Source organism: Schistocerca serialis, chromosome 7 (genome assembly GCF_023864345.2).
Source record: "Schistocerca serialis cubense isolate TAMUIC-IGC-003099 chromosome 7, iqSchSeri2.2, whole genome shotgun sequence".
NCBI lineage: Eukaryota > Metazoa > Arthropoda > Insecta > Orthoptera > Acrididae > Schistocerca > Schistocerca serialis.
Genome location: NC_064644.1, coordinates 284,828,753 through 284,900,841, shown reverse-complemented (window position 1 = coordinate 284,900,841; position 72,089 = coordinate 284,828,753). Strand labels below are relative to the sequence as shown.

Genomic DNA, 72,089 nt, shown 5'->3' with positions numbered 1-72,089 from the left:
CATCCATGCCCGTGGCAGGATTCGAACCTGCATCCGTAGCGGTCACGCGGTTCCAGACCGTAGTGCCTAGAACCGCTCGGCCACTCAGGCCGACTTCAATGAGAGAGTTTGGGCCATGTAATACTGATATGGTTTCGGTGAGAATCATTTTTGTTGTCTAGAAAGTCTATGGTAAAGATCATCGTAATCGTTAGGATGAATTCTGTAGCCTATTCTTTTTACATGTGCGTGCAGTAGTAAAAAGGATTTATTTTTAAGTAAAATGTCACTAAAGCTGTTTTCACGGACGTTACTCTATCACTGACCTGTGGTTGCTAGTAGTAGTAGTGAAAGGTATTAACAACACAATTGCTGGAAACTGGGGAAATATGTATTGTACTCCTGGGGAATGCTATTGGAACCATTATCGTGCATGTTATACATCGATGGCATAGGAACAGTAACAATCTCATGCATATCGCAAGTGATGAAAATGTAGCATCAAATTGAAATTCAAATGGTTCAAATGGCTCTGAGCGCTATGGGACTTAACATCTGAGGTCGTCAGTCCCGTAGAGCTTAGAACTGCTTAAACCTAACTAACCTAAGGGCATCACACACATCCATTCCCGAGGCAGGATTCGAACCTCCGACAGTAGCGGTCGCGCAGTTCCATACTGAAGCGCCTAGAACCGCTCGGTCACAACGGCCGGGAATTTGAAGTTTTAGGTTATTTTTATAATTATTACTGCAATTAATTAATTATTCGTAATTTTAAAACATGTAATTATATCGCATTTAAGTGAGAAGTATAGCGTTGACTTTCTCTGCCTGAGACGCCACTCGACGCGATCCATATACTGCTGCTAATGCAACATGGTGTATAGTTATCAACGAGGAAGCTCTGTCTGACAAAAACTGAAGAAATATTCAGGTGTAGACACTATATCATCGAGCTGTAATGACTAGCAACCAGTTCTTAATGTAGAGAGAGTCCAAGTTATTTACTTCAAAAAATGAAAAATAATGGTACATTTTAACCACAGACTTCAGTAGTGAGATATCTGGCCAAACAAATATGTAGAAATGTTCTTGCGGTCTTTAGTTCTGAGACTGTTTTGACATAGATATCCACACTACTGTATCCTGTGCTAGCTTCTTCATCTCCGAGCAACTCCTGCAACCTACACAATTCTGAATATGTGTAGTGGATTCATCTCTTGGTCCCCTTTAGGATTTTTACCCTCCACGCTTCCCTCCAATACTAAATTGGTGATCCCTTGTTACCTCAGGACGTGTCCTACAAACCGATTCCTTTTTCTGCTCAAGTTGTACCACAAATTCCTCTTTCCCTCGATTCCGTTCAGTACCTCCTCATTAGTTACGTGGTCTAAACATATAATCTTCAGCATTCTTCTGTAGCACCACATTTCGAAAGCTTGTATTTTCTACTTGTCTAGACGGTTTATCGTCCACGTTTCACTTCCATACAGGGCTACACTCCATACAATACTTTTAGAAAAGACATCCTGACAAACCTATACTCGATGTTACAAATTTCTCTTCTTCAGAAATGCTTTCGTTGTCATAGCCAACCTACATTTTATATTCTCTCTACTTCGACCATAGTCAGTAATTTTGCTCCCCAAATAGCAAAACTCATCTACTACTTTAAGTGTCTCGTTTCCTAATCTAATTCCCTCAGCATCACTTGATTTAATTCGACTACATTCCAATATCCTCATTTCGCTTTTGTTGATGTTCATCATATATCTTCCTTTCAACACACTGCCCAATACGTTCAGCTGCTCTTCCAGGTCCATTTCTGTCTCCGACAATGTCGTTAGCAAACCTTAATGTTTTATTTCTTCTCCATGGGTTTAAATTCCTTCTCCAAACTTTTATTTTCTTTCGTTTATTGCTTGCTCAATATACAGATTGAATAACATCTGCCGTAGGCTGCAACCCTGTCCCACTCAGTTCTCAATCACTGCTTCTCTTTTTGCCCCTCGTCTTTTACAACTGCCATCTGGTTTCTGTAAAAATTGTAAATAGCCTTTCTCTCCCTGTATTTGACCCCTACCGCCTTCAGAATTTGAGCGAGTATTCCACTCAACAGTGTTAAGAGTTTTATCTAAGTCTATAAATGCTAAATGCTAGAAACGTAGGTTTGCCTTTCCTTAATCTATCTCCTAAGATAGCTCGTAGGGTCAGTATAGCTTCGCGTGTTCCATCATTTTTCCGGAATCCAAACTGATCTTCGCCGTGGTCGTCTTATACTACTTTTTCCAATCGTCGGTAAAGATTTGGTGTTAGTATTTTGCAGCCATGACCTATTAAAGTGACAGTTGTGTAATTTTCAGACCTGTCAACACTTGCTTTCTTCGGAATGGGAATTACTATATTATTCTTGAAGTCTGAGGGTATTTAGCCTGTTTCGTATATGTTGATCACCAGGGGGTACAGTTTTGTCATGGCTGGCACTCCCAAGGCTATCAGTAGTTGGAATGGAATGTTGTCTACTCCAGGGGCTTTCTTTCGACTTACGTCTTTCATAGCTCTTTCAAATTATTCACGCAATATCATACCTCCTATTTCATCGTCTTCTATGTCCTCTTCCATTTCCACAATATTGTCCTGAAGTACATCGCCCATGTATTAGATCCTCTATATACTCCTTCCAACTTTCTGCTTTACCTTCTTTGGTTAAAACTAGTTTTCCACCGGAGCTCTTGATATTCATACAGTTGGTTCTCTTTCATCCGAAGGTCACTTTAATTTTCCTGTAGGCAGTATCTATCTTACCCTAGTGATATATGCCTCTACCTCCTTACATTTAGCCTCTAGCCATCCCTGCTTAGCCATTTTGCGCTTCCCGTCGATATCATTTTTGGGGCATCTATACATTATTGAGACGTATAGCTAAATTCAATATCTCCTCTGTTACCCAAGGATTTATATTAGCCCTCGTCTTTTTACCTACTTGATCCTCTCCTGCTTTCACTATTTCACTTCTCAAAGATACCCATTCTTCGTGTACTGTATTTCTATTCCCTGCTCTTGTCAATCGTTCCCTACTGCTCTCTCTGAAGCTCTTTACAACCTCTGGTTCTTTCAGTTCATCCAGGTCCATCTCCTTAAATTCCTACCTTTTTGCAGTTTCTTCAGTTTTAACTGCAGTTTAGAACCAACAAATTGGGGCCAGAGTCCACATCTGACCCTTGAAACGTCTTAAAGTTTAATACCTGGTTCTTAAATCTCTGTCTTACCATCATATAATAAGTCTGAAAGCTTAGTGTGTCTCCAGTATACAACCGTCTTTCATGATTCTTAAACCAGGTTTTAGCCGTGATTAGGTTATTCTCTGCGCAAAATTCTACCAGGCTGCTTCCTCTTTCATTGCTTACCACCAGTCCATATTCAACTACCACTTTTCTTTCTCTTGCTTTCCCCAATAAATATTGAATTATCATCTGTTTTAAGTAGCCGAATAATTTCTTTTATCGCATCATACATTTCTTCAATCTCTTCCTCATCTGCGGAGCTAGTAGGCATATAAACTTGTACTGTTATGGTAGGCGGTGGTTGCACATCCATCTTGGCTACAACGATGCGTTCATTATGCTGGTCTTAGTAGTTTATCGGCGCTTCTATTTTTTTATTCATTACGAAATTTATTCCTGCATTTCGCCTATTTGATATTTTATTTATAACCCCGTATTCACCTGACCAAAAGTCTTGATATTCCGGCCACCGAACTTCAAAAATTCCCACTAAATCTTACTTTAACCTATCCACTTTCCTTTTTAAATTTTCTACCCTACCTGCCGGATTAAGTGATTTGACATTCCACGTTCCGCTCTGTTATAATGCCTGTTTTCTTCCTCCTGATAACAACGTCCTCCTGAGTAGTTCCCTTCCAGAGATCCGAAAGGGGGACTATTTTACCTCCGGAATAATTTACCCAAGAGGACGTCATCATCATTTAACCCTACGGTGAAGGTGCATGCCCTTGAGAAAATTACGGCTGTAGTTTCCATTTACTTTCAGCCATTCGCAGTACCAGCACAGCAAGGCCGTTGGGGTTAGTGTTACAAAGCAAGATCCGTCCATCACCGTGAATGTTGCCCTGAAACTACTGAAAAGGCTACTGCCCCTCTTCAGGAACCAGACGTTTGTCTGGCCTCTCAACAGACACCCCTACATTGTGGCTACACCTACAGTACGGCTATCTGTATCCCTGAGGTACGCTAGTCTCCTCACCTACCTAAGGTCCGTGATTCATGGGGCGGGGGAGGTAGAAATATGAAATGCAATTGAATTACCCTATGTCAGTCGGCAAACCACGCGTGGCTCTACGATTCATTAGTAGAAAGCGAGGAAAGTGAAGACTATTTTCAAACGGACTCCCGAACAGAATCCTTACAGGTTCCACACTTAGATACTGCTCAGTTGTGCAGAATCTATACCATACTGTAGGTTAGTAGGCAGATTATGCGTCACTCAACAATTCATTAAAAAAATGGGGAAAGTGCAGACTGTTTACAAACAGAAACCCGAACAGAATTGTTAAAGGGTCCACACATCAGCCCAGCTCAAGTGCACAGCACCCATGTCAGCTTCCACTCAAAGATGCATCGAGCGTGTGTGCAAAGATGGTGTGAGTTAACGAGCATTTCGTTCTCATTTAAATATATGGCCGCAAGATTCAGCCTTCAGGAATTGTGAAACGAACACTGCCGCCCAGGACCGTGTGCCACAAAGAGCGCAGATTCGCCATGAGATGGGGAAATTCACAGGCGTCTATTTTGCTGAATGGGACATAAACGCTGTACTTTTGCGAGTGAGAGATACGAGAACCTACGTCATAGGGAACTCCCCGTAGAAACCGTTTGTAGCGAGGGACACGTAACACTGTTAAATATGGTGGATCTATGATTGGTCATACAGGGAAACATTTATAAAAAACTATTTAATTCTGTAATAATTCGGGGAATGAAGCCACAGTAATTTTAATCTACCATCCTTCATAAATTGTCATGGTGATCCCAATAAAATTTGAATATTGGTCATATCTATTAAAGTGTACGATTTACTGTTAAAGTGAAATTAACGAGTTTTGTAACAGAGACCTGAATGCTAAAATCTGAACGTTTTGGTCGATATTAACTATCGTCATTTCATATAAAACCGCATCATTAAGATGAGAAATGTTGTAAATATCAGCTCTGTATTTTTAATTGCTTAAAAGATATAGTAAATTTAAGTTATCAGTATTTTCAGTTATCAGTATTGTGACGAGCCAGTTGCTCCAAACAAAACACATTGAACGATGACAGCATGACGCCTTATTGAATCATTAGGTAATAGAATATTGGTTGTACAGTTCAGTGCATAATAGTTACTTTTGTTCTTTACTTATTTATCAGAAAGCACGTGGGTGCAAGGCTACTGGTGGTGGCATTCAAAGCTAAAAAGGAAATTATATTGGTTTTATGTAAAAGAATTTAGCTTTTATTATGTAATGGTTATTATTGTTACTTTATTTAGAACGCGAAGGTGGTCAAGCTTTGATTATTTAAATATGTTAAAATGTAAAATAGTGTAGAATAAGCTGTAGTCAGTTAGATGGACGGCTTCAGGAAAGGGAACTGCCGTAGTAAGTTGAGCGAAGATGTTCGGTGCGGGGGAAACGAGGCCGGGGACGCGCAGAGGGACAGTGCTGGTGGAGACCCGAGAGCGGACGTTCGGTCTTTAGGTAGCTGCGAAGTGAAACGACTTATAAAATTTCGCGTTGTGTGGTATCGTGAGACTTAGTCTCTGAGCGGTGAGCAGAGGCGCGTCTGGTGTCGCGTATCTAACAGGGTGGAGTATTGGACTTGTAATTCGCGATGAGACTGTGAATGATTGAACTGTTTCAAATGGATATGAACTCCAGTGTAATAGTAATTCTAAATACGACCACTTTCGCTATTATTTGCCTTTTTAAATACACATTGTTGCAATCAGATTGCAACTGTGTGGTCTGCATCATTTATGGGCCGTTAATTTAGCTCCCGATATTATGCTGTTGTTATGTTATATTAACGTTGGATGTTTGAACAATTTCGCAAATTTTCCTTCAGCCAAACAATTTAAGCAAGAAGTTGCAAGTGTCTAGTTGAGGGCGTGTAATGCGACACGTGCGGTTCAACCCCAAGGCGAATTTGAGCCAAGATATTTTGACGAAGTGGAAGCGAATGTGACCCCGAAAATCTTTCGGATGTTAGCTCGCAGTGGGTGATGAGATTTCTCATAGAGTTATTTAGCGAAGGAATCTAACTGATGTCATAAACTTTGAACTGATTTCGTTATAACATTTTGTCAGAAAGCTTTTCTACGCGAATCCATAGGTTTCTAAATGGAGAAAGTAACTGAATAGTTAGCATCAGTGGGGTGTTGAACGATTTTGGTGTGCTCAAGTATGTTGCAGTGAATTATCTTTATTTTTGTGGTCGTCGTTGGTTGTTTTGAATGGAAGTACGAGTCTTTTGGAGCTGCTTGCTTTGTGCCCTTGTGAATAGTTTAAGTCTTACGGGGAAAAGTAGTATCCTCCGATCCAGCGATTTCAACGAGCTTTACTATTTCTGTCACAGACCGCTGGGGAACAGTGCCCATGACAGGTTTCACCAAAACAACTGAGATGAATGGATATGACAAAGAATCGTGTAGGACCAAGTGAAAGTATTATAGGAGTTAAAAATTGTAACAAAAAAGTATTTGCTCATATCAGGACCGTGGGCTAACATTTACCAAGAGATCAAATAATTAGTGATCTCGATCTGTTCTAGACATAATTATAACATAAAACCTGCGTCAGTTGGTTCGGAGTTTAAGTGACATAATGGCTGTTATCCGACTAGTGTCACCTACTGCACGCGAGAGCTACAATCACATTTCTTGCAATAACTACGGCTCTTTAGCAAGGGAATATATTATGGATAATGAAAAAGTGTCTAAAAGTGGCACGCAGTTGTTACCGGCATCTCTTTCTCTTTCTTTCTTTTTATTTATGAAAGAATACTTAATTTTACTCCTATTGCGGGGAACCTACTCAGGGCTATAGATAATCAGGAAAACAGTGAAAAGTTCATTTGAAGAAAACGTTTTTCCATCGCTGACACATAACCCTTCGAACATGCGATGGAAAGCAGTCATTGATAAAGACACATAGTTAAAGCGGTAGAAACGTACAGATATATCGTTTTACATTTTCAATCGAAAACTGAGAATTTTTAAGTGATAACATTGCGTTATGTGCGGTTCGAACCCGTGTACAAGACAGTACGCTGTGCTGCGACGCAGTCCTAATACCACTTGCCCCGTTTCGTAAGGATTTTCCTCCTGATGTACTACTAATTCTTCGCTTCCTTGGAAGTTGATGCTTGAGTAGCTTGATGTACTTAAATAAGATTTTCTTATTTTTCTAGTGCTCTAGCGTTTTCAACTGGTCCGAAACGATTTCTTCGTCACGATTTGTGTCTAGAAATTTTTTTTCATCTAAGCAATCTAAGCTTTGCGACCTAAAACCTTTCACACGTGTGTCTTTCTAGCGGATTCCTGACTAGCATGCTGGAACTGGGTGAAAGGGATGTGTCACAGTGGCTGACGTCGTTAACTGATTAGACATATTATTCCACACGTACCTTTTTCAGGTAAGTGTTCATCTCGCCCGGTGTCTTGAATTGGTTCGTTCGGTGTTTCTGTTGCACTCTCCACCGATTCTGTTGATGCTGGAGGTGGCGAGAGACTTGTTCCTTCAGTGTGTACCTCCACTACATCCGTATCTGCCGTTGCTTCCCCAGGAGTTGTTTCTGAAACTGTTTTTATAAATTAAATTAGTACTTCATTCATCATAATAAAAACCAAATAGAGATTTCAGTCGAACATTAGGCGATAGGCGATAGGCGATAGGAGTATATATATAGGGACCTTACGTAATCATACTGGAACAAACTTAACTACTGATAATTTTGTGGTAACATAATAAATAGAACACGTATGGAAATAGGTAAAAGTATAGCAACATTATGTTGGCGGTTGAACGACTGTCAGTGTGGTGTCACCGCCAGACACCACACTTGCTAGGTGGTAGCTTAAATCGGCCGCGGTCAATTTAGTACATGTCGGACCCGCGTGTCGCCACTGTGTGATCGCAGACCTAGCGCCACCACAAGGCAGGTCTCGAGATACGATATAGCACTCGCCCCAGTTGTACGGACGACATTGCTAGCGACAATACGGACGAAGCCTTCCTCTCATTTGCCGAGAGACAGTTAGAATAGCCTTCTGCTAAGTCCATGGCTACGACCTAGCAAGGCGCCATTAGCCTTACCTAGTTTGAGAGTTATCGTACAAATGTCTCCAGAAGAACGTGTAAACCAACAAAGATTAAAAGTTAAATATAAAGCAGCTACGTACTTTTCTTGCTACCATTCAATAGTTATCCTGTTCCAGACTTGACGCCAGTCGGCGTTTGTGTACGCGTGCCTTTCTTTCGGCTCCCTCCCAGTGTGGCGTAGCAAGCTTGTTACGCCACAATAGTCAGTATGTCCTTCATAGCGGACAGGAATTCCATAATTCGCAGGTAGTGGCACACACAAGATTCTAGACTCTCTGGATCGTCTGTTGTTTGATAGCATCTCTCTGTGAGAACATAGCAGTCAGCATGGATGCTCAAGACTGTCAATCTCGTTATCAACATAATTTCTTTGTGAGTAGACGTTAAATTTCGTTTGGACGTAGCTTGTAGTCGCCACTGGCATTATAGTCTTACAGTGAATAATAGAGTATCGGGTTACGCCTTTCTTCTTTGAACTTCGAGAGGTTCTACGTTTACTCTCTCCCTTAAACCGTCCTCGCACTGGACGTGTTTCTCACAGAGAAGAGGGCCATACGTAGTGTCCATGGTTGCTGTATGCTCTGAAACGACCTGCCACATCCTACGAAACGTGCTGCACAAAGTGATTTGCGACCTCAGCGTTCTCTAGCGGCAGTCTGTGGCATTTGGTATGAAATGGACGCATGTAAATTAGGTTCTCTGCCTTAACTCTGTGGAAGCAATTCATTGAGTTAGATTAATCTTCAACTCCTTTTCGGTTTTAAATTGGTTGTATAGTGTATAGCGTCAGTCTGCTCCTCCCAAGTATCCATGTTCTCGATGCTGCATTGACTACAACCACTCCTTAATAACGCAGCTCATCACATACGAGAGCTATTCTGAAAGTAAGATCCCATCGGTCGCGAAATGGAAAAAGTCACCGCTTGGTGCAACCAGTGGTTCCTCCGTATCAAACCCTCGAAGACCCGGACGATCATCATAGGCCGCACCACAAGCTCCTTCCGCCTTCATGATTTCTACCTCGCCATTTGTGGCCGTCCTATCCAACTCATTCTTACCCTCAAATACTTTGGCCTCAGTCTCAACCGCCACCTCATCTGGGCTCCCCATCTCCTTACCATCCACTAACCGAGATTGTCTGCTGCAATAAATTCTCTTTAAAAAAGACCAAGCCTGCTTGGTTCCTAACAAATTTGAGTAAGTAAACATGATTACTCATACTCTGACAAGGAGTTTTGATGTGGACAAGAACTTGGAATAAATTATGACATCAAATGTGATTAGGTTTCTATACTGAAACATCAATACACAAAAAAGTGTAGTTCATTAATGGACGAACTTAAGTAGTATTTAACATCAAATGAGATCTTTTAACAAAAAAGCGACTCGTGAAATGACGTTAAAAATTCATCAGTTGTTGCACCAAATGAACCTTATCTTGTAAATCAGATCAGCAGTGATATTTTTGTTTGTACTATTATAGACAGAATTCCGATAAATTTTACACAACATTTTTGGGTTCTTTAAAGTGTGGCACACTGATAGAACTTTGTTCATCGACAAGTACTACTTTACCTGTAGGTTATATCAGTAGAGCCATGCGTGTTTTGTAATACTACAGAAAATAGCTTTTAAACATTGTAATAACTAATAACATAACTTTGATTTCTTTAAACTGCCACCAGTTGTAGGTTAACCTGAAAGTTAGATCAGCAATAGTACACATATTCGAGCTATGTGTATTATTGCTGTCACAAAACAGCTAAGTTACAGCAAAGGCTCTTATGTGTTCAGACCTTGTCCTTGAGCAATACCAAATAATAGAGAATTCTCCATTAAATTATCTACAGCCCCCCCACCCCCCAAAAAAAAAGAAATCATGAAATTATCTGCAAACCCCTATAGTTGCATTTAGGGTATGTTTTTATGTTTTTTATGAGTTAAACGGTATATTTTCGTAATACAGAAGCATGTGTATTAGAAGAAAATTTATTTTGAGGCAACTGATGTCAGCTTAAGTACTTTATTAAGGCAGCTGGTAGTTACACTTTCTTGGTTTAGACATTTTGAGACTTGAGAATTGGGGAAGATTAACAGCCACGCATAATTTTCAATTTAAATTTGGGTGAAGGAATGGTTGTTGAAGTTTTAACGTCATTTCACGAGCCGCTGTTTTGAAAAGGTCTTATGTGATCTTTTAAAGAGTACTTACGTTCGTCCACTCATGGACTGTAGTTTTTTGTTTATTACTGTTTCTGAAGCAAAGAAAGACATAATTTTCCAGTGTAGAAAAACTAATCAAATTTCATGTTATAATTTATCTCAAGTACTTGTCCACATCCAAAGTCCATGCGAAAGTATGAGTTATCATGTTTACTTACTCAGATCTGTTAGGAGCCAAGCAGGCTTTGTCTTTTTCTTTAAGAGAGCGCTTACACTATAAGAGCAGTGTCACGGTGTTTCCATTGCGCAACAAGTAAGCCAAAATTGAAAAATAATAAAAAAAAGGGAACATTCGGTTTTTCCAGGGCCATTATACCAGTTTAAAAATTTCATCATTCACAGTGTTGTATTCAGACAGCATTCTTGTCATTACGAATTTTTAAACAGACAGGGAACCAGATAGACACTTAAAAGGTACTTTCTGGCAGTCAGGTTTTGCAACACATTCTCGCAGTCGAATTCTAATGCTCAAAGTTGACGAATTCCTGTATTGAAAGTTCACGTATGCTTACAGACAGCTTACACTGCCAGCAAGCAAAACTTCTAATGTATAAAATTGAAATAGCGTACAGCATCACTTTCGGTGTGGTTTACTGTTATGCAGTGTCGGAAAATAAAACGTCAGTGGGTAATAAATATAGAGACGCCGTGTGCTACAACCTATGTGTTTCTTTCACAGACTTTTAGAGGTGGAAATAACATTTTTACGCCAAGTGTGCATCGAGACAGTGATGCTATGCCTGAGGATCCACTGTGCCTTACACAAGTGTGGTACAAAGACCGAACTTTGTTTATAGATAATATAAATTGGTGAGATGCGGATTTATTGAATTGTGCCTGCACCTAGTGTGGCACAAGTACAAAAATTTGCTCTTTGTCAGGTGGACGGTACAGATAAAAAAGAAGTGAACTGCCTATTTGTTTAAAATGGCTAACTAATTATTGGGATGGAACTGGCTGTTTCAATGTAATGGCTGGTAAAATTCTTTTCAGTAAGTGCGAGAGCAAAATACATGTTAGCGAGCTCTCTGACTGGCTACGTGGCGTAGCTTAAAATAGATTTGAGAAGAATATGATTGACTCCTAAACTGCTGGCCTGTGATTGGGAGCTCTAAATATGTGTCTTCCGTTTCCCTTAAAAGCTCTCTGATTCGTTATTTTCTAGAAACGGATATAGATTAGGAGAGGGGAGTTACATGATGACGTAATAGAAATTGGTGTGACTTATGACGTCATCTGTAAGTTACAAAGCGCAATAAAGTACTTACACTGAGTGATTCCGTGATGGTGTTACCAACTCTCAGGGGTGATGGAGAAGGGTGAAACTACCTATTTGAGGTAAGGGAGTCTGGTCAGGAAACAAACAGCTCAAAAGCTACAAGCGATAATCATTGCTACCTGCGACTGTGGAAAACGAGTACTGGTACTGTTGTGGCTACAATTTTAGGGTAGATAGCTTATAAAGATGTTAGTATAGATCCAAAACAAAAAAAGTGTGGTATACGTGAGTTCTGAATGCCTACATGAAGAATTTTGAGCACTTGTCCATCTTCAGTACTGTTGAGTACATGTGCAACAATGTCTTCGCTCTCCGTATTTTGTGAGAATATAGTATAGACAAAACAAAAAAGAATTATCTACTAACCATGAACTCTAAAATGTAAACCTCAAGGGTGCTGAACACTTGTTCAATACACGAGATGTGTTCCACAGTAGCGAAGATGAATAAGTGGTGATTGGTATTAATGTATGCATTTTAAAACCCAAGTTCAGAGGACCTTTTCTCTAGCCTTCGTCCGTACTGTCGTCTCGGAAAGTTGTCTACGCTACAATCTTATCGAAAACAGTACCAATACGTCTTGGACTCCACTGTCAGAGGTTTCAGAACAATTATCGCCCTTGATTTTATCCATACTGGATGAGAGGTCGTGGTTGTGAATGTCAATGTTAAAAAATATATCGGCTCAACCACTTGTTTATAGCGTAAAACACCTAGACTGACGCATTTCGGAAGTCAAGCTTCCATCATCAGAATAATAAAAAGTAAAAGAACGTGTTAAAATTCGCAAAAACGGAACATGCACCAGGCACAATAAAATAGATAATAAAATTAAAACATCGTGGCTACGTCCCTTGCGGCAACCGTGTCTTCCAAGGTACATCTCCACGTAGTCGTCAAAATATAAAAAACTCTAAAATGGTGTCGCCTATAGTGCTCAACATCTAACCACATGGCTCTCTCCTCTATCGCAGTAAACCACCCGTGCGTCTTCGTTGATACCACACACCACGTAGCCAAACATGACACTGAAACGCGAGTGAGCTCATGCTCAAGTAAACAAGGAAGTCACAGAGATGTCTATAGAAGCAGATAACGTATACATGTTTCAAGGACCTCATGAAATGATGGTATCCGGCCAATCGCTAAAAATGTAGTTACTAAAAGAAACCAGTGAAATGTTTGAAAAAGTTATTTGTATCACCAGTTAGCTGTTCATTCAGTGTGTTCTGATTATCCACGCTATGTATCGTAATTTCCAGTTGCCAGGCGAAGCATTGAGGTGTATTTATAAGTACAAGAACCTGAAGAAAAAGTGGTTAAAAACAACAGCTAATTTAAATCTTAACAAAGCGTGCTTGACATATAAATGTATCCCCAATTACATCAAAGTTAAATTATGTAATTCCAAGACCAATGTACGTAAAATAATGATCGAGAAGGCACGGAAAGTTTGGCTGGCAGCGGAAATAAAATTCCTCCATAAGAAAAAAGATGTAATTAACGAATAGCTACTTAGGGCCCACTTACAAGCGGTGAATGCAGTATCCAGTGCGACATTGGACCTTGTTATAGACGAAATAGACGAGAGGCTACAGAACGAATTCGTAAAAATAAAAAGCAGGTAAGATACTAAATTAGAGAGATTACGACAACTGTACAGTAATGGTAGAATAGAGAGATCGCAACAAGGAGATAGGTTCCAGTTTTACCCCAGGGTTGTTAACGAAACCGATATCGTTTTCAACAATGACGAGCTAAATTTACGTAAGGGGCCAAAATTTAATGTACAACTGGGTTTAAATAAAAAAGTAATAAAATATTTGGTTGTGGCAACAAAAATCGCAGCTGATGTTGCTAAACTAAATACAAATGAAAAAGGGCATGTGGGGCATAAATCAGAAAAAGCAATTAAAGCTGAACAAAATAAAATATCGAATAAAGCATACAGTCACAGTAAAGATTACAAACTGTTACTTCTATTAACGGAAAGCTTGAGTCAAATAACGCAATCGTTACCAAAGCGGACGAATCAAATTCTATTGTTATTGTTAGTGAAGAGCAGGACATTAATATAACAATGCAGTTCTTTTCGGAAAACAATATTACAGAAATCGGCATGGATTTAAGAAACAAAGATACAAGCCGAGTTAAAAAAGCTATTGAAGAGGACTTTCTTCCTCTTCACAGAAAAAGAAGAAATACGCTGCTCCGTCATGAATCCGAAAGCTCCACGACTTAGATCCCAGTTTAAGTTGCACAAGGAAAATTGTCCTGCTAGAGTAATTGTGAATTCTAGGAACAGTCCTTTATGCAAAATCACTAAAATGCTCGATAAAATGTTAAAAGAATCTTTCGTGTTCGAGGATAAGTTATCAATCAGTAATAATTCAGCTTTGATAAATGACATCAAGGATAAGCCTATCGCTGACACGGCCCGCCTAGTATCTCTAGACATTAAAAACCTTTATGCGAATGTGCCGGTAAATAAGGCAGTTTAGGTCATCAGAGAAAATTGGCATAAGTACAAAACACTGTCTCAGCAAGAAATAGTCGAATCCATCGAACTGTTGGATTTCGTTCTGAAATATAATTATTTTTCTTTTAACAATACATTTTATTTGCAAAAAGAATGACTGGCTATGGGTTCCAGTATATCTGGGACCATAGCAGACATCTTTATAAATCATTTGGAAAAAAGACTCCTCGATAACTCGCAACATCCCGTGGATAAAGTAGTATCTTACAAACGCTATGTAAATGATACGCTGCTTCTTATTGATGGACAAGAAAAACAAGTTGCAGAAATAGTAAATAAATTTAACAAGTTACACCATAAAATTTAATTCACTATGGAAGAAGAAAAAAATGGTAAGCTGCAATATCTCGACCTAAGTATTAGGAAACAAAATTTTAGGCATGTTTCTAAAATATTTTGGAAACCAACCTCAACTGATGTGTTGATACAAAATAATTCCGGCCATCTTAATAGCCGGAAACTTTCTGCTTTCAGAGCTTTGATAGATAGAGCCTTTAGAGTCCTTATGAATGAAGAAGATAGAATGACTGAGCTGAAAATCGTGAAACAACTAGCCAGAACTAACGGATATCATCAAAACGTTGTCAATAAAAATAATACGACAGAAACAGCGCGCGAATGCAGGGAAGAATACCGCAAATAATATTACGAGAGTCACAATACCATACTTCGGTGATATTTCGCAAAAAGTTGGTAACATTTTGAAACCTTTTAAAGTTGATACCGCTTTTCAGGCGAATAATATGCTGTGGTTTGAACTAAGAAATAATTTACAGCAGGAAGGCGATAAATATGACAGAGCTGGGATCTATAAAATTCAGTGTAACACGTGCAGGGCAGGCTATGTAGGCCAAACTGGTAGGTCCTTTAAAGTACGTTACAAAGAACATACCGATGATTTGCGGCTTAATAATTTCGAAAAGTCAGCTGTAGCCACGCATATTTGGGAACGGGACACCCCATGTTGGAAATAGATCAGGATCTCGTTATTTTACATAGACAGGACAAAGGCACAAAGGTGGATCTATTACAACAGCTGGATATTACGATGCATGGCGTGGATAATCAGAACACACTGAATGAACAGCTAACGGGTGATACAAATAACTTTTTCAAACATTTCACTGGTTTCTTTTAGTAACTACATATTTAGCGATCGGCAGGATACCACCATCATTTCATGAGGTCCTTGAAACATGTATACGTTATCTGCTTCAATAGACATCTCTGTGACTTCCTTGTTTACTTGAGCGTGAGCTCACTCGCGTTTCAGTGTCATGTTTGGCTACGTGGTGTGTGGTATCAACGAAGACGCACGGGCGGTTTACGACGATAGAGGAGAGAGCCATGTGGTTAGATGTTGAACACCGTAGGCGACACCATTTTAGAGTTTTTTATATTTTGACGACTACATGGAGACGCACCTTGGAAGGCACAGCTTTAACAAGGGAAGTAGCCACGTTGGTTTAATTTTATTATCAATTTTATTGTACCTGGTGCATGTTCCATTTTAGCGAATTTTAACACGTTCTTTTACTTTTTATTATTCTGATGATGGAAGCTAGACTTCCGAAACGCGTCAATCTTAGTGTTTTACACTGTAAGCAAGTGGTTGAGCCGATATATTTTTTAATAATTATCACCTATAATTTTCGACTCGGTCGGTACTGGACGGCGATCTTATACCCCAAACGGATACATTTACCCCTCTCCATCACCCAAGAAAGATTGTAACATCATCACGGAATCACCCACTATACGCTCCGAAAATTGTTCGACAATGCCAATTACTTCGAATGAAATTGGCTATCGATTATCCACCCTCATATACTGTATAATCAATGACAGTAGCTTCTTCAGGATACGCTGTGTTCCCCAGAACACAAACCTCTGTCAATGGGACTACTGAGAGCGAACTCGATGTTAACTAACGGGTTATCTGCTCAAGCACAGATTACTGTAAAATCGCATGAGGTAGCTTGGAACCGCACAAAATACAACCCACAAATAGGTGCAGCGATTTTATCAATTTCTACCCTGATTAAACCATTAGGGACAGAAATGTAATTGCAGGATACCTTCAAACGATTTTGTAATTGACTATTTAAAACGCTGTGTCACAGTCACAGTAGATTCATAATTTTATGCTATCACTAATGTGATATTTGCATAATAATGTTAACTATTTGAGTAAATGTTTAACTTTTAATGTTACACAAGACAACAACTGAGGTCTTGTTATTTTCCTGACTATTGTAGCCCTTTTAATGTTTGTTAGAACTAACTGAATATCATCTGTTGAGATATGCAAGGCACGTAATTCGGAGCTGTTACTGCATCGGTAAAAGTGACAAAGAAAACAAAATGGGTACCCGGTGCAGAAGTTGTCGGTGCTACTGCAGCTGTCGTTAGTTCAGGTGCAGAAGGTTTCAATTCAGACCCATCCATAGATGAAACTGTGGTAAGTACTGTTGGCGTTGGCGTTATCGGTTCTGCAACAGAAGATAAAGAGAGCAATTAGCAAACGAAAGATAATGAACTGTGTGGGAACTGCAAGGTAACTACAAGTAACTTTTTCGAAATCAAGCCACTCGAAGGATATCTTGCATAAATTAATTTTAATCCAGGAAAACGGTGCTCAGTTGCGGCTTCCATAATCAGGAGGTTCCAGGAAGTGACTACTGCCAGTACCAGTTTCTTTTAACGTATCATGTGCTACATATTTTCTGAAACACAGAAGCATTCCATACCGCACAAATGAAATTCGACAAACAGGTGATTATACTAAGGATTTCTTGATAGGGATGACGCTGAACATTAATTTTGTCGGAGAATAATGGATACTGACTGATGGATGCCTTGGAGAAGAGCCCTGCACCACCTGTTCAAGCTTGTTATTAATGATACAGCAAATATTACTAACAGCAACATCGGACTATTTTCAGATTATACAATTGCGTGTTCTGAAGTAGTTTCTAGAAACGTCCAATAAGACCTTGTAAAGATCTGAAAGGGGTGCAGATTGGCAACTTGCGTATTATGTTCTGAAGGGTAAAATTATGCAACTCGGGAATCCCAAAATCGTTTTGTTAGCAATGAGCGCGATGTCAACTCATACAAATACCTGCGACTACAAGTGTGTGGACACATGGAAAGTAATGATCACGCTAGTCTAGTGACAGGGCTGGTGTAGCAAGTGCTATACTCCGCTTTATTGATATGGTTCAAATGGCTCTAAGAACTATGGGACCTAACATCTGAGGTCATCAGTCCCCTTGACTTAGAACTACTTAAGCCTAACTAACCTAAGGAAACCACTCTCATCCATGCCCGAGGCAGGATTCGAACCTGCGACCGTAGCAGGCTTGCGATTCCGGAATGAAGCGCCTAGAACCACTCGGTCACAGGGGCCGGCCATTGATATGATAATGGAAATATACAATAAGCTTAAAAATGGCATCACTTTGATACTTTCCGGTGACTCAGTCTAGAATATTACTCACGTGTATGGATTTCACACGCAACAGGACTAACAGTTGGCATAGAACTTACACAAAGAAGTGCAGTACGAACTGCGCACAGTCCGTTGCAGAGTGAAAATCTCATTCTGCAGTACGAACTTTCATACAGTACCAGAAGAAAATGCAGCACCTCCAAGGACAAGGTCATTTTATAGACAAGCGATGTGGCTGTAATACACTATTGTAGAAACATGTGATAACGAATTCAGACTAAATGAAGCAGACATCTCACAGTAAAGGATGCTCAAACCGTCCCATGAATGCACAGTGCTTTCCCCTGTGCCTAATACACAGGCGGGTATTTCCGCATGCGAACGGTCATAAGGGTGCCAAATGTCATCTTACGGTTGACCGTCTCAGGCTTGTTGCACCTTTTGTTGCATTTCGCCAATTTTGCAAGCTAAGCAGAACGAATAAGTTCCTGCTTCATTAGGTCCCATACCTGTTCAATTGGCAGGAAGAGCACGTGGCGTCGCAACAGCAGTTATGTGAACGTGCATTGTCCTGCTGAAGAAGCATATCACCTCGCTGTCGAAGAAAGAGCAGTCGCACATATGCAGTGTGAGAGGTACTGGCAACTTTACCCTCCATAAACACTAAAAGTGACCGCTGATTGTAACCGGTATTCCCCTAAATCCCGAAGCCTGGGACGTGTCCTGTGTGTTGGTGGCGAATGCATTCCAGAACAGACCGCTCACCAGGTCTGTGCCTTATAGGCTTTCTTCGATGAATCTCATACAGACAGAAGCAACAATCTGAAACGAAAGTTCCGCCATTTAACTGTATAGTCGTTTATTTTATTGCACAATCAAGATTTCCGCCCTTGGCTGTTTAGAAGTACCACGATGTTGGGCATGATCATATTTCAATGAAAGAAATCACGTCTAAATAGATTACATTTTGTCATATAACGCCGGGTTCACAGTATAAAAAACGAGAACACATTCACAATATGCCTGGTAGGAATAAAACAAACCTGTTTACCATACTGTGAATAATTGTCCTATGTGTGTGTGTGTGTGTGTGTGTGTGTGTGTGTATGTGTGTGTGGGTGTGTGTCTGTGTGTGTGGTATCACAAATATTTGACTTGTTTCTGCCAGACACTTGGTGAAAGTGTTTTTGTTCCAGCATTACATAAGCAAATTTAACATATTTCGATGAAGACTTTGTTTATAAAAGTCCTATGATGCCCAAATTTGTGGTACCTGAAAATGGTCAAAGGCCATTATCATGATTGTTAACTCTTTTCGTCCGAACAGGTCTCAGAAGGGTCAACGTTACCGACCGACCGCAGTGCCATCCTCGGACTAAGACCTCAGTGGAAATGGATACGGTAGGGCACGTGGTCAGCACACCCATCACTCACGCCAAGTCGCGCCATTTAATGAAGTAGCTCCCCGTGGTCTAGAGGTAGCGTCTTTGATTCATACTCAAAACGCCTTCGGTCCCGGCTTCGATCCCCGCCACTGTCTAAATTTTGATATATAATCAGCATTGGCGGCCGAAGACTTCCGGCATAAGAAGTCAGCCTCATTCTGCCAACGGCCTTGTCAAAGAGGGCGGAGGAGCGGATAGAGGTTCAGGGCACTCTCTTGTCCTAGGGGTGGGATATTGCCCCTAAAGGCGGAAGAATCAAAAATGATCAACGACATGAGGATGCAGAAGGCAATGGAAGCCACTGCATTAAAGATACGTAACGTGTATCCACAGGACATGTGGCCTGTAATTGAAGAAGTGTCATAATGATCTCTCCATTAGCAAAAGATTCCGGAATAGTCCCCCATTCGGATCTCCGGGAGGGGACTGCCAAGAGGAGGTTACCATGAGAAAAAGATTGAATAACCTACGAAAGGATAACGTTCTACGAGTCGGGGCGTGGAATGTCAGAAGCTTGAACGTTGTAGGGAAACTAGAAAATCTGAAAAGGGAAATGCAAAGGCTCAATCTAGATATAGTAGGGGTCAGTGAAGTGAAGTGGAAGGAAGACAAGGCTCTCTGGTCAGATGAGTATCGGGTAATATCAACAGCAGCAGAAAATGATATAACAGGTGTAGGATTCGTTATGAATATGAAGGTAGGGCAGAGGGTGTGTTACTGTGAACAGTTCAGTGACCGGGTTGTTCTAATCAGAATCGACAGCAGACCAACACCGACAACGATAGTTCAGGTATTCATGCCGACGTCCCAAGCTGAAGATGATCAGATAGAGAAAGTGTATGAGGATATTGAAAGGGTAATACAGTATGTAAAGGGGGATGAAAATCTGATAGTCATGGGCGACTGGAATGCAGTTGTAGGGGAAGGAGTAGAAGAAAAGTTTACAGGAGAATACGGGCTTGGGACAAGGAATGAAAGAGGAGAAAGACTAATTGAGTTCTTTAACAAGTTTCGGCTAGTAATAGCGAATACCCTGTTCAAGAATCACAAGAGGAGGAGGTATACTTGGAAAAGGCCGGGAGATACGGGAAGATTTCAATTTTATTACATCATGGTCAGACAGAGATTCCGAAATCAGATATTGGATTGTAAGGCCTACCCAGGAGCAGATATAGACTTAGATCACAATATAGTAGTGATGAAGAGTGGGCTGAAGTTCAAGACATTAGTTAGGAAGAATCAATACGCAAAGAAGTGGGATACGGAAGTACTAAGGAATGACGAGATACGTTTGAAATTCTCTAACGCTATAGATACAGCGATAAGGAATAGTGCAGTAGGCAGTACAGTTGAAGAGGAATGGACATCTCTAAAAATGGCCATCACAGAAGTTGGGAAGGAAAACATAGGTACAAGGAAGGTAGCTGCGAAGAATCCATGGGTAACAGAAGAAATACTTCAGTTGATTGATGAAAGGAGGAAGTACAAACATGTTCCGGGAAAATCAGGAATACAGAAATACAAGTCGCTGAGGACTGAAATAAATAGGAAGTACAGGGAAGCTAAGACGAAATGGCTGCAGGAAAAACGTGAAGACATCGAAAAAGATATGATTGTCGGAAGGACAGACTCAGCATAGAGGAAAGTCAAAACAACCTTTGGTGACATTAAAAGCAACGGTGGTAACATTAAGAGTGCAACGGGAATTCCACTGTAAAATGCAGAGGAGACTGCAGATAGGTGGAAAGAATACATTGAAATCCTCTATGAGGGTGAAGATTTGTCTGATATGATAGAAGAAGAAACAGGAGTCGATTTAGAAGAGATAGGGGATCCAGTATTAGAATCGGAATTTAAAAGAGCTTTGGAAGACTTACGGTCAAATAAGGCAGAAGGGATAGATAACATTCCATCAGAATTTCTAAAATCATTGAGGGAAGTGGCAACCAAACGACTATTCACGTTGGTGTGTAGAATATATGAGTCTGGCGATATACCATGTGACTTTCGGAAAAGCATCATCCACACAATTCCGAAGACGGCAAGAGGTGACAAGTGCGAGAATTATCGCACAATCAGCTTAACAGCTCATGCATCGAAGCTGCTTACAAGAATAATATACAGAAGAATGGAAAAGAAGATTGAGAATGCGCTAGGTGACGAGCAGTTCTGACGTTACGGCTAATAATGGAAGCAAGGCTGAAAAAAAATCAAAACACTTTCTTAGGATTTGTCGACCTAGAAAAAGCGTTCGACAATATAAAATGGTGCAAGCTGTTCGAGATTCTGAAAAAAGTAGGGGTAAGCTATAGGGAGAGAAGGGTCATATACAATATGTACAACAACCAAGAGGGAATAATAAGAGTGGAAGATCAAGAACGAAGTGCTCGTATTAAGAAGGGTGTAAGTCAAGGCTGTAGCCTTTCGCCCCTACTCTTCAATCTGTACATCGAGGAAGCAATGATGGATATAAAAGAAAGTATCAGGAGTGGAATTAAAATACAAGGTGAAAGGATATCAATGATACGATTCGCTGATGACATGCTATCCTGAGAGAAAGTGAAGAAGAATTAAATGATCTGCTGAACGGAATGAACAGTCTAATGAGTACACAGTATGGTTTGAGATTAAATCGGAAAAAACGAAGGTAATGAGAAGTAGTAGAAATGAGAACAGCGAGAAACTTAACATCAGGATTGATGGTCACGATGTCAATGAAGTTCTGCTACCTAGGCAATAAAATAACCAATGACGGACGGAGCAAGGAGGACATCAAAAGCAGACTCGCTATGGCAAAAAAGGCATTTCTGGCCAAGAGAAGTCTACTAATATCAAATACCGGCCTTAATTTAAGGAAGAAATTACTGAGGATGTACGTCTGGAGTACAGCATTGTATTGTAGTGAAACATGGACTGTGGGAAAACCGGAACAGAAGAAAATCGAAGCATTTGAGATGTGGTGCTATAGACGAATGTTGAAAATTAGGTGGACTGATAAGGTAAGGAATGAGGAGATCCTACGCAGAGTCGGAGAGGAAAGGAATATGCGGAAAACACCGATAAGGAGAAGGGGCAGGATGATAGGACTTCTGCTAAGACATGAGGGAATGACTTCCATGGTACTAGAGGGAGCTGTAGAGGGCAAAAACTGTAGTCGAAGACAGAGATTGGAATACGTCAAGCAGATAATTGAGAACGTGGGTTGCAAGGGCTACTCTGAGATGAAGAGGTTAGCACAGGAAAGGAATTCGTGGTGGCCCGCATCAAACCAGTCAGTAGACTGATGACAAAGAAAAAAACTCTTCAATAGGCCTCAAAAGGGCTAAGCGCATCCTGCTTGCCAACGGCGCTCGATAGAGCTGCACGGTCATCCGTCCAGATGCTAGCCAAGCTCGATAGCGCTTACTTCCGTGTCCTGACGGGCTGATGGGAACCGGTGTTACCACTGCGACAGGGCCGTTGGCAAAATCAAATGGTGGAACATCCATTTAAAAAGTTTTGCCTGACTATGGCAGCAGACCAGGGTAAAATTAAGAACCTACTCTGATCACTGAAGACATCTTCCAGTCGACTGTTTCACAACACCAGAGAAGCCGTGCTTCTCTATGTCATAGTGTCAGTAGCGAGAGGCACACGTCATACTGATCCTGCTGCAACCAAACAGTTTCCAGCGGTCCTTGGTGTCGCATAAGGTAGAATATGGGCCCCGGTTTCTCCCCAGGATGAATTTCGGCCGGCCACTGCTGCTCGATAAGTGCATCGTAATTGAAGTGTGTCTGTACTGCGTGGACTTGCAGAATCTGGTCTAAAGGTCAAACAAGATTTCACAGACCACTGCTGAAAGCAGAGACGCACCATTGATGCACTGTGCCCAACATGTGCAGCATCCGTCAATTCGTCCGTCCAGTTCCTACAGATCCACAACGCGATGCCATACAAGTGCCTTAAGTTGAACAACAGGCGTAGGTACTTCCCTGCGGCGGATGGTTGTACTCCTGAATGAGTGTTCCAAACACTTTTCGCCCTTAAATCCAGCACTGTCACTGGATTCAGAGCTAAAGCAGAGGGGCCACAGGCTGCTCTCCCGTCAGCGCCAACTCATTTCTGATGACCGTTACAAATAAATCACTAACACTACAAGCCCTCAGTAAGCACATGTTATATTCTGGTGTCATTGAACAATGTCCTTGAAGATGTTGCACCTTTCTTGGAATTGTAGTTTGGCTTGAACCCCGGCTTGAGCCTTTGGGAAATGCTAAAAATCTCTTACTGGTAGGCGTTTGTCGATCAACTATAGTACGAAGGCCTACTTCAGTAGAAATAACCTCATTGAAGCATGTAACATAGGTATGCATTACAGCTCCCACGTTTCTTTACTACAGGGGCCACCAGGACGTGATTAAGACAGTTTACATCGCACTCTGACGCGCTAAGGAAGCCCTTTAAACTGAGTTCCATACATGAATGCAACGAGAAGCAGCCCTAATACGCAGCACAACCACTAGTACAGAGATCTGCAAAGCGTGGGCATCTAACGATCTAACGATAGCTGGAGCTAGCTTGATCCTATGAATGATGCAGGTACGTAAATCGAAGTTAAACAGTAATTGTGAAAACAGTAGAAATGTAAACAGTTCATACCTGAAGCCGGAGTCGTGTGTGGTGCAGGTGCCGTCGTAGCTTCTGGTGAGTCATCAAGACCTCCTAGAACCACCAGTGTTGATCCATCAGAAGCCTGTGTTGTCACTATTGGTGTGTATGTTTCTAACTCCGGCGTGCTTGTAGTTTCTAGAACTGGCGATTAAGAGAGTAGTTATTGTACCAAATAAAACGAATAATATTGGAATTGTTGAGCAATAGTCATCAAAAGACGTTTGCAAGATACTAGATGGTTTTTGAAACCATTTACCTAAAACCATCAGGCGAAAATGTTTTTCTGCCGAGGAAGGTTCACCTTCCAAAAACAAATGGTGAAGTGCCAATGATTGCTGCCAATCCGGCTTTGCTTTGACGTATTGTCTCTTTCTCGATTTCGGGATTTGTGACACTCTAAACTGTATTTAGATGGTTGCGGATATGAGAATTTAATGTTAGGAAATGAATATTTCAGAAGTAACATGTTTACGAATAAGTTATTCCTGAAACTTCCTGGCAGATTAAAACTGTGTGCCCGACCGAGACTCGAACTCGGGACCTTTGCCTTTCGCGGGCAAGTGTTCTACCAACTTTTTTTTCCGCAAAGGCCTTCTTTTGTATTTGTATGGTTTTTGTTAACATAAATGAGTATACAGTCTTCTCACCATCAGCAGCATTTTTTTTTTTTTGGGAGCACAAGAGAAAGAAAACAAATAGGGTCAGGTAGAGAGCTATGTGTGAAAAGGATAAACATGTGTAAAGAGAAAAAAAAAACTTAGGAGAGGAGGAGAAAAGAGAACTGAAATAATATAGGAATACTTTCCGCGCCATGCTCCACTTTGGCGCGCCAGTAGAACAAAATGCATTCTATCATTGACCATTGAAGGGGAACGTGGGATTGTCCAACCTTGGCTGGCACGGTTCGTTGAGATTCCAGCTTTGAGGCGGGTTGGTGAAAATGCTCTGTAAATAGTTCGCGAAAATGGCCCGATAGTGTCGATGCCGGCCGAGGGTGTGGTGATGTACTTGGAGGCGTGTCCAAAAGTCCGCCGGGTGGCGATGTCGTCCCGGAAGAGGTAGTTGACAGCCATGCCACTGATCCATGTGATGGCGTGCCACTTAGCCGATGGAAAGTAGGTCGTGTCGGGATATATCATCATAGTGGGAGAAACGTGATGTGGTGGTGCTCGGAGGTAGAAAGCCACAATCTTCTGTACGAGGGTCCAGACAGCTGCTGCTGGCCCACACTCAAAACGATGTAAATCTGTAACTTCGACATTGCACTTGAGGCACAGGGGTGAGTCCACCAGCGCGATGCGATGCAGTTTCTGTATTGTAGTATACTTGCCGTTGACGAGAAGGTACCACATAGAGGTGGTGTCAGTGGTGTGATATGGTTGGTGGATCGTTTTCCAAACTGTAGGCCATGAAACCTGGGGGTGACGTGTTTCGACGGGGTTGCGGGGTGGAGACTTTCGGAGAAGGCGGTAGATGTCGCGGGTAGTCGTCTTCCTGGTCCTGGGGAGCTCGGTGCATATGTAGCAGTACTCCAAAATTAAACAGCCGATATGTGACATCGGAGGTGGGATGTGTGCCAAAGACGTCGGTGGGCGTCTCGAAACAGGCGCGAGCTCGGTGGTCAACATTCCAGTAAAACTAGCATTTTGGCTTTTCCATAACCGCAGCATAGTATTGGTGTAAAGTGCCGTTGTTCTGGCTCTCACATTAACCAGATCGAGGCCACCATCCCGCTTCGGTAAGGTGAGAGCTTCATACTGGACTTTGAAGATGTGTCCAGAACAAATGAAATAGCCGAATGCCGCCTGTAACCTGGCCGCCATTGTCGCAGTGATGGGCAGAATCTGCGTTATATGGGGTATCCGAGCTGCCAGATGGGTATTGACGAAGGTGACTCTCTGGCACATATTCAGCGGGCGTAGTATGTGATTTTGTATGTTGGCCCGGATGCGTTGCAGCAGCGCCCGAAAATTGATCGCCGAGGTGCGGCGAATGTCTCTCGTGTACACCAATCCGAGACAACGAATGGTGTCCACCAGTTGAAATGGAACTACGCTATCTGCGGGAAGGCCGCGGCCGATCTTCATGGCGCATGATTTTGCCACGTTCATAGCGCTCCCTGCCCCTGCACTGTAATGGGTAATCCACTGCATCGCAGCTTGTACGTCAGCCGCTGAACGTACGACGAGGGCCAAGTCGTCCGCGTAAGCTCGGCAGCGGAACATATGATCCCGGAGAGAATACCTGTCAAACGTCGCCGTAATCCGCAAATGAGTGGTTCCATCGCAATGGCATAAAGTACCGTCGACAAAGGGCAACCCTGCCGTACTGAGCGTTCAATCCGTATAGGTTCTGTAAGTCTGCCGTTGACGAGAAGTCTGGACGTTGCTCCACGAAGGAGCCGCATAATCACTTGCGTGAACGTCGGGGGAATTGCCATTCGGTCCATCACTGCGTCGAGGAATGCATGACTGACGCGGTCAAACGCTTGTTTGAAGTCGATGGAGATTAAAGCGCCTGGCAGTCGCGAGTGTGTTGCCACAGCGATCACATCTCGAAATTCACTGAGGGCCGTCTGTATACTACGATCGCCGCCTAAGGATGTTTGCTCGTGGGAAACAATGTCCCGCAAGACATGTTTGAGTCGCACTGCTAGAAGGTGTGTGAAAATCTTGAAGTCCGAATTGAGTAACGTGATCGGCCGATAACTGTCGAGTCGTGTTCCTCCTGCGGGTTTCGGGACTGGTACAAGTAAGCCTTCCATGAACATTGGTGGCGGGTTCGCCGCGCCGGACAAAAGTTCCCAGAACATGTCCCTCCATCGTGGCATCATCAAATCTTGGAAGGTTCTGTAAAATTCGAGAGGTAAACCATCCGGGCCGGGAGATCGATTCAGAGACCCCTTGGCCACAGCGCCTTCGACGTCGTCGGTGGTCACTTCACCAGTCAGGAGGGTTGCAGCTGCTGCGTTTAGAGTACCAAGTGTCTCATGGGCAACCTCAGCAATGGCCTCTGCACCGGCAGGTACTTCTTGATAGAAAAGTCTATAGTGCGTTGTGAATGCATCCGCAATGGTAGCTTGCGAAGTCAGCCGTCGTCCATCAGGTAAGTCTAAAGTTGTCGGCGTCGACAAACATTTTGAACAATATGATGCATAGAAGGTTCTTCACCATTAATGCTGTCTTGTCTGCGGGCTCGTACAATGGCTCCCTCTAGACGGCATCTGGTCAAGGATAAAATCTTTGCCTTGATGCGTTGAGCTTCTTTGAGGCGATCCGGGGATGGAGGATGATCCATGAGTTCACGTAGAGCGCTATAGTAGAAATCAGTTGTATGGTGATTCCACCTGGCTTTGGCTCTGCCATAGTGTGTCAATGTGCGTCGGATGACCGGTTTGGCGCACAGCAACCACCACTGCAGTGTGGTCTCGTAACGCATAATGCGTTGAACACAGGTGTGCCACGTGTCGGTGTCCTCTTGTCGACATTCAGGGTCCCGCAGTAGCGCGACATTGAGTTTCCAAGGTCCTGCACTGCGCCATATAGATTGTCGACGTAGGTTCATGGTACAGATATAGATGTCATGATCCGAAAAGGCAGATGGCCAACGTTCCGCGTCGAGGAGAACTGATTTTAGAGCGTTAGAGATGTATATTCTATCAAGTCGGCTGGCGGAGTGGCTCGTGATGTGTGTATACCCCGGGCGGTCGCCGTGTACCACTCGCCAAGTGTCGAGGAGACGAAGGCGGCGGACGAGGAAGCGAAGTTCGGGACATGTGGTGAAATGGGGGTATTGGTCTGTGCGCTCGAGAACACAGTTGAAATCTCCACCTACGATGAGATGATCGTATCGACAGAGGAATAAAGGCGTGATATCTTCTGCGTAAAACTGGGAGCGATCCCTCCGTTTGTCAGTGCCCGATGGGGCGTAGAGATCTATGATTTTGAGTCCTTCAACTGTTATGGCCACCCCTCGCGCTGTTGGGAGGTATGCGACATCGGAAACTGCAATTCCTTCTCGGAGGAGGATGGTTGCGCCTGTGTGTTCCATAGCTGCAGGGGCGGCGTACGTCTCATATCCATAACACCCAGTCCAAGTCGCTGTCCTCAGTTCTTGTAATAGGGCGATGTCGATGTCCGCTGCTCTGAGCGTGTCACGGAGCAGTTGAAGTTTAGCGTGGGAGCCGATATTGTTAGTATTGATAGTAGCTATTCGGTACGCCTGATGGGAGATCCGTGCTGTTGATAGGTTCGTCGCTGTTGAAGAGTGTTGTGGTGGATGCTGGAAGTCCGTAGAAGTCGCAGGATTCGCCGTAGAAACTTCCCCCATTTTAGTGTTGGTCTAACGGAGAAACATCTCATTTCCGCATCAGATGGAGGCGGGAAATCCGTGTCATCCGCCCATGAAAGGTGTCCGACAGGTTTGACATCGGCGGGAGGTGGCAGCGCTGGCCGAATCGGCTCAATGGCGTCGGTGACAACAGGCGTGCTATGTTCCATGGCTTCTGGGCGCGGGGCTTGTGCACGATCTCTGTCGGACGGTTCACCGTCTTGTGGATGACGCGTCTCCGTGGCAGAGGAGAAAGTGTTATCGTGTTCTCCGTCGGAGTGATGTGGCATCTCTTCGTCCTGCGGAGGGGGCTCAATGGTCGAGTCTGATGTCTTGCGGCGTTTTTTTCGTCGTTTAGGCGACTTCTGCTTTCGGCAATGAGTTTCGGTGTCTGAGGAAGGAAGAGATTCACGTCGTTCCGGTACAAAAGCCGCGGGTGCCATGATGCGGTCTTCATTCTCCAGAACACTCTCATTGGTATCCTTGTGATCTTCTAGCGTGGGTGTGTCCGGCTGTTGGACATGTTCACGGGCGGAATCGCCGGTGTCAAGGTGCTGGGACGCCTCCGGGTGTAACGGACCAGAGAGACGTTCATGAACGGCGCCTTGTGAGGGCTGGACGTGCAGTGTCGCCGCATAGGTGACTGGAAGGGTGGTCGTGGTTCTGTCGGTGTTCGTATCGTCGGGCCTTAGTTGTGTGATGCGGCGTTGCAGGCATTCATTACGGACGTGGCCTTCTTTGCCAGAACCGGAACATGTTCGAGGTTGTCCGTCGTAAATGACCACCGCACGGCAGCCGCCGATAGAAATGTACAATGGAACGTGCCGTTTGAGATCGATTCGGACTTGTCTCACATCATTAAGCCCATGTCTCGGCTACGTGGCTCTGGACTTTTCCGAACGGGCTTAGCGCCGCGATGACTTCATCTTCAGTCACCTCGAAAGGCAGTTCGAATACACGGATCGTCCTAAGGCCCAGTCCTGCATGGTCGACATCCACAGGCCCGACGTTTCCGTCGGAGTGGTGAAATTTTAGTCCATGTCGCGTCCTTTGAATGATCTCGTTGCAGGCAGCGTCGGAAGTCATCTTAACATAATCGACGCTGCTAATGATCGATAGGTGTATGCCGATGAGTTCGTCACGCGGGATCTTCACGTCTTCGCGTAGGAAGCGTTCGACGGCCAGTGCTTTGGGTCGTGCGTATTCGTTTGAGAAGGTGAACTTAAGAGTGTTCTTCCTGCAAGAGTTGGCCATTACAGCTTGTTCGACTGAGAAGCGCTGTGACGAGAAAGTAAACAAAACACTCCGCGCGCGTAGCGGCGTGGACGGCCGTGCGCGGTGCGCACTGCTGCCCTGCCGAACGCAAACTGTGCACTCCTGGTTCGCATGAGAGCTTCTGTAAAGTTTGGAAGGTAGGAGACGAGGTACTGGCAGAAGTAAAGCTGTGAGTACCGGACATGAGTCGTGCTTCGGTAGCTCAGTTGGTAGAGCACTTGCCCGCGAAAGGCAAAGGTCCCGAGTTCGAGTTTCGGTCGGGCACACAGTTTTAATCTGCCAGAAAGTTTCATATCAGCGCACACTCCGCTACAGAGTGAAAATCGCATTCTGGAAGTTATTCCTGCTAGTATTAATCAATTTCTTATGTATCTCGACTAACAACTTCCTCCCCGTTCTACATTGGTGGCACTACCTTCAAAAGGAATACACAATCGATCACCAGTGATGTGTCGCAAGACTACACTGGTTAAGCGGCTTGATTTGAAAGACTACAGGCGATTGTAAGTTCACCCTCACAGCAATCCTTTAACTTATAAGCCTTTCATATGTCTATCTGGCTATGCATCCGCTAAATTAATCATACCCTCTGACGGTAGTTGCTGTTGCTAGCCTGCACTGGAGGTTATGACTTTCGTGAGAATCTTAGGTAAAATTTGAATACTGAAATAATATTATGAAACGGTTGCCACGTAAATTATTGATGACTGATTAATATATCGACGCAGGATTAATCTTGCATAAAAATGTCAAGAATTTATTGATCATAAAACACATGTAATGGAAAAGACAAGTAAGTCATTCACGTATGGCAACACAAATAGAAATAACAAATAATTAGCATTCCAATGGGTGGCGTTTGTTGGCAAAGAGTACGGTTTACCTGTGCCATATCAGAATTAAAGAAGAGTGTTGTATATGAGAATAAGTGAAAGACTCACTTCCTCTCTCTCAGTGTCCGTGGTGTTTACCATTGGCGCAGGTCTTTTCTCTTTCTCCAAGACGCAGTATTACTTGTTACACAAACATACGGACATTAGTTCAGTATTTGGTTCAGTAGAACGTATTATTACGAAATAAAACCTAATATATTGAGAAATTTTTCCCTAGTGATGTGTGCCTTGTAGTGACACGGCGAGGTCAATGGAGTAACATTAAATGTGTTGCGTTATACTTGTTCATAAATTGCAGGGGTTCGGCAACTCTCTTCACTTACGTTTTGAAATTTGAAGAATTACATTCCACGCAGACTGCTTGCTCCTTTTATAAAATATTTTTGTAGCGCATTCAGGTGGGACGTGGGAATCCTAATTGCAGTTCGAGCCTTCAGGGACTCGGCATTTGTTTACTAAGTACGGGCTTGGCTATTCCGGGATTCTTCAGCTGGGAACTGGTAGGCACCACCAGTTCCCTTTCACCATAAGCTCTGAGCGTGCTTCAGCGAACACCGCAGGGCGCGGTGGTAGAACGTGTGTGTCTCTGGGAATGGGGATCTTGGCTTGACCACCCGGATCGTGAGGATTGTAAAAACATCTATAAAAAAGACCCTCAATCTCAACGTGTGCTGCGCACTGATGAGATGCATGGCTGTTACGGTGCATCAGTCATTAGCGGGCGACCTCAGAGGAACCAGCCGCAGCTCAGTTGTTTAACGCTACCCAGACAAGAGGGGCTCTGTGAGGGTGGACTTTCCTCCCTAACTGTTCATGGGAACACCATGAAGAATAGATTTCATTCTTCTAATCCCAAAGGTTCGAGTGGGGTGTTGGGCAGTCTTACCACTCAAATCTTAAAAAGGCCTCATGTGGCTAGTCCACTTAGATCAGCTCTGACTATCGATCACAATATCCACAATAATAGACCACATCCTGTATGGATAGTGTTTTTGTTGTTATCAAATGTGTCGAGGATTCTTTAGAAAAGCTGACGCCATTTTATGTCCATAAAGCACTCAAAGGACTTGCTGGGCCACTCAAATCTATCCAGAGGCTACAGTATGGTACTCTTCTGCTGGAGACTGTGAAGGCTTCCCAAGTACAGAACCAACTGAATGCCAAGCTACTTGGGGAATATCCCACCACTAATGAGTTTCACATTGGGTTAAATAGTGTTAAGGGTGCTGTTACTTCCCAGGACATTATTGGTATCGATAGGAGAGAACTACAAGAGGAGTGGGCAGCTGCACTAGTGATGGACGCTTAATGTCTTATGAAGAAGGTAGATAGGGAGCTCCATAGGTCAGCATAATTTATTCTGACATTCAGTCATCTCAGGTTGCCAGACTATATTGCAGCAGGATTTCTTCACCTTTAGGTCAGACGGTACATCCCCAATCGAATGCACTGCTTCAAGTGCCAATGCTTCTGTCACACCAACACGGATTGTAACGGTTGGGTTACATGTGGCTGATGTGGCAGCATAGCATACGAACAGGGTTTCCAGTGCACTGCGCCACCCAATTGTGTTAATTGCTCCCAGGTCCATCTAGTTTGGAGTACGGATTGTCCTGTCTGCACTGAAGAAAAGAAGATTCGGGAATAGAATGTCACCTGTACTCTAATGCAAAGAAGGAATTTAAAACTACTCAGACACCTATTTTCGTCAAGTCTTTCCCCTCCATGTTGATGCAGCCTGTCCAGAAGGTCAGTGTTAGCACCAAGACTGTGACTCTTAAGTAGGGCACATCTACCTGTAAATGTAGTTACCATCCTGTACTGCGGGTCCCTATCGTTAAAGTATTAAGGTATTAGCCCCATCATTGACAGAAACCCCACACAGCAGTCACTGGATGAGGTTGCACATGGTGTTTCTCTTCCATCAGCCTTGTCAACGTCCCCAAAGTCTAAGCTGGGGTCGAAGGCCAAATGATCAAAGTAGTTCGTTCCGAAGCCAACAGACCATGCGACCGTGCTGTCGTCTGATGGATCTGACAGAGATAATCTCATCGCTGCTATGGTCCTTGAAGATTGCCCAAGTGTACCAACGAGTCCCTCAGGAGGTCCCCTTTGTTGCCTTATCGCCACCGCGATGTATCAAGAAGAGGAAAGACAGAGTAAATCCTCACCTTTAAAATGGCTTCGATACTGCAGTGGAATATCAATGGGTTCAGGACTCATGTGGAGGAACAAACTCCTAGCACAGGCGTGCCCTTTGTGCTTGTGTTTTGAAGAAACTCATTTCAAAGATAAAGATGTCCCAGTGATACAGTGTTATATGCTGTACATCAAGGATGACCTACAGGAGCCAAGGGAAGGGTCACCATGTTCGTCCTGTGCTCTCTCCCTGGCTACTGACCTGCAGGTAGTTACAGTTGTAATTCATTTCCATTAAAGTTTTACAGTTTGCTCGTTGTATGTACCTCATGATGCTGTAGCCTCTGAAGCTCTTACAGCTCTTGTGAAACAACTCCCCAACCATTTCTCTTCGTGGGCGACTTTATTGGCAATCACGTCTCGTGTGGCTCGACCACTAGTTGCCCTCGAGGTCGTGTTTTGGAGAGCCTCGTGATGTCTCATGTGATGCGCATTCTCAGCACAGCTCCTCCCACTCATTTCTGTTCAGCTAAGGATTCATTGTCAGCCATTGATCTCTCTTTCTGGCTGCCCACACTCACAGGCTCTGCTCAGTGGTAGGTCACTGACAACCTTTATTCCAGCGTAACTTTCCACACCGCATCCCCCTACTGGATGGAGCCCCACCTGCAGAGAAGCCACTGACATGAAGGGTCAGCATGGCTAATTGGCGGCTCTTCCGACAGCTGGCTGTGTTTGAAAGCTGCGACAGCGTCCAGGAATGGGTGTACCACTTCACACCAGTGGGCTATCATGCCGCTGACCAATCAATTCCGCAGTCCCCAGGTCATTTTAGGACGCAACCTATTCCTTGGTGGACCAAAGATTGCCATTTAGCCATTCAGAACAGTCATGTGCATTTCAAAGCTACCCTTCGGCAGACCATCTTATAGCGTTTAGAATGGCGAGAACAAAAGGCCGACGTATGATTAAGGAGAACAAGAAACGGTCATGACAAGCGTTTCTGGACTCCATCAAACGTTCCACTTGTCCTACGAAACAATAGGAAGAAATCAAGAGTATTTGTGGTAAACACAGTCGTCCATCAATAGCAGCGGTGCTGACACGGCGATGTCTCCAAACAGCGCCCAAAGACATCTCTCAGACTGTTAGTGTTGTGGTCTTCAGTCCTGTGCAAGCTTCTTCATCTCCCAGTACCTACTGCAACCTACATCCTTCTGAATCTGCTTAGTGTATTCATCTCTTGGTCTCCCTCTACGATTTTTACCTCCACGCTGCCCTCCAATACTAAATTGGTGATCCCTTGATGCCTCAGAACATGTCCTACCAACCGATCCCTTCTCCCCAATCCTATTCAATACTTCCTTATTAGTTATGTGATCTACCCATCTAATCTTCAGTATTCTTCTGTAGCACCACATTTCGAAGGCTTCTATTCTCTTCTTGTCCAAACTATTTATCGTCCATGTTTCACTTCCATACATGGCTACACTCCATACAAATACTTTCAGAAAAGTCTTCTTGACACTTAAATCTAAACTCGATGTTAACAAATTTCTCTTCTTCAGAAAAGCTTTCCTTGCCATTGCCAGTCTACATTTTATATCCTCTCTACTTCGACCATCATCAGTTATTTTGCTCCCCAAATAGCAAACCTCCTTTACTACTTTAAGTGTCTCATTTCCTAATCTAATTCCCTCAGCATCACCCGACTTAATTCGACTACATTCCGTTATCCTCTCTCAGACGCTGGTGGAAAATTTGGCACTTACTGCTACAATTGGCAGCTAGGATCCGGCGTCTCGTCGCTACCATGCGACTGCAGAGAGGAGAAAGTTTTACTTTAGAGCCAACGATTCCGGAACTTACAACTACCCTTTCTCCATGTGGTAGCTGGAGTAAGCTGTGTCCAAGACTCTTGATACTACACCCAGTCAAGATCAGATCCGGTACTGCAAGCTTAGAAATTTGCCAGTAGCATCGAAAGAAATCATCTTTGGATGTTTTAATCCTATATGGCAGACGGGTATTTTCCAGAATTCGTGTAGAGGGACACTTTTGATACCTCTCCTCAAACCAGGAAAGGACCATACATGTCCCAGTAGCTATTGGAATATCGCCATAACGTGTAGGAAAGATCCTGGAGGAAATGGTTAAGAATCATCTGGTCTGGTTGTTAGAGACCAGACATCTCCTTAGTCGCTCTCAGTGTGGATTACGGAGATTTCGGTCCACTGTCGACCACCTGGCTCTGCTAGAGGCGGCCATTCAGCAGTCTTTCCTAAGCAAGCACCACTGTATCGTATCGGTATATTCTTTGATATCAGTGGAGACACTGTATTCTCACACAACTGCGTCAGTTGCGCCTTCGTGGCCACCTCCCCATTCTCATGCGGTCTTTCCTGTCTCACTTGTGTTCTAGGATCCGAGTTGGTGCCTCACTGTCAGATCGATTTGAACAGGAGAAATGTGCCCATCAGGGCATTTTTGTAAGTGTTACCCTCTAAGCCATAGTCATCAATAGCGTCACGTTTATGATATGGAGTGCAGTACAGTGCTCCATACTTGTGAACGGTTTTTCTGTTTTCTGTACCTCCTTGGTGTTGCAACAGCGACCTGCCAGTTGCGACTTACACTGCGGGGTTAGATGAGTGGACTGCGAAGACAAGTTTTCAATTTTCTGCAGGTAAGTGTATGTGTGTGTTCATTTTAATCGTATTTTTACTTCACCTGTAATGTATGTGAGGGATTCCATGCTACATTTTAGAGATTCAATGCAGTTTCAGGGCCTTATTTTTTTACCACAGTTTGGCGTGTTTGCCACATCTGAGAGAGCTGAAAGCCATATTTATTTCTCAACATAGTCACCCTGGCGATGAATACGCTTCTCCCAACGAGAGACGAGTTTTGCCGCCACCGTCAGTGTACAATGTTTGAATATTATTGTCGGAGCATAAGCACACCTTAGCTCGTACTGATTCAACAAACTGAAAGTAAGTCTTCGAAGATATTCTTAAACCACTGAAAATAGATGAAAATTAGATGGGGCCAAACGTGCTCTCTATGGAGGATAATCAGTGACAGAGAACGCTTGTACGTGGTCTGACATTATCATGCAGAAGGAGATTGTGTTCGATGTAAGGATGAACTCTGCGAATTCGAAACTCGACTGCAGCATGGTGTTTCTCAAGCACCAACACAGTTACGTTACACACCACCATGTTACACGCTACAATTCCGTATCCTCTCGCATCAGGGGAGTGCAAATATGCAGACACGGGAAATGAAGATATAAAATCCTAATAACATTAGTTATATATAAAAAACTGCAAGGGTTTCACATAAAAAATTCTGAGGTCTCATCACAGCTCCCTTGTGCATTCTGCATGCCGTTTCCATTTCGGGTGGGTATTTTGTCCACATCTCAACTGATTTATAGTTCGAAATCAGAATGGTTGCACTGTTTAATACTTCCTGATTTGGTGCATCACCTGCGTCTCTACAATCCGAAACATGATGTTAATTCTCCAGAAATACTTCATCAATATCAGATATGCTCAGTTAATGTGTCTGAGATTTCATCATCTTGCAAAGAGGCTATTATGTTGAGAAAAAACATAAAGTTTAGGAACTCTAAAGGGAGGATGATAATGACGTGAGAAGAAGTGAATTTGTAAAGTGATGTGGTTACAGCAAAAACACAGGACTGGCTTTCCCCCATCCATTCTTTCCACGGATATAGACATTCTGTTGTTCAAAACAACGTTGACATCATTTCTTTACACCTGCCATACAGTAATTTCTTTTCTCTATGAATATACTCCAATAAGGGGTAAATAGTCAATATTAAAACATTATATTTTAAATGCTGTTAACGAGCAAGAACCCTTGTGAGTCAAAATATAATCAATACCTTACGACTGTTAAATTCTGACTGTAATACTGGATCGCCTTCGTCCTCCACATCGACGACAATTACTTCCTCTATCACATCATCAGACAACCCCTTCCCTCCAAGAGGGCTTCAGTGGAGTCTTCCCACCGATCTGCTCGCTCCTCTACATTTAACGGTAGGAATTCCATTGCATTCATAATATTATCACCCTTGTCTTTAAAGTCACAGAAGGTTGATTTGATTTTCTATATACTGAGACAATCCTCCCGACTGTCATTTCTTTTTCTGATTGTAATACTTCGTTCCTTCAGCTACTCTTAAGGTGTTTGCATTGCTTTATACCCGTATTTCCCTGAACATTTTTGTACTTCCTTCTCTTTTCGGTCACCTGGAATTTTTCTTCGGTTGCCCAAGGTTTCTTTACAGTTACTTTCCTTGTACCTATGAGTGTCCAACATTTCTGACTGTCCATTTCAAAGATGCCAACTCCTATTCAATTGAACAGCCTACAGTGCTATTCCTCATCACAATATCCACGTCTTTAGCGAACTTCAATCGCTTCTCATTACTCCTCAAAACTTCAGTATCGGACATGCTTCCAAACAGATACTTTTGGACGATGCTCTTAAACTTCAGTCTACTCTTCATCATTATTTAAGAGTGTTCTGAGTCTACATTTGTGCATAGGTTCGCCTTACAACACACAATCTGATTTCGCTCTGGTGCGTTCCAGCTGTAATCTTCCCCTGTATTTTCCAAGTATACCACTCCTGATTTTTGAACTGATTATTCGCTATCAGAATTTGAAATTTTGTGCAAAATTTCCTCCTCTGTCATTACTACTGTTAAACTCATATTTTGTCGCAACCTTTTCATCTACTCCTGTCTCTAAAAGCCACATTCTAATCGACTACGATTAATATACTTACATGTCTCTTTACGTACTGCAACATGGGTTCAATATATTCACGAACTTCTAAATTCTCTTCATGTACAGATTTCACTGCTAGAAATTTAACCTGAACTGCGGTTCTGGTTTGCTGTCGAATCTGTAAGGAACAACCCCAATTACTTAACAACTCACAGTACCTCCCTCTTGTCCTACCCTCACGTTATAATATTTTCTGCTGCTGTTGGCATTACCCTACAGTCGACTCACCAGACATTCTTACGATCTTTCCATTCCACTTTACTCATCCCCACTATATGTAGACTGAGACTTTGCCTTTTACTCTTGCGCTCCTCTCTTTTGTCAGTTCCCAGCCGGATATCCAAATCGGGGTCTAATCAGGAATCTTTCACCAATGGAGAGATAATCTTGATATTTTTCCGTTAAATGCCACATGTCCTATAGATACACATTATGTGGTTCTAACACAGTTGTTACTGTTGGTTTCTGCATCGTCATGGTGATAATTGCTGACTGTTTCGGCTTTCAGGAGCAATGTCATGCCAAGTGGCAAAGGTTTGCCCTGAATCTCTGTCCGCCAATCCGCCATCTTTAACGACGCAGTTGACAGACAATGGACACGTTCCTGCTGAAATTTATTCAATACTGAACCTGTGGCGGGGTTTTAACCCGGACCTAGGATGTTTCGATTACTAGCTAAAACAGTACGAATCGTCTTGGACTCCACTGTTTTGATTACTAGCTAAACCAGTATGAGTACATGCTGGACTCCATTGCCAGTGCTATCACAACAATTATCGCCTGTAATTATAGAATCGGTCGTTACTGCACGGCGATCCCTTACTTCAAACTGATACATTTACCCACCACCATGTTGTTGTTGTTGTAGTCTTCAGTCCTGAGACTGGTTTGATGCAGCTCTCCATGCTACTCTATCCTGTGCAAGCTTCTTCATCTCCCAGTACTTACTGCAACCCACATCCTTCTGAATCTGCTTAGTGTATTCATCTCTTGGTCTCCCTCTATGATTTTCACCCTCCACGCTGCCCTCCAATGCTATATTTGTGATACCTTGATGCCTTAGTACATGTCCTACTAACCGGGCCCTTCCTTTTGCCAAGTTGTGCCACATACTCCTCTTCTCCCAAATTCTATTCAATACTTCATCATTAGTTATGTGATCTACCCATCTAATATTCAGCATTCTTCTGTAGAACCACATTTCGAAAGCTTCTATTCTCTTCTTGTCCAAACTATTTATCGTCCATGTTTCACTTCCATACAAGGCTACACTCCATACAAATACTTTCAGAAACGACTTTCTGACACTTAAATCTATACTCGATGTTAACAAATTTCTATTCTTCAGAAACACTTTCCTTGCCATTGCCAGTCTACATTTTATATCTTCCCTACTTCGACCATCATCAGTTATTTTGCTCCCCAAATAGCAAAAGTGTCTCATTTCCTAATCTAATTCTCTCAGCATCACCCAACTTAATTCGACTACATTCCATTATCCTTGTTTTGCTTTTGTTGTTGTTCATCTTATATCCTCCTTTCGAGACACTGTCCATCCCGTTCAACTGCTCTTCCAAGTCCTTTGCTGTCTTTGAGAGATTTACAATGTCATCGGCGAACCTCAAAGCTTTTATTTCTTCTCCATGGATTTTAATACCTACTCCGGATTTTTCTTTTGTTTCCTTTACCGCTTGCTCAATATACAAATCAAATAACATCGGGGAGCGGCTCCAACCCCGTCTCACTCTCTTCCCAACCACTGATTGCCTTTCATGTCCCTCGGCTCTTATAACTGCCATCTGGTTTCTATACAAATTGTAAATAGCCTTTCGCTCCCTGTATTTTACCCCTGCCACCTTTAGAATTCGAAAGAGAGTATTCCAGTCAACATTGTCTAAAGCTTTTTATAAGTCTACAAATGCTAAAAATGTAGGTTTGCCTTTCCTTAATCTTTCTTCTAAGATAAGTCGTAAGGTCAGTATTGCCTCAGGTGTTCCATTATTTCTACGGAATCCAAACTGATCTCCCTCAAGGTCGGCGTCTACTAGGTTTTCCATTCGTCTGTAAAGAATTCGCGTTAGTATTTTGCAGCTGTGGCTTATTAAACTGATTGTTCCGTAATTTTCACATCTGTCAACACCTGCTTTCTTTGGGATTGCAATTATTATATTCTTCTTGTAGTCTGAGGGTATTTCGCCTGTTTCATACATCTTGCTCACCACATGGTAGAGTTTTGTCAGGACTGGCTCTCCCAAGGCCGTCAGTATATCTAATGGTATGTTGTCTACTCCCGGGGGCTTCTTTCGACTCAGGTCTTTCTGTGCAGTATTGTATCTCTCATTTTGTGTTCATCTACATTCTCTTCCATTTCCATAATATTGTCCTCAAGTACGTCGCCCTTGTACAGACCCTCTATATACTCCTTCCACCTTTCTATTTTCCCTTCTTTGCGTAGAACTGGGTTTCCTTCTGCGCTCTTGATATTAATACATGTGGATCTCTTTTCTCCAAAGATCTCTTTAATTTTCCTGTAGGCAGTATCTATCTTCCCCCTAGTGAGATAAGCCTCTACATCCTTACATTTGTCCTCTAACCATCCCTGCTTAGCTATTTTGCACTTCCTGTCGATCTCATTTTTGAGACGTTTATATTCCTTTTTGCCTGCTTCATTTACTGCATTTTTATATTTTCTCCTTTCATCAATTAAATTCAATATTTCATGTGTTACCCAAGGATTTCTACTAGCCCTCGTCTTTTTACCTACTTGATCCTCTGCTGCCTTCACTACTTCATCCCTCAGGGCTACCTATTCTTCTTCTACTGTATTCCTTTCCCCCATTTGTGACAATTGTTCCTTTACGCTCTCCCTGAAACTCTGTACAACCTCTGGTTCTTTCAGTTTATCCATATCCCATCTCGTTAAATTCCCAACTTTTTGAAGTTTCTTCAGTTTTAATCTACAGTTCATAACCAATAGACTGTGGTCAGAGTCAACATCTGCCCCTGGAAATGTCTTACAATTTAATACCTGGTTCCTAAATCTCTGTCTTACCATTATATAATCTATCTGATACCTTCTAGTATTTCCAGGATTCTTCCATGTGTACAACCTTCTTTTATGGTTCTTGAACCGTGCGTTAGCTATGATTAAGTTATTCTCTGTGGAAAATTCTACCAGACGGCTTCCTCTTTCATTTCTTTCCCCCAATCCATATTCACCTACTATGTTTCCTTCTCTCCCTTTTCCTACTCTCGAATTCCAGTCACCCATGACTATTAAATTTTCATCTCCTTTCACTACCTGAATAATTTCTTATATCTAATCATACATTTCATCAATTTTTTCATCATCTGCAGAGCTAGTTGGCATATAAACTTGTACTAGTGTAGTAGGTGTGGGCTTCGTGTCTATCGCGGCCACAATAATGCGTTCACTATGCTGTTTGTAGTAGCTTACGCGCAGTCCTATCTTTTTATTCATTATTAAACCTACTCCTGCATTACCCCTATTTGATTCAGTATTTATAACCCTGTATTCACCTGACCAAAAGTCTTGTTCCTCCTGACACCGAACTTCACTAATTCCCACTATATTTAACTTTAACCTTTAACCATAACCCATGAAGTTTTGTAACGCATTCACGGAATCACCCGGTATACGCACTGAAAACTTTCCGAGATTGCCAATTACTTGGAATCAAGATGGATACCGATTATCCACTCTCACGTATAGTCATTGACGGTACCTTCTTCTTGATACGTTGTGTTCCCTAAAACACACCACCTCAATGAACGGGACTGGTCGGAGCGAACTCGATGTTGACTAATGCACAGATTACTGTAAAATGACATAAGTCAGCTCAGAGTGCACAAAATACTACCCACGAACTGGTGGAGCGATTTTATTAACCTCTACCGCTGGTTAAACCAAAAGGGACAGAAATGTAGTTGCCGGATATCTTCATATGATAATGCAATGACTATTTGAATCGCTGTGTCACAGTCACGGTGGATTCATAACTTAATGTTATCACTTATTTGATATTTGTATAATGAAGTGAACTCTTTGTGTAAATGCTTAACTGATATGTTACACGACACAACAACAATGGTCTTGTTACTCGTATTTTGCTGACCATTATAGTCCTTTTAGTATTTGTTAGATGTGATGGGGTACGAAATGTTGAGATATGCAAGGTATATAAATCGAAGCTGTTGCTGCATCAGTAAAAGGGGCAAAAGAAAACAAAATCTGTACCTGGTGCGGGAGTTGTTGGTGCTGCTGCAGTTGTCGTTACTTCTGAGGCAGTAGGTTTCAATTCTGACCCAGTCGTGGATGAAACTGTTGTAACTGCAGCTGTCGTTGGTGTTGTTGGTTCTGCAACAGGGGATAAAGAGTGCACTTATCAAAGAAAGGATAATGAACTGTGTTGGAACTACAAGTTAATTACAAGTACATTTAAATTGTTTCGAAATCAAACCACTTGAAGGATCACTTGCATAAATTTATTTTAATCCAGAAAAAGGATGGTCAGTTATGACTTCCATAATGAGGAGGTTCCTGGAAGGGACTACTGTTAGTAGCAGTTTCTTTTGACGTATCATGTGCATTTATCTGTAAAGTCCAAACCGTGTAAAGTTTCTCTATTAAAATTGTTTGTTAGCATTAGTATTTCTATGATCTCTTTCTACATCATAGCATACAAATGGGTGGACCTTGGTAAACCCTGTGAATTGGAGAAACGATTTTGGCAGTTGCCTGGCCCCAAAGCGCTATCCGCTACTTCTGCTGATTTATCCGAATTCCTCAGTAGACTACTGTTGTTCCTTGTTCCTAAAGTTTGATGTTTTTGTAGATACTATGTGCACTTAATCACTATGTGCAATGGATATCATATTTTCTGTCTGTGTCAGGTGTTAATTCCTTTTGCAGTGTTCAGATACTAACGCACCCCTTGTTTTAAAGTCACTGTTGATTCTCAAGCATTAGATGAGGCAACCTTAGGGACAGAAACATGATTTGCAGTAGGGCCTAATTTTCTTTAAGCAAATGTTAGCAAGGATGCAAATTTGGCAATGAACCCTTGCGTTCTGTAATAAAAAAGCGTCTGTAAAGAAGTAAAGGATTTATCCCCTTGTAGGATTACATGAGATCGTTGATATTGATACTTCTGTAGTAACACAAGTTGAACATGTTCATAGGGATCATTCCTTCCAGTTTTCTTCTACAACCGACAATGCAGGAACGCGGGAATATTTTATGCACGGTTTTAATACATTTACTGAGTTCAGCAGTTGTCATCACGAAAAGTAAGGCATTAAATTGTTACTGAAACATGTAAGTTTTTAAGTAAATAAGTTAACCTGGCAGTTTTCATTCCATAAGATTTTTGACACATGATGGAGTTGAGCTACCATTGATCATGGAGACAAAGTAACATGATTTATTGCGTTGTGGACTGGAACCTGGAACCCTATGTTTCATATGCAGTATCCTACATTTCCTGCAGGTGAACACGAATTGGTAAACACCTCTCGAATTTTTATACATATATTTATTTTTTTAAATTATAAGTCATACGTCTTGTGACTATTTTGATGCGGGCTGTCACAAATGCTTCTCCAGCGCTAAATTATTCTTCCCAGATTATCACTTCAACGCTACATGCTATTTTTAATTTTTACATAAATTCGACTATCTTACACCAATTGACATTGCCTTGTACTTTTCTATGTCGACACGTCCTATGAGCGTGTCTCCATTTTTCTTCAGTCTTGTTTCCATTATCAAATACAACATTCAAAATGTCGCTATGGTGCCCTTACCTTTCCTAAAGCCAAACTTAACGTCACCTAACAGATTCTCAGTTTTCTTTTTCATTATTCCGAATATTAGTCTCATCTGCAGCTTAGATGCATGACCTTTTCAGTTGATTATACAAGATTTTTCACACTTATGTGCCCTTAATTGCGTGGATGATATTTTTCCTAAAGTCTCATGGTATGTCGCCAGGATCATAAATTCAACCCATCGCTCTGTACAAGGTTTCGTTTGTTTTGGTTAGTATAGCTAAGTGTCGGATAGACCATGAGTGACAGAGCAGCTTGTGTTCCTGCTGCTAAGAAGGCGAGTACACCATCCGTTTGTTGTATATTTTTACGAGCTTCAACCGGGAGCGACTGCAATAATAGTAACTGTCATTGCTGTGAACATTTGCGAACTGAGTTCACAGCTTCAGGCTGCACTGGCTTCCGTCACACAGCTTGACGCTGGTGCCAAGGGGCATGACTGTTGGGGGTCAGATGCGGGTACGTGAGAGACTTCAAGCAAGTCCCACGTATCTGCCATTCGGTCAACTGTTGTGGCCACCCTATGTGCTGCCTGCACCGAGGTTGAGCCCTCACTCTTGGTCGAGTGGGAGATCAATCCAAAGTCTGGCACGCAGTGAAAAACTTTCTGAGGGGCCGAGCATACGGATTTTATGGGTCTTTTGACGAAGAGGTTTCAGGCGTTATCTGTAGCTGACGATGTCTCTGAGCTGGATGCAGTCTTCCACCCTGTTCCAGAAGAAGCTTCTCGGCCCGCAAGGTGAGGGCGTTCACAGAGTGTGGGCCTGGTGGTAGTTGGGAGATCCAACGTTAGGCGCGTAATGATTCCCCTTAGGAACAGAGCTGCCAAGGAGGGGAAGGAAGCCAGTGTGCACTCAATGTACATACTGAGGGAGTCATTCCAGATGTGGAAAGGCTGCATCCGGATGCCATGATGAGTACAGGGTGCAGCCAACTGCATATGGTGGCTCATGTCGGCACCAATGATATACGTTGCTTTGAATTGGAGGAGATTCTCTCTGGTTTTGGGCGGCTAGCGGAAATAGTAAAGACTGCCAGTCTATCTTGCAGGATTAAGGCGGAGCTCACTATCTGCAGCATCTTCGATAGAACCTACTGTGGTCCTTTGGTGCACAGCCGAGTGGACGGTCTGAACCATAGGCTCACACGGTTCTGCGACCATGTAGGCTGCAGATTCCTTGACTTGCACCATCGGGTGTAGGATTTCCGGGTTCCGATTAATATGTTAGGAGTCCACTACACACAGGATGCTAAACGGTTAGCGCGGGCTGTGTGGAAAGAACTGGGCGGTTTCTTAGGTTATAGGGCCACAGGGAACCACACAAAGAGTGACCATCTAAAAGGGGGCAGGTAAAACACTGAAAGTTAGTTATAGAAGCGATCGGTATTGTAGTTGTAAATTGTCATAACTGTGTTTGGAAAGAACCAGAGATCCACGTCCTAATAGAAAGCACTAAAGCTCAAATAGTTACAGGTACAGAAACCTGGCTATAGCCGGAAACAAGTTCAGCAGAAATTTTTTCTAACGATCTAACAGAGTTCCGAAAGGATAGATTAAATGCAATTGGTGGTGGAGTATTTATTGCTATCAGAAGTAGTGCGCCTTGTACTAAAATTGAAATAGATAGTTCCTGCGAAATAGTAGAGATAGAGGTTATACTTGACAATCGGACTAAATTACTAATTGGGTCGTTTTACCGAACCCCCCGACCCAGAAGATACAGTTACAGAACAGTCCAAAGACAACTTGAATCTCATTTCAAATAGGTACCCCTCTCATACAATTATAGTTGGTGGTGACTTTAATCTACCCTCGATATGCTGGAAAAAAATCTACGTTTAAGGCCTGTGGCAGGAAAAAACGTCATCCGAAATTGTATTGAATGCTTTCTCAGAAAATTATTTTGAACAATTAGTTCATGAGTCCACCCGATACATAGATGGTTGCGAAAGCATACTTGACCTCTTAGCAACAAATAATCCTGGACAAAAAGTGAGCATCGTGACAAATACAGGGATTAGCGAGCACAAGGCAGTAGCAGGTCGGCTGAATACCGTAACTCCTACAACCATGACAAAGAAACGCAAAATATTTCTGTTTAAAAAAGCTGATAAAAATGCTCTTAATGCCTTTCTAAGAGACAGGCTGCACTCCATCCTATCTGATCTTGTAAGCGTAGAAAAGTGGTGGAATTATTTCAAAGAGATGGTGTCGACAGCCATTGAGAGATATATATCACATAAATTAATACGACGGAACTGATCCCATGGTACACAAAACGGATCAGATCGCTCTTGCAGAAGCAGCGAAAAAGGAATGCCCAATTTAAAAGAACGCAAAATTCTAAAGACTGCAAAGTTCAGCAAAAGTTCGAAATATAGAGCGTACTTCAACGCGAGATGCTTTCAATAATTTCCACAACCAAACTCTGTCTCGAAATCTGGCAGAAAACCCAAAGAGATTCTGGTCATACATAAAGTGGCAAGACATAATCAATGCGTTCAATGTGCGACAACAACGGTGAAGTCATTGATGACATTGCCACTAAAGCAGAGTTATTAAACACGATTTTCCGAAACTCCTTCAGCCAAGGAGACGAAGTAAATATTCCTGAAATACAATCAAGAACAACTGCCAAGAAGAGAAACATAGAAATAGATATCCTCGGTGTCACAAAGCATCTTAAATCACTTCATAAAAGCAGGGCTTCCGGTCCAGCTTGTATACCAGTCAGCTTCCTTTCAGAGTATGCTGATACAACAGCTCCATATTTAGCAATTATATAATACCGCTCTCTCATAGAAATATCCGTACCTAAAGACTGGAAAATTGCTCAAGTCAAACCAATACCCAAAAAGGGAAGTAGCAGTCCGTTGAATTAGAGGCCCATATCACTATCGTGGATTTGTAGTAGGGTTTTGGACCATATACTCCATTCGAACATTATTTTAAAACGTTAAAAATGCTTTCCTTGGATTATGTGGTAAGTTAACACTGTTCATTTTTCACTATTCTGCACACATTTTCCGCGTTCGAATTACAAAATTCATAACCTAACGTTAAACCTTTTCGTGACAGAAATATGCATTTCACGTCATTCAAGAGAAAAAATAGAACATATATTAAGACAAATTACACCTGACGATAGACCCACAGTGTCCGAAATGCATCCCGTAGTTAATAAAACACCAAAAAGTTGTGACTGAAGGCGTTGTTTAATTCATACCTAAAATATTATGAAGTATCGCACAATTAAGGCGACGTTCCACAGGCACGCAGTTTGGTTAGAAGACACTTTTGGGAACGGTGTCAAAAGCCTTCTGGCAATCTAAAATTACAGAATCAATATGACATACCTTGTCAATAGCACTCATTCCTTCATGAGTATAAAGAGCTATTTGTGTTTCGGAAGAACGATATTTTCTGAATCCGTGCTGACTACATGTCAATATTATTAAGTACATGTAGCATTTAACAGAAGAAAATATCATGATGATCTCTCCATTGGTGAAAGATTACTGGTTAAGCCCCCATTTTGATATCTGGGAAGGAACTGACAAAAGGGAAGTGAGCATGAGAAAAACGCAAAGGCTCAGTCTACATATGGTGGGGATCAGTATAGTGAAATGGTACGAATGTAAGGTTTTCTGGTGAAACGACTGTAGGTTAATGTCAACAACAGCAAAAAATAGTGAACGAGAGGGTAGGACAAGAGGCAGAAAGGTCACAGTTTGTAGAACAAATGCATAGTCATAGGGTAAAACAGAAATAATATCCGGTGTTCCCCAAGGAAGTGTTATAGGCCCTCTATTGTTCCTGGTCTATATTGACGACATAGGATACAATCTCAGTAGCCGTCTTAGATTGTTTGCAGATGATTCTGTCATTTACCGTCTCGTAAAGTCGTTAGTTGACGAAAAAGAATTGCAAAATGTTTTAGATAAGATATCTGTTGGAGCGTAAAGTAGCAATTTACCCTGAGTAAAGAAAAGTGTGAAGTGATTCACATGAGTACTAAAATGCGCTAAATTTCCATTACGCGATAAGTCACACAAATCTGAAGGTTGTAAATTCAACTTAAGTTTTATGGATTACTATTAAAGTACCATAAATTGGTACGATCACATAGATAATGTAGTGGGTAGAGCCAACTAAAGACAGATTCATTGGCAGAACACTTAGAAGCTGCTACAGATCTACTAAAAGGACAGCCTACACCACGCTTGTCCGCCCTATTCTGGAGTATCGTTGTGCGGTGTGGAATCCGCAACAGATGGGGCCGACGAATTACATCGAAAAAGTAGAAATAAGGGTATCTCATGTGTAGTAGCACGAAGTAGGGGGGATTGTGACACAGCGATGATACGTGAATTGGCGTGGCAATCATTAAAACAATGGCGTTTTTCGTTGCGACGGGATCTTCTCATGAAATTTCAATCACCACTTTTCTCCTCCGATTGCGATAATATTCTGTTGGAACCGACGTACATATGGAGAAATGATCATCACAATAAAATAAGAGAAATCAGTGCTGGCACATAAAAATTTTAAGTGCTCGTTTTTTCCGCGCGCCGTTCGAGAGTGGAACGGCTGACAGAGTGCTTGAAGGTGGTTCATTGAAACCTCTGCCAGGCACTTTATTGTGAATAGCAGAGCAATCATGTAGATGTAAATCGACTTGAGTAGTTGCTTCTATGCTATTACCGCAAACTATTGTTCTTAATCTACATCTGTGCATCGGCTCGCCTTACTATACAGTATTTGATTTCGCAGTGGTGTGTTTCAGCTGTAGTCTTCCCCTGTCACCGTGTATGTATACCGTGGAAGTATCTACTCCCTCTGATTCTTGAATTGATTATTCGCTATTACAATTTGAAATTTTGTGCAGAATTTCCTTCTCTGTCATTACTACTGTTAAGTCTATACATTTCCATAACCTTTTCTTGTAGTGCATCCTGTACAACCATATTCCAGTCCATTACGATTATTATGTTTTCATTTTCCTTTCCGTACTGCAATATCCGGTAAACATCCTCATGTACTTCCACTATCTCTTCTTATGCAGTCTGCACTGGTGCCATTTTTACCTGAACTGTGGTTCTGGTTTGCTGACTAATCCAATGAGAACAACCCTATCACAGAACAGCTCACGGTAGCTGCCTCTTGTCCTACCCTCTCGTTCACTATTTTTTGCTGTTGTTGACATTAACCTACAGTCGTTTTACCAGAAAACCTTACGTTCTTACCATTTCACTTTACTGACCCCACCATATGTAGACTGAGCCTTTGCGTTTTTCTCATGCTCACTTCCCTTTTGTCAGTTCCTTCCCAGATATCAAAATGGGGGCCTAACCAGTAATCTTTCACCAATGGAGAGATCATCATGATATTTTCATCTTTTAAATGCTACATGTCCTATAGATACACATTGTGGGGATTTCTGCATCGTCATGGTATTGATCATTGCTTACTGTTCCGTCTTTTAGGAGCAATTTCATGCACCAGTCGCAAGAGATTGCCCTGAATCTCTGTCCACCCATCCGCCATCTTTGACAAGGCCGTTGACAGACGATGGAGACATCATATGTCCAGTGTCTATAGCCACCATTCCTGCTGAATTTTATTCAAAACTGAAGTCATGCCTGGATTTTAACGTGGACCCAGGATGTTTCGATACTAGACACAGATACAACTGTCGGACCTGTAGCCCACTTTCATCCTACCTATAATAAACCTACACAGTCAGAAAAAGGAGGCGATAGGTGCACTATAGAGAAATATTCCAAAGCGGTGCATTCCTCTTATTTATGCCCAAAACATTTCTGTGATGAGAAGCTTAGCTAATGATAGGAGAGTTCAATGAGGTCAATACACTATATACGTGGTACTCGTTTTACTTAAAAGCTCTTAGACTGGTCATTTCAAAGAAACGGATATTGATTAAAGGAGGGGATAGAAATTGGTGTGACTCGTAACGCTATGTGTGAGGTACAAAGCCCAGTACAGTACTTACGCAGAGTGTCTCCATGATGATGCTACCAACACTCAGGGGTGACAGAGAAGAGTGAAAGTATCGATTTGACGTAATGGAGTCTGGTATGGAAACAAGCAACTCAAAAGTTACGAGCGATAATCACTGCTATCTCTGATTGTGGAAAACATGTACTGGTACTGTTGTTGCTACAATTTTAGGATAGAAAACTCCTAAAGATGTTCGTATGGACAAAAACCAGATAAAACGTCTGGCAACGTTAATTCTGAAAGCATACCTCAAGAGTTTTGAGCACTTGTCCATCTTCAGTACTGTTAATCACACTTGCTACAAGTAGATAAAAATTGTTTATTAAACATGGACACTAAATTCTACACCTCAAGGGTGATGAGCACTTATTCAATAGACGAGATGTGTTTCCCACTTGCGAAGATGAGCAAGTGGTAATTACTCTTAAAGCATACACTTTAGAACCCACGTTTCATAGATATTTTCTCTTGTCTTGGTCCGTACTGTCACCTCTGAAAGTTGTCTACCCTACCATCATAGCTCGAACAGTAGCAATACGTCTTGGACTCCACTGTCAGAGGTATCAGACCAACTATCGTCTACTACTTTTGAGAAGGTCGTTGCTGGATGCGGATAACTTACCGAAAACTGATACATTTACACACCACCATCACCCTCTAAACTTTGTAACATCAAGTTTTACTTGGAATGAAGATGGATACCGATTATCCACTGTCATGTATAGTCAATGAAAGTACATTTTTCAGGATACGCTGTGATCACCAGGACACACCACCTCTATCTCCGGGACTGGTGAGATAAATATCGATGTTAACTAATGGGAGATATGTTGGTAGTTGACCTCTCAACTACACTACACTGTAAAATTGCAAGAGTTGCCTTGGAACTGCACATAATACAACACAAAAATAAGTGGAGCGATTTTATCACCCTCTACCGCTGGTGAAACCACTAGGGACAGAAATGTAGTTGCATAATTTGTTCATACGATATTGCAATTGACTATTTACACAGTCACGGTGAATTCGTAATTTAATATTATCACTGATTTTATATTTGCTCAATTAAGTGAACTATTTGTGTAAATGGTTAACTGATATGTTACACAACACAAAAACAGTGGTCTTGTTACTCGTATTTTGCTGACCATTGTAGTCCTTTTAATGTTTCTTAGATGTGATGGGGTATGAACTATTGAGATATGCAAGGTATATAAATCGGAGCTGTTGCTGCAACAATAAAAGTCGCAAAAGAAAACAAAATGTGTACCTGGTGGGGGAGTTGTTGGTGCTGCTGCAGCCGCCGTTACTTCTGGGGCAGAAGGTTTCAATTCTGACCCAATCGTGGATGAAACTGTGGTAACTACTGTTGGCGTTGGTGTTGTTGGCTCTGCAACAGGGGATAAAGTGTGTACTTAGCAAACATAAGACTATGAACTGTGCTGGAACTACAAGGTAATTACAAGTACATTGTAAATTTCTTTGAACTCAAGCCACTCGTAGGATCACTTGCATAAATTTATTTTAATCCAGAAAAAAGGTGGTTCGTTATGGCTTCCATATTGAGGAGGTTCCTGGAAGGGTACTACTGTCAGTAGCAGTTTCATTTGTCGTATCATGTGCCATATATTTTCTGAACCACAGGAGTATTTCGAAACATAGAGACGAAATTCGAGAAATAAGAGATTAGATTGAGCATTTCTTGTTAGGGATGATGCTGAGCTTTATTTTCGATTGAGAATTATTTATTGGATGGAGAGTGTCATGTTTGCCACACTTGAGAGTCCTGAATCCCAGAACCGTGAAACCACTGAATATCTTAAAGACCCTTAGCTACAGGTCTTGGGGAACGGACAGGGCGCGTCCCGCCAGTTTTATTGGGCTTACGTGCGTTCGCAGCTGGACTACGGTGCATGATGTACGGATCATCGAGGACTTCCTACTTGAAGATCATTGACGCTGTCCACCACGAGGTGCTGCGGCTGGCCACATGTGCTTATAGGACCAAGGCCATACCCTGCACTGTGCTGAGACCGGGGAACCGCCACTTACCAACTGGCGGCGGCTCCTCCTTGTGGATCGGGGGTGTAAGTTCCTTTCAGCACCGACCTCACTAGCACAGCGTACGTTGCTTGTCTACCTTTGGAGGCCGGCCGCGGTGGTCTAGCGGTTCTAGGCGCGCAGTCCGGAACCGCGCGACTGCTACGGTCGCAGGTTCGAATCCTGCCTCGGGCATGGATGTGTGTGATGTCCTTAGGTTAGTTAGGTTTAAGAGTTCTAAGTTCTAGGGGACTGATGACCACAGTAGTTGAGTCCCATAGTGCTCAGAGCCATTTGAACCATTCTACCTTTGGAGCGCCTATTTTCCAAATGTCCACGAGCCACAGTGCCGTTTGGGATCCGCAAGCAGCGTGCGCTGCGGTCCCTCGGTGGTTGGCCAGTACGGCCCCAAATCCAGGGTTGTAAGAGTCTGCCGGCCTGGTTACTGGAGAAGTCCAGAGCGATGTCAGATTAGGTGCCGCACAGGAGGGATACCACTCTTACTGCCGTTTTTAAAGCGATGTTTTCTGCCGTTTTATCTGAGCAACACGACAATGGAGCTGTTTTAGCAGATGAGTCGAAACAGTGGGTTTCTGTTGGTTGTTCTCCCAGAGCGTGTTCTCAAGGTCCGACTGCCTCAAGAGTTTACTGCCGTTGATGCAGAATTGTCTGCGGCTTTCGTGCAGTGGAGCAGATGAGACGTTCTTCCAGTACTAAATTTCTTGTCTGTTCCGATTCTCTACGTACACTTGATTTGTTGTAACGTTGTTACCCAGCAAATAAAGTAGTCCAGACCATCTAGGATCCCCTCCTCCAACTACATCGACTGGGAAAGTTTCTGGCATTCTGCTGGACACCAGGGAACATCGGCATTGAGCGCCCATAAGCACCAATTCACACACAGTATATGTTCGGCAGTAAACTACAAAGTTTCTGTATGAAATATTTGTTTCACCATCGCAGTAAATTAATAAATTTGTTAACCCCACGGTACCAACTGTATAAATGTTTGTGCTCAATTGTCACATTGGATTAGAGTAGATTAGATAAAGTCTTCGTTGCATATACCCAAATATGTGATGGTTCCCGTGGGTGTGTGATGACACAGATTCATGATTAGTGGTATAGTTTGCTAGTATGGTTATTTGTTTCATTACGATGGTCATTTAGAATCAACTTTACCTTATGATTCTGACCTACAGCTATCATGAGCTAACCTGCACCAGCCTCCAAGTATAGTAAATGTTTCCTTTTTCTCCAGTTTCTGTTTATCACTTTGTACATGTAAAAGTGAAATACAATATCCAGTCACAAAAACGTAATTACCTCTCAAAAGCATGAATATACTCCACAAGGATACACGCTTACTTCTGTTAACCTAATGTGCCTTTCACAAGTACGAGATCGCCCAAGAATTGTCACGAAAACATTCCCCACACCATAACACTCCGTTATTCTGTCTGAACACTTCCGTCTATTTTTTCTGGTTCTCTTCGTTGTACACATTAACGGCCATCTGCCTGATGTAGCGTAATGGGTGATTCAGCAGAAAAGGGCATCTGTCACTATTCAGTAGACGTCCAAATACGGTTTTGGTGTGCAAATTCCAGCCTTGGTCGCCGATGAACAGTAATCGGCATGGATGCTTGAACCTAGCATTTACTGAGGCGGGCTATACGCAGCAATGTTTCCTGAACGGCTCTGGAAGAGACACTGTTGATAGCCCTGGACTCAATCTGGCCGTCAGTTGCTGAACATATGCACGTCTATTCTTGCTTAACACAACTCTGCAGCCGTCGTTCTTGCCCGTCATCTAAGGCCCTTGGTACACCACAGTTGCCTCGGCGGTAATTTCGGATATCGATATTTTTTTCCATACACAATGTACTTTAACCATGGCTTCACGACAAAGGTATAAGAACTTAGCCGTTTCGAAGTGTTTCAATTCTTAGCCTCAAACCAACGATTATGTCTTTTGGACGCCAGATAATCTGCTCCGTTTCTGCATTACGACAACGACGGCACTGCCAACTGCGTCTGCCAACACAGTTTATATACCCTCCCCCCCTCCACCACCCCTCACTGCTAGCGCTGCCACCTGCCACCTGTAAGTGGCTATTGCACACTGACGCCACGACGTACATAGCAGTGGTAACATTAGTGTTAGTGGAACGTGTACTGTTGCCAGATGCACACTGACGCCTTACATAGCAGTGGCAGCATTAATATGATTGGAACATGTATAATTACCGCATGTCCATGGATAATTAAGCATCATATCCCAAAGACTGCATAAAAACCTATAAGAAACAGACAGCTTACTAAGTATCGTAGCACTAATGTTTGAGGATCTGACATTATGTGATATAGAATTAATCGGTACCAGTTTAGTTAACGATGAAATACAGACCTCGAAGTATGCACAGTGGGATAACTGATCGGTAAGCCCTAAGTGTCTCTCTAATTATAAATGGAAAATAATACACAAACGCATGCTCTGTTATTTTGTTTAACTCTTTCAGATCCTCTGCCTACAACTATGTAAATTAAATTTTACTGCGTCGGAGCTGCGACAGAAGTATTGTTTCCCAATGGAAACCTGAGGTATACATTTGTGAATTTTCAACATTTTCACCATGCGCAAGTGCTGTCAGCTATTTAACATCTCTATGAAAATGTCAGAGAGTCAACACAGCAGGGTACAACAGCTCATGTCATCAGTACACACGGACGTGGTTGATTCGCTATATTCCAGTAGATAATCGAATATTGGTATCATTATTTTGCATTGTATTTATTGACTGAAGGTTTTGGTGTTTCATACACCAGATAACATTTCGTAATTAGTTTTTTAGTTCATAAAATGAAGCCAAGTTTACAAAGTATGTTTTGAAAACGGATAAATATTTTTGTATAAATCTTGCATCTAAAGTCATTAGAAAATCACCTAAGAGCATCACCACATAAAGAAAAATTTTCCTTTCTCTAGAAAACATTCAGGTGTGGAAGGATTAAGGAGCATTAGTCAATCATTCACAGAATGTTTCAGTAAATATTCTTCAGTCTCATAATGCTTGACTCATCATCAGAGATTATGTAGAATCAGATAGTCATTTCTGAGTTAAACAGGTTAAGAAACCTGAACTGTTTAGCTAGTTCACAATGCCATAATCATGAGGGCTAACTTGTACTTCAGCTAATGGTGGCAAAAGTCGATTCACTTTCAGCCAGAAGTATTTATATCCTTCTGCTCTCGACATTAGCAGTGTAACAATACAGTATCTGTGTGCGCCGTAGCTGTTGGAAAGATATTGTCGTCATGTGAAATCAGTGAAACTATGTGTAGCATCAGTAATATTTGAGGGTAGTGGAATTCATTCCTTCCTCTGCACCATTTTCCTTGCATCTGAACCACGTTTTGGGATTAAGTACACAGAGATGTTTAGTTCCAGATTCACCAAACCCCACCCACACCAGTAGTATATCATTTTACGACACTTTCTCACTTCAGACTTAAAAAGTAATCGGATTAAAATAATGACTAAGAGGTGGAGGCAGGTCAGAACCTACATAGGTAGTTGTGATTCTTTATTAACGTGAGAATGGAGAAAATTGCATCGCCGTCCAAGTTTTAGATCATGAGGTACTACATTTTTGACTGACCCATGCACAGATGAGGACTCAGAACTGTACTAAATAATGATGAAGAGTAGACTGAAGTATGCCGGCCGGTGTGGCCGAACGGTTCTAGGCGCTACGGTCTGGAACTGCGCAACCGCTACGGTCGCAGGTTTGAATCTTGCCTCGGGCGTGGATGTGTGTGATGTCTTTGGGTTAGTTAGGTTTAAGTATATCTAAGTTATACGGGACTGATGACCTCAGATGTTAAGTCCCATAGTGCTCAGAGCCATTTCAACCATTTACATCGTGTGATGTTCCATCATTCCAACTCCTGTATATAAGTGAGACGATAAGGACTGCGCGGTTTCTTAACACCTTAGTGTTGCGAATATATTGTTTTACAGGAACTTGGTCATAATGGCTGGTTAAGGTTTTCTTTGTCCTCTGAAGAATATCGTGTTTCTTCTTCCTTGCATCCTACACTTTCCTGGTGTTTTGGTCTTAAAGCCCAACATTATAGAATGCAAAAATGATACGTCAAAGAATACAGAAGTGTTGTGGCAGCTTATAATTATAAATACAAGCATGCATAGCTGTTTCATTCGTTGTGGTTGTGCTGTGTTGATCGGAATTTCGTTATGCATATGTGTGATCTAGAAATTCTGAGGAACACGTTATTAACTTCTGCAATTGATGTAAAGAATGCACCACATAAAAAATTAAATAGCACTGTACCTCAACAATTTGATAATAATTCACGATATTTATTTCCTATTCATTTACAGGTGCCAGAGTATTGTTGTCTTAGGGTAATTTATCGGCGGAGCTAAAACCTTACAGTGCAGCATACTGCAGCAGCACTGCGGGTTAGGAAAGTGAGTTTAACAGATGGAAAATATATGGATGGACTTAGAAGACGCAGTACCAACAGGCAACTCTGCCTTGCACGTGAGTCATGCAGCCCTATTAGACTTATCCTTCCAAGTATCTCCCATAGAGATTTATTGATTGGGATTTGGGCAGTTAACTTCTCTACATGCAAGGCAATGTATTTTTTGCGAGTAGTGCTAATCTTGCCGCTGTGGCCGAGTGGTTCTAGATGCGTCAGTCTGGAACCGCGCGACCGTAACGGTCGCTGGTTTGAATCCTGCCTCAGGCATGGATATGTGTTATGTCCTTATGTTAGTTATGTTTAAGTAGTTCTACGTTCTAGGGGACTGATGACATCAGATGTTAAGTCCCGTAGTGCTCAGAGCCATTTGAACCATTGAACCAAGTAGTGGTAAGTCTCTTTAAAATTCTAATGGTGGCAGGGGTATAATACAGGGAGCGAAAGGCTATTTACAATTTGTACAGATACCAGATGGCAGTTATAAGAGTCGATGGGCATGAAAGGTAAGCTAAGGTTCGGAAGGGAGTGAGACGGAGTTGTAGCCTCTCTCCGATGTTATTCTATCTGTATATTGAGCAAGCAGTAAAGCAAATCAAAGAAAAACTCGGAGTAGGTATTAAAATCCACGGAGAAGAAATAAAAACTTTGAAGTTCGCCGATGACATTGTAATTCAGTCAGAGATAGCAAAGGACTTGGAAGAGCAGTTGAACGGATGATATAAGGTGAACATCAACAAAAGCAAAACGAATATAATGGAATGTAGTCGAATTAAGTCGGGTGACGGTGAGGGAATTAGATTACGAAATGAGACACTTAAAGTAGTAAAGGAGTTTTGCTATTTGGGGAGCAAAATAACTGATGATGGTCGAAGTAGAGAGGATATAAAATGTAGACTGGCCATGGCAAGGAAAGCATTTCTGAAGAACAGAAATTTGTTAACATCGAGTATAGATTTAAGTGTCAGATGTCGTTTCTGAAAGTTTTTGTATGGAGTGTACCTATGTATTGAAGTGAAACATGGACGATAAATAGTTTGGACAAGAAGAGAATAGGAGCTTTAGAAATGTGGTGCTACAGAAGAATGCTGAGGATTAGATGGGTAGATCACATAACTAATGAGGAGGTATTGAATAGAATTGGGTAAGAGTTTGTTGCTCAACTTGACAAGAAGAAGGGACCGGTTAGTAGGACATGTTTTGAGGCATCAGTGGATCACAAATTTAGCGTTGGAGGGCAGCGTGGAGGGTAAAAATCGTAGAGAGAGACTAAGAGATGAATACACTAAGCAGATTCAGAAGAATGTAGGTTGCAGTAAGTACTGGGAGATGAAGAAGCTTGTACAGGATAGAGTAGCATGGAGAGCTGCATCAAACCAGTCTCAAGATTGAAGACCTCAACAACAACAACAATGCAAAATCGAATTAATTTTTAATACCAGAGGTATTACTGATGTTCTGGGGTCATGACATCTGTGGACTGCTGTGTAATATTGCACAGACACGCCGAATTTTTGTTATGGAGCTTGTAGTGGTTAGGTTTTTCTTTCTTGTTTTTGCTTCGTTTATTGGTAAAGCCCAAAATGTGTATAATTTCTCTCATGAAATTGTTTGTGAAAATTTCTACTTCCATGATCTTTTTGTACAACCTCGAATACTAATGTCGGGACCTTGGTGAAACCTTTGTGTTTTAGACACGATTTTGGCGGCTGCCTGGTCCCAAAGCATAATCCGTATTTCTGCTGATTTATCCGCATTGCTAGGTAGACCACTGGTTATGCGTTGTTCTGTAAGTTTGATGCTTTTGTAAATATTATGTACAGTTAACCACTATGTACAAGGTATATCATATTTTCTGTTTGAGACACTTATTAATTCCCTTGCAGTGTTGCAGCACTGACGCACCCGTTGTTGTTTTAAAGCCACTAACGATGCCCAAGAATTAGGTAATACAACCTTAGGGACAGAAACATGGTTAACATTAGGGCCTATTGCTGATATAGCAAATGTCCCCAAGGATGCCAATATTGGCCATGAACCCTTGCGTTATGTGATACAAAAGCGTCTGTGACGAAGAAAAGGATTATTCCCCTTGCAGGGTTAAAGGAATGCGGTGATGTCGAGACCTCAGTGGCAACACAAGATAAAACTCTTAGTGGGATCGTCCCTTTGTGTTTCTTTCAACAACAGCAAGTAGGGTATATGAAAGAATATGGAAGAATTTTATGCACTGTTGAAATATATGTATTGAGTATAGAGGTTGTCAGCACGAAAAGTTACATGGGCTTAAATTCTTACTGTAAGATGTATGTTTTTACGTAAGTAACTTAACCTGGCAGATTTTATTTCTTAAGATCGGAGACACATGATGGAGTTGAGCTAACAGTGTTCACAGAAACAAAGTAAGATGACTTACTGCATTATGGACTCGAACCTGGAACCCTATGTTCCACAGGCAGTATCCCACAATTTCCTGTAGGTTAACACGAGTTACTAAAAACCATTGGAATATTTATAGACATAATACTTTTTAAATTTATATGTCATTTGTCATCTGTCTAGTTTGATGTGGCCCATCACGAATGCTTCTCCACCGCTAAATTGTTCTTCTCAGAGTATCATTTAAACCTTACGTCCTATTTATACTTTTTTCAATTTAGAATATCTTACACCAATTTACTTTGGCGAATGCTTTTTCTACTTCGATACGTAAAATGAGCGTCAATTTTTCTTCAGTGTTGCTTCCGTTATCAAACACAATGTGTGAAATGTCTCTGCGGTGCCCTTACCTTTCCTAGAACCGAACTTAACGTCACTTAACTGATTCTCTGTTTACTTTTTCATTATTCTGAGTACTACTCTTGGCAGCAGCTGGGATGTGTCAGCTGTTCAGCTGATTCTACAATATTTTTCGCACTTATCTGCCCGTAATTCTGTCTATGATATGTTTCCTAAAGTCCCATGGTAAGACGCTAGAATCTTAAAATCTACTCAGCGACTTGAGTAGATAATTGTTTGACATTTCCGAAAACAATTTTAGAAATTCCGATTGAATGTTAACTTTCCATTGTGCATTATTTGATCTGAAGCTATCAAGAGCTCTTATAACCCTACTACAGTGTTTATTATGTACATCCAATCAAGATCATGGGGTTAAAAAGCCCCATTTTGTTTCAGGTAGATTCACTTCTACACATTTGTGTATTCAAATCATAAATACAGTTCTTATGTAGACAGTTCAGTGCATTACTTCTTCAAACTACATAATACAATAGTACAGTATCATAACCATATATTACAATGATTTGCGTTTCTGTTTTTCTACATTATTCCTTTTACCGAGAGTGTTTACACGTGTATCTAAGATGTTCCCTGAAAGTCATATATTTTTTGCACTTATCAGACTGCATTGAACTTTAATTTTCAGTTCTTTTTTTCCATAAAGACCACGTCTCCCTCTCTTCTTACTCCTAGCATCAATTTCTTCTTTCTGCAGTGAGTCTATCAACATTTGATCTAGGGAAAGGTCCTCGGCTCCTCATTGTCCAATAAATCTGTTGCTCGCAAAGCGTTTGGGGGAACAGTTTTCTTCACATTAGCTTGTTTGCTTTTCGTTGAAGGCGGGTGGGCAAGGGGTGGGTCGTAAGTAGCAAGAAAGAGTAATATTTAGATACATTGATGATATCTGGGAACACCATATTGTCTAGTGTGTCGACAGCTCCTATCGTAGCATTGTAGTGTTAATATAAGCTTTCATTTGGTGTTATCACTGACATCGTCATCGTAAAGCAAAGTGCTATGCAGACTAACATATTTGTTTTATCTTTCTGAGGAATGCTTCAAGCATTGTGCCACTAGTGAAAACAAATGTTGATAAGCGTTTATTTTAGTGTGAAGTAAGGCTCGTTTTCATTTACAATGAGGGAAGTATCATTCAGTGCGCTGAAAGCCTATAACTCTGCTGTTTTGTAAACAAAAGAGACAGTATTAACATCTTACATCTTATTCTTGTCTACATATTTCATTCTCAACATAGCCACCCTGGCGACGAATACGCTTCTTATTGATACCGTCAGTGTAGAATGTTTGAATTTTTCTGATGGAAACATAACCACACATTTCCTCAAACCTATTCTACAGTATGAATATGAAGTTCTCGAAGGTGTTCTTAAAGTTTTGGAAAGAGATGGAAGTAAGATGGGGCCAAGTGTGCTCACTATGGAGGATAATCAGTGACAGTTAAGCTATGGCACTGGATTCCTGCAAACGTCATAGCGCTTCTGTGTGGAATGACATTGTCACGCTGAAGGAGAGTCTTTTCTATGTGTGGATGAATTCATTGAATTCTAAACTAGATGGCAGCATGGTGTTTCTCACGCACCCTCACAGTTACGTTACCCACCACCATGTTACCCGCTACAATTCGGTATCCTCTAGCTGCAGGGGAGTGCAAATATGCAAACACGAAGAATGAAGATATAAAATGTTAATAAAATTAATTATATATAAAAAGCTGCAAGGGTTTCACATAAAAAATGCTGAGGCCGTTTCACCACACCCTTGTACATTCTGTATGCCGCTACCATTTGAGTAGGTATTTCGTCTACCACTCAACTGATTTACAGTTCCAAATCAGAATTATTGTACTGCTTAACATTTGCTGTTTAGGAGTATCAACTGCGTCTTCTGGTGAAGATATGGTGTTACAATGCGAAACATGAAGTTAATTCTCCAGAACTACTTCATGAATATCACATATATTCAGTAGTGTGTCTTAGGTTTCATGATCTTGCCAAGAGGCTATTATATTAGGAAAAAGCATAAAATATATGAATTCGGAAGGGAGGGAGGAAGTGACCTGAGTAGAAGTAACTGACATTTTAAAGTGATGTGGTTACAGCAAAAACACACTGACTGCCTTACTCCATCCCTTCTTTCCACGGAAATAGACATTCTATTGTTCAAAACAACGTTGACATCATTTCTTTACAGCTACCGTACTGTAATTCCTTTTCTCGACAAATATACTGCAACAGGCTGCAAATAATCTTTATTAAAACACTATATTTTAAACGTGGTTAACGAGCAAGGATCCTTGTGAGTCAAAACAGAGTCAACACCTTACGACGGTTAAATTCTGACTGTAATACTGGATATCTTCTCTGTTAAAGGACACACGTTATATAGATACACGTTATGTGGCTCTAATACAGTTGGTTCCATTGGTTTCTGCATCGTCATGGTGTTGATCATTGCTGATTGTTCCGTCCTTCAGGAGCAATTTCATGTCCCAGTGACAAGAGATTGCCCTGAATCTCTGGCCGCTCATCCACCATCTTTGACAAGGCCGTTGACAGACGATGGACACATCTTATGTCCAGTAACTACGGCAAACCATTGGTGATGAATTTTATTTAAAACTGAAGCAGTGGCTAGGTTTTAACTCGGACTCTGGATGTTTCGATTACTACACTCTACCCGCTATCATCTTATCCATAATTAACCTACACAATCAGAAAATGGAGAGGAGTCTACAGGTGCACTATAGAGAAACAGTCCAAAGCGATGAGTTCCTCTTCTTTATGTCCACAACATTACTGAGATGAGAAACGTTTCCTCACGGTAGGAGAGTGCTCTGAGATCGACACTCTAAATATGCGTGTAGCGATTTCCTTAAAACCTCTCTGATTGATCATCTCCATGAAAGGGATACTGATTACGAAAAGGGAGTTAAGTGGTGACGTCATAGAAAGGGTTTGGCATGTGACGTCATGTGTAAGGTACAAAGCGCAGTACAGTACTTACGCAGAGTGTGTCCGTTATGATGTTACCTACACTCAGGGGTGACAGAGAAGAGTTAAGTTCTGACTGTAACACAGTATTGCTTTTATTTTCAACACCAACGACAATTTCTTCCTCTATCACGTCTTCAGACAACTCCTCCCCTCATAGAGGGCTTCATTGGACTCTTTCCATCTATCTTCTCGCTGCTCTACATTTAATGGTGGGAGTCCCATTGCGTAATTATTGTTGTCAACATTGCTATTAGTTTTGATGAAGTTTGATTTGACTTCTCTATATGCTGAGACAATTCTCCCGACGGTCCTATCGTTTCTAATTTCATTACTTCGTCGCTCTAGCGATTGTTAAAGCGTTTGCATTGATTTATACTTGTATTTCCCTGAACACTTTTGTACTTCCATCTTTTTTTGGTGAATTAAAATTTTTCTTATTTCGCCCAAGGTTTCTTCGCATTAGCTTTCATTGTACCTACGACTTTCCAACGTCTGTGACTGTCCACTTCAGAGATTTGGACTCCTCTTCAGTTCAAGAGCCTGCAGTGGAATTCCTCATCTTTATATCCACGCCTTTAGCGAAATTCAAACGCGTCTCATCGCACCTCAGCACTTCAGAGTCCCACATGCTTCGAAACAGATTTTTTTGGACGATTTTCTTAAACTTAAGTCTACTATTAATCGGTATTTAATACTGTTCTGAGTCAACATCTGTGCATGGTTTCGCCTTACAGTACCGTATTTAAATTCGCTCTGGTGTGTTCTAGCTGTAGTCTTCCCCTTTCATTGGGTACTTTCAAAATATACTACTACCTGTGACTCTTTAACTAATTATTTGCTATTATAATTTGAAATTTAGTGCAGAATTTCCTCCTCTGCCATTACTACTGTTAAGCGCATTTTTTTTCATAAACTTCTCATCTATTCTGTTACCTGCAACCACATTCCAATCGACTATGAGTATTATATTTTCGTTTCACTTTATGTACTTGAATATCCGTTCAATATCCTTGCCGGCCGGAGTGGCAGAGCGGTTAAAGGCGCTACAGTCTGGAACCGCACGACCGCTACGGTCGCAGGTTCGAATCCTGCCTCGGGCATGGATGTGTGTGATGTCCTTAGGTTAGTTAGGTTTAAGTAGTTCTAAGTTCTAGGGGACTTATGACCACAGCAGTTGAGTCCCATAGTGCTCAGAGCCTTTTTTTTCAATATCCTCATGTACTTTCACTATCTATTCACATACAGCTCGCACTGCTCGCATTTTCACCTAAACTGTGGTTCTGCTTTTACTGTCGAATCTGATGAAAACAACCCCATCACTATACCTCTCACAGTAGCTCCCTCCTGCATCTTGTCCTACCCTCTCGTTCACTGGTTACGGCTGCTGTTGACATTACCCTACATTCGTCTCACCAGAAATCTATACGTTCATTCCATTTCATTATACTGATCCGCACCATATGTAGATTGAGGCTTTGCCTTTTTCTCATGCTCACTTCCCTTTTGTCAGTACCCTCCCGGATTTCCAAATGGGGGCCTAATCAGACCTCTGAAAGTTTTCTACTCAACGATCGTAGTTAAAGTAATGCCAGTAGGCTTTGCACTCCACTGAAAGAGGTATCAGAACAACGGTCGCCGATAATTTACGACATTGTCGTTGTTGGACGGGGATCCCTTCCCTCAAACTGATTCATAAAAATGGTTCAAATGGCTCTGAGCACTATGAGACTAGACTTCTAAGGTCTCAGTACCCTAGAACCTAGAACTACTTCACCCTAACTAACCTAAAGACACCCCACGCATCCATGCCCGAGGTCACGTGGTTCCAGCCCGAAGCGCCTAAAACCGCTCGGCCACATCCGCCTGCAAACTGATATATTCTCCATCACCCATAAAAGTTTGTGACATCATCAAGGAATCACTCGGTAAACGCACCGAATTCTGTACTAGAATCCAAATTACTTCAAATGAAGATGTCTACCGTTTATCCACTCTCACGTATAGTCAATGACAGTACCTTCTTCAAGATACTCTGTGTTCCCCAGGATACATCACCTCTATGAATGGGACTGGTGAAAGCGAACTCGATGTTGACTAATAGGAAATAGTTTGTAAATTAACTTCTCATGCACATATAACTCTAAAATCTTATGAGTTAGCTCAGAGCTGCACAACTGCACGAGTAGGTGGAGCGATATTATCAACCATACCGCTGGTTAAACTAATAGGGGCACAAATCAAGTAGCAGGACATCTTAAAACTATGTTGCAATTGACCATTTAAAACGTTGTGTCACACTCAAGATGGATTCATAATTTAATGTTATCATTGATTTGATATTTGTAGAACGAAGTGAACCATTTGTGTAAAGCGCTAACTGATATCTTACGCAAGACAACAATTGTGGTCGGCCGGCCGAAGTGGCCGTGCGGTTAAAGGCGCTGCAGTCTGGAACTGCAAGACCGCTACGGTCGCAGGTTCGAATCCTGCCTCGGGCATGGATGTTTGTGATGTCCTTAGGTTGGTTGGGTTTAACTAGTTCTAAGTTCTAGGGGACTAATGACCTCAGCAGTTGAGTCCCATAGTGCTCAGAGCCATTTGAACAATTGTGGTCGTGTTATTTTCGTTACCACTGTCGTCCTTTTAATGTTTGTTAGAACTGACTGGGTATCACATATTAAGGTATGTAAGGTACGTAAATCGGAGTTGTTGGTGTATCAGTAAAAGTGGCAAAAGACAACAAAATGTGTACCTGGTGCAGGAGTTGTCGGTGCTGCTGCAGCTGTCGTTACTTCTGGGGCAGAAGGTTTCAATTCTGACCCATTCGTGGATGAAACTGAGGTAACTAGTGTTGGCGTTGGTGTTGTTGGTTCTGCAACAGGGGATAAAGAGTGCAGTTATCAAACAAAAAATAACGAACTGCGTTGAAAGTACAAGGTAATTTCAAGTACATTATAAACTGTTTCGAAATCAAGCCACTCGAAGGATCTCTTGAACTGATATTCTCTCGCCGTGAGTTTCTGTGCAATTTCACATCTGTTTACGCTTAACACAACTCTGCAACCGTCGTCCATCCCTGTCATCTAAGGCCAGTGGTACACCATAATTACCTCGATGGCAATTTCGAATATCGCCATTTTGCCATTCACCACTCACGGGAGCAGTTCAACAACTTTGCAGTTTCGGAAGTGTTTCCATTCTTAGCCTGAAACCAGCGATTATGCCCTTTGGGACTCAGATAAACTGCTCCGTTAGCGCATTACGACAAGAACTGCACTGTTTACTGCGTCTGGCAACACAGTATATATACCCCCGCCCCACCCCCACCACTGCTAGCGCTGCTACCTGCCGCCTGTAATTGGCGGTTTGCACACTGACGCCGTATACAGCAGTGACAACATTAATATGAGTGGAACGTGTATTATTACTATATGTACTTGAAACTTGGTTGCAACACAGCGTTGAGTTGTCCAATGTTCACTGTCAAATTTTTAATAATCCCAAATACTGCGTTAAACCCTTCAGGTTACAGAAATCTTGCTAAGTATGGTAGCACTAAAATTTGAGGATCGAGGTAATGCGATATAGAATTAATCTGTACCATTTCAGTTAACCATGTAATACACACTTGGAAGAATGCACAGTATAGATAACTAATCTCTAAGTACTTGCTGCCTCTCTAATTATAAATGGAAAACCATACACAAACGAATGCTGGGATATTTTGTTTAAGAAGCATTAGGCCATGATGTATAGCATGTTTTTTGTGAATATTCATCTGTCTCATTATCGTTGAAACATCATCAGCGGCTATGTATACTCAGACAGTCATTTGTGACTGAAAGTGGTTCAGAAACTCAAACTGTTTAGTTAATTCACAATGCCATTATCATGGGGGCTAACTTGTGGTTTAGCTGATACTCCCTCTGATTCTCGAAGTGATTATTCACTATTAGAATTTGAAATTTAGTGCAAAATTTCCTTATCTGTCATTGCTACTGTTAAGTGTATATTTTTCCTTAACCTTTTCATCTGATCCATTCTCTCCATCCACATTCCGTTATTATATTTTAATTTCTCTTTACGTACTGTGATATCCGTTCAATATTCTCATGTACTTCCACTATATCTTCATATGCAGCTTGCACGGCTTTCATTTGTATCTAAACTATGGTTTTGGTTGGTGTCGAATCTGATGAGCCCAAACCCATCAATGAACAGATCACTGTAGCTCCCGCTTGTCCAACCCTTACGTTATGCTATTTTCTGCTGCTGTTGACATTACCTTGCATTCGTCTCAGCAGCAAGCCTTACATTCTTTCCATTTCACTTCACTGATCCCTACTGTATGTAGCCTGAGCCTTTGCTTTTTTCTCATGCTCACTTCCCTTTTGTCAGTTCCCTACTGGATATCCAAATGGAGGCCTAATCAAGATTCTTTCACCAATGGAGAGATCATCGTGATATTTTCTTCTGCTGAAGGCCACTTGTCCTATAGATATACATTATGTGGCCTTAAAACAGCTGTTCCCATTAATATCTGCATCGTCATTGTGTTAATCACGGCTGCCTGTTCCGTCTTTTAGGCGCATATTCATGCTCGAGGGGCAAGAGATTGCCCTGAATCTCTGTCCGCTCATCCACCACCTCCGACAAGGCCTTTGTCCAGTGCCTACAGAAACCATTGCTGATGGGTTTTATTCAAAACTGAAGCAGTGGCTGGGTTCTAACCCGGACGCTGAATGTTTCGATTACTGGGCGTAGACGCTACCGCCAGCCCTTTCACCCACATTCATCGTTTCTGTAATTAACCTACACAGCCAGGAAAGGGAAACGTGGCTATAGGTGCACTATGGAGAAAAATTCCAAAGCGGAGAGTTCCTCTTATTTATGTCTACAATATTACTGAGATGAGAAAGTTTTCCTCCTGATAGGAGACTACACTGCGATCGATCCTCTAAATATGAGTGTTTCTTTTTCCTTAAAAGCTCTCGAGTTGGTCATCTTGAAGCAAGGAAAATTGATTAGGAGACGGGAGGTACATGGTGAGGTAATAGAAGGGGATGTGGCTTGTGACGTCACGTATAAGGTACAAAGTGCAGTACAGTACTTACACAAAATGTTTCCGTGATGATGTTACCAGCTCTCACGGACGGAGGATAGGGGTGAAAGTACCTATGTGAGGTAAGGGAGTCTGGTCAGGAAACAAAGAAGTCGAACGTTACAAACAACAATCACTGCTACTTCTGACAGTTGAAAATATATACTGGTACTATTGTTTCTACAATTTTAGGATTGCCAACTTCTAAAGATGTTAGTATGTACCAGAACATAAAGAAATGACTGGTAAACATGAGTTTTGAGCACTTGTCCACCTTCAGCTCTGTTAAGCTCCAAGCCCTTTGCTCTCCGTGTTTTGGGAGAATATAATTTATATAAAGCAAGAAATAATTATTTACTAAACATTGACTCTGAAACGTACACCACAAGGGTGACCAGCACTTATTGAATAGATGAGATGTGCTTCACAGTACCGAAGATGAACAAGTGGTCATTGCTCTTTAGGTACGCATTTTATAACCCACATTTACTAAACATTTTCCCTTATCTTCGTCCGTACAGTCATCTCTGAAAATTGTCTACCCTACAATCATAGCTAAAACAATACCAATACGTCTTGGATTCTACTGTCAGAGGTGTCAGAACAATTATCTTCATTAATTTACGACTTGGTAGCCGCATGTTTGGGGAACCACTGCCTCAAACTGATACATATACCCTACTCCATGATAGTTTGTAACATTACCACGGAATCTCCCGGTATATGCACCGCAGAGTGTTTGAGAAAGCCAATTACTTGGAATGAAGATGGATAACGATTATTTACTCCCGTGTTTAGTCAATGAGAGTACTTTTTTCAGGATACGTTGTGTTCCCCAAGACACACCACCTCTGTGAATGGGACTGGTGAAAGCGAACTCGATGTTGGGTAATGCGAGATAGGTTGTAAGTTAACTTCCCATGCACATATTACTCTAAAATCGCATGATTTCGCTCCGAGCTCCACAAAATATTAACCACGAATAGGTGGAGCGAGATTATCAACGTTTACCGCTGGTTAAACTAACAGGGACAGAAACGAAGTTGCGGGATATCTTCATACGATGTTACAATTGACCGTTTAAAACGTCGATTCACACTCACGGTGAATTCATAATTTAATGTTGACACCGATTTGATATTTACAAAATGAAGTGAACTATTTGTGTAAATGGTTAACTGAAATGTTATACAAGACAACAAGTAAGATATTGTTATTTTCCTGATAATTGTAGTCATTTAATGTTTGTTGGATCTGATGGGGTATCATCTGTTGAGATATGCAAGGTATGTAGATAGGAGCTGCTGCTGCATCAGTAAAAGTGGCAAAAGAAAACAAAATGTGTACCTGGTGCGGTCGTTGTCGGTGCTGCTGCAGCTGTCGTTACTTCTGGTGCAGAAGGTTTCAATTCTGAACCATCCATAGATGAAACTGTGGTAACTCCTGCTGGTGTTGGTGTTGTTGGTTCTGACATAGGGGATAAAGAGTGCAGTCATCAAACAAAAGATAATGAACTGAGTTGGAACTACAAGGCAATTACAAGTCATTATAAACTGTTTCAAAATCAAGCTACTCGAAGGATACCTTCCACAATTTTATTTTAATAAAGAAAAATTGTGGTCCGTTATGGCTTCCATAATGAGGAATTTTATGGAAGGGACTACTGACAGCACCAGTTTCATTTGACATATCATGTGCTATATAGTTTCTGAAACACAGGAGCATTCCGAAACGCTTAAATGAAATTCGAGAAATAGGTGATTAGACTGAGAATTTCTTGATAGGGATGACGCTGAGCTTTATTTTGGGTGGGTAGTTATGAAGTGGATGGAGAGGGCCGTGTATGCCACACTTGAGAGTCCTGTATTCCCGAAACCTCAAACGACTGAATATCTTATAATCCCTTAGCCACAGGTGTTGGGGAACGGATAGGGCACAACTCCGCCAGTTTTATACGGCTTACGTGCGTTCACGGCTGAGGTCTTCCTACTTGAAGATCATTGACGCTGACCACCATGGGGGCTCCGGTTGGCCACATGTGTTGATAGGAGCAGTCCCATACCCAGCCCTGTGCTGAAAACTGTTAACCGCCGGTTACCATCCCCTGGCGTCTCCTCCTGTTGCATCAGGCGTGTACGTTCCTCGCAGCTCCGCCTTCACTCGCGCACCATACGTTTCTAGTTTGCCTCTCGGGTTCCTTTTTTCCAACTGCCCACGACCCACAATGCCCTCTGGGATCGGCATGCAGTGTGTGCAGAAATCCCTTGCTGTGGAGACAGTATGGCCCCAAATCCAGGATTTTCACCGTCTGCCATCCTGGTTACTGGAGAGGACCAGAGTAATCTTAGATTTGTTGCGGCACAGGATTGATAGCAGTCCTACTCCCGTTTTTAAAGCGATCTTTTCTGAAATTGTATCTGAGCACCACCATTATGTCGCTGTTTTTACAGGTGACAGAAACAGCGAGATTCTGTTGGCGGTTCTGTTATTCTCCCAGAGCGTGTTCTCAGGGTCCGACTTCCTTAAGCGTTTACTGTCTTTGATGCAGAATTATCTGCGATGTTGCGGACAGTGGAGCAGATTAGACGTTCTTCCAGTACTAAATTTCTTATCTGTCCTGATATTCTAAGTGCGCTTCATTTGTTGTAACATTGTACCCAGCACCTAAAGTAGTCCATACCGTCCAGGATCCCCCTCCTCCCAATCCACTACATCGACGGGGGAAGAGGTGGCTTTCTGTTGGACACCAGCGCCCATGAGCACCATATCCGACACTATAAAAATTCGGCAGTGAAGTGCAAAGTTAATGTATGAAAATACTGTTTCACCAGGGCAGTAAATGAATGAATTTACTAACCACACACTACCATCTGTTTAAATGTTTGTGTTAATTGGTCACATTGGATTAAATTAGATTAGATGCTGTCTTTCTTCCACAGACACAAAAATGTGATGGTTACCGTGTGTGTGCAACTACTGAGATTCAGGATTAGTTGTATATTTTGCATGTACGGTTGTTTGATTCATTACGATATTCATTAACACTCTACGTTACCATATCGTTTCGACCTACAGCTATCATTAGCAAACTTACACCAGCCTCCAACTATCTCAAGTATTTACTTTTAATTTCAATTTATAAGTTAGTGTACACGTAAAAGTGAAATACAATGTCCAGTCCCAAAAATGTGACCACCTGTAAAAGGGCTGCATATAGTCCCCTAGGATACATGCTTACTGTGTCTTCTAGAAGTACGAGATCGCCCAAGAAATGTCATGAAATCATTCCCCTTACCATAACGCTCCGTTATCCGTCTGGATACTTCCTATCATTTTTTCAGGTTTTCTTGACAGTACGCATTAACGGTCATCTGACTGATGTAGCATATAGCGTGATTCAGCTGAAAAGGGCACGTGCCACCACTCAGTGGACGTCCAAAGGCGGCTTTGGTGTGCGAATTCCAGCCTGGTCACCGATGAACAGTAGTCAGCATGGGTGCTTGATCCCAGCATTTAATGTGGAGGGCTACACGCAGCAACGTTTCCTGAACGGTTCTTGAAAAGACTCTGTTGGTAGCCCTTGGCGGACTCTGGCTCAACACTTCCATATCTGTTCACGCTTAACACATCTCTGCAGCCGTTCTTCATCCCTGTCATCTAAGGCACGTGGTAAACCACAGTTGCTTGGCTGCAATTTCGGATTTCGCCTTTTTTTCATACACGATGTATGTTAACCACATTGTCACGAGAAAAGTTTAAGAACTTATCCAATTTGGAAGTGTTTCCATTATTGGCCTGAAACCAACCATTATGCCCTCTTGGACGTTAGATAAATTGCTCCGTTTCCGCACTACGACAACGACTGGTCATTTTACCGCGTCTACCAACCCTCTACTGCTAGTGCTGCCACATGCCACCTGTAAATGGCTATTCCACACTGACGCCAAGCAGTACGCTGTAGCGGTAACATTAATGTGAGTGGAACGTGTATTATTACCACAAATATGTGAAACATTATTGCGCCTCGTCTAAGTGGCTATTGCATACTGACGCTGTATATAGCAGTGGTAACATTAATGTGAGTGGAACGTGTATTATTACCACATGTATTTGGAACACGGTTGCAACACAGCGTTGAGTAGTCCGATGTTCATGTCACATTTTTAATGAACTGTGATAATTCAGTACCATATCCTAAAGGTTGCGTTAAACCCTCCAAGGGAAAGACTTGCTGATGATCGTAGCATTAATGTTTGAGGATTTGACAGTGTGCGATATAGGAGTAATCGGCATCAGATTTATTAACCATGGAGTGCACACTTCGAGAAGTGCACAGTGGAGATAACTGATCGGTAAGCCCTAGCTGCCTCTCTAATTATAAACGCAAAGCAATACACAAACATATACTCAGATATTTTGTTTAAGGAACGTTAGGCCATGATGCACATCTTTTTTCAGTGAATATTGTTCCGTCTCATAATTCTGGAAACATCATCAGTGACTAGGTAGACTCAGATAGTCATTTGTGACTTAAACTGGTTCAGCAACCTGAACTCTTTAGCTAGTTCACAATTCCATAATTATGGCAGCTACCTTGTGGTTTAGCTAATGGTGGCAAAAGTCGATTGACTTAGAGCCAGAAATACTTATATCCTGCTGCTCCAGACATTAGCAGTGTAACAATACAGTACCTGTGTGCGCCGTAACTGTTGCTAAGCTACTGTCATGTCATGTCAAATCAGTGAACAGTTGTGTAGCATCAGTACTGCATGGGGGAAGTGAATCTCATTCCTTTCTTTGCACCTTAACACCGTATCTCACCCATGTGTTGGGATTAAGTATAAAGAGATTATTTTTTCCTATACCACCCAACACCCCCGCCTCCGCGAGCCCGAAACTCCTTCAGGATGTCGTGAAAAAACTGGTGTATCCACACAATGGTTGGGTTGAGACATAGCAGTAGTATATCATCTCACACCACATACTCATTTCAGAGTTAGTAAATTCCTGGACTAAGATAATGATCAAGAGATGTTGTCAGGTGGGAACCTACACTGGTGGTTGTGAATTTTTATTATAGTGAGATTACTGAAAAGTGCGAGAAACTTTACATTTGGTTGAGCGTAAATGTCAAAATTGATGGTATCTTGCTGCGGCCACATAAACGCGGAAAAGATTGTGTGTAAGCTAAGGGCAAGTCATCCCATATGTAGTTCAGAGTTCGGTGTCAGGAAGGCTGGCATAAAAATACTAGCAGGATCAAACATAATGATATGGTGTAGTCTGCAGGATTTGACAGCCCTTCGGTTACAAACTGATCGAAAAGTCGAGGGCAGTGCAGGATGGAAGGGAAAGAT

The 72,089-nt window shown here is 42.0% G+C and overlaps 1 protein-coding gene across 1 annotated transcript; it reads right to left on the bottom strand.

The window, feature by feature from the left end:
• Positions 1-19,092: 19,092 nt before the first annotated feature.
• On the bottom strand, positions 19,093-68,206 carry LOC126413022 (mucin-2-like). The gene is made up of 6 exons (XM_050082915.1): positions 68,080-68,206; positions 64,384-64,503; positions 50,557-50,676; positions 41,673-41,792; positions 23,941-24,093; positions 19,093-19,127 (listed from the first exon to the last, which is right to left on the bottom strand). Exons 1-6 carry the CDS (start codon positions 68,204-68,206, stop codon positions 19,093-19,095), a joined length of 675 nt encoding a protein of 224 aa, XP_049938872.1.
• Between the last annotated feature and the right edge of the window lie 3,883 nt (positions 68,207-72,089).

What these genes read in the sequence shown, in the direction of transcription:
- LOC126413022 (XM_050082915.1), bottom strand. Translation starts at nt 68,206, where the DNA reads ATGTCAGAACCAACAACACCAACACCAGCAGGAGTTACCACAGTTTCA. An exon ending in ACCAACAACTCCCGCACCAG is followed by an intron (nt 24,094 to 41,672) that starts GTACAGATTTTG and finishes CTTAATCGCCAG; the next exon opens with TTCTAGAAACTACAAGCACG. An exon ending in ACACACGACTCCGGCTTCAG is followed by an intron (nt 19,128 to 23,940) that starts GTATGAACTGTT and finishes GACCATTTTCAG; the next exon opens with GTACCACAAATTTGGGCATC.